Source organism: Apodemus sylvaticus, chromosome 8 (genome assembly GCF_947179515.1).
Source record: "Apodemus sylvaticus chromosome 8, mApoSyl1.1, whole genome shotgun sequence".
Classification (NCBI taxonomy): domain Eukaryota; kingdom Metazoa; phylum Chordata; class Mammalia; order Rodentia; family Muridae; genus Apodemus; species Apodemus sylvaticus.
The window spans coordinates 96,488,604-96,549,551 of NC_067479.1; the positions used below are offsets into that span (position 1 = coordinate 96,488,604).

A 60,948-nucleotide genomic window follows, 5' to 3' on the forward strand; every position below is an offset into this window, starting at 1 on the left:
AACTTAGAAATCCACCTGCCTCTGCCTCCCAAGGGCTGGGATTAAAGGCGTGTGCCACCACCGCCCAGTATCGAATAACTTCTTAATCAAAGCCAGACTTATGTCAAACTTTTCAAGATGAAGTGGGTGCTGAGTTACTCTGAGCCAATGATCATGGGCCCGGGCCGGTCAGGAAAGAGCAACCTGTGAAGGGGCTTGAGCATCTCCGCAGCAGGCAGTTCTTGTTCACCTCCCGTCTCCTCTCTCAACCTCCCTCCAGTTCTGAGTCCGCCAGTCCCTATGCTAACGACCCCTCCCCGCCCCCAAACATACATAGTTCAGTGAATCAAAGAAGTGTTTCTGGGCTCTGCAGTGTCTAGTTCACTTACATCTGTGTTTCATGAAAAAGAGATCCTCTTCTGGACTTTTCAGTTTGTTTCCCAACACCGTTTTCTGTCACGGCTGCATGCCATGCCACGCCATGCTTCCGTGGCTAGGTCTTTGTCAGTCTTTGGAGATGAGGTCTTCATTTCCTTACAAGTCACTTTGTCAGTACCCTTTCCCAAAGCTCTGCATGCCCAGGCAAGAGTCCTTTGAACTACATCCCAGTGGGCGGCTGTGCCAGGGAACATACTGATATTGAGCTTTATCCAGAGAATTAGAAAATGGTTTGCAAAGGCGTGTAGCATATGGTCTTACCTGCCCACTTGACTTGAGCATTACCTAATGTTTTTTGTGGTTGGTGATCAAAGAATTTGTAAAGTAGCACCTCACTGTGCTCCTGGGTTTAGCGTCTCCAGTTCCTAACCTAGTGGGTGAGAGTTTGGCTTCACTGACACTCAATGGATTGCACAGTCAGAATCTTTATAATTTTTCTGAAGTCTCCCTCCTTCTGATGGGGACATGCTCTTTATTTTGTTAGGTCTTCCTCAGTGCTGCACACTAAAATTTTCTTGAATCTAGGATAACCATTGTTGGATTGCAATACACATATAGACTATCTCATAAATCTATTCTCTCTCTGTATATGTGTGTGTATGTGTGTATGCATATATATATATATATATATTTGTTGGTGATGATATCATTTTTAGGTTTTTATTTAATTGAAAAAATACATATATTTATCAGGCACTGCGTGGTATTTTGATATACATATACATTGTGTAATATATTGTGGTTTTATGCTTTGAAATTTAAAAAGTATACATTCTCTTTACTGGTGAATAGGAATTCAGATAGGCTTTCCAATACTGACCTTGTGCTTAGCCAAATTATTATTTTTAATATGTGTTAATTGTTCTTTTTAACAAGCAATGTCAAATGAAAATTCAGCTTTTCTGTTTTCTAAAACATTATACATTTATTTTTTTCCGGTGGAAAAAAAATCTAGTAATTGGGATGCCAAGCTTTGGTGGGCAGAAATAATGGCATCGGCCATTTCAGTGAAACGACACTGTGTGGCTCACTGTGGACAAATGATCTTGTCCTTCTCTTCTGGTCCAGGGCTCATGAGGTGCTCGGCCATTTTTTCCTTTCCTACTCTTTCCTTTGTTTTTGCTGATGTTAGACTGGCCTCTTAAAATAAGTCATAGAATATCCTTTATAAAGCATTTTTTTGCTATTGTAGCTGGACTTTTGGCAACTTTGTAGGTTCTTTCTTCCACTTCTCCTCTTCTACTCCGTCAACCCCCTAACACCAGGTAGGAGAAAGACAAGGGCAGAGAGGTAAAGGGTGACTCTACTGTTGAGTGCTTCCTGCTGATTAGGGCCACCGAGTTCCTTGGGGCACGTGTAATCTTTGTCATCAGGATAACTAATTTCTTTTTTTCACCTCTTCATGCACACAACTATGTGACAAACCAACAGCGTCCAACTGGCTGATCAGCCAGCAACTCTTCAGCTTTCAGGGCCCTAGAATTATATACCCTCTGAAAAGTCCCCAGAATTCCAAACATTACACAATTGCAGAAACTATCGGTGGCTGGCAAAATCATGCCCCTCCTAGAGCACAAGGCAAATCGCGGTCAGCTGCTGTGGACAATCGGAAGCAGCCCCATATCACAGACCTGGGATTAAAACATAAGCATATTCTTAAAATATTTCTCTGTTTTTAAAGAAACCAAATTCTTATGACATGCTATTTTGTTACCTGGGGAGTTTTCTACTCCTAAGAATTCTTAAACTTTTCTTAAAACTCTCTAGAGTCGCCAGCTTCCCCCCTCCACATAATAAAGGGGCTTTTAGCTACTTGGTTCCATATGTTGGAAGGTGTTAGGCTCTGCCTGCTTTCTCTTTCTCTGTGTGCTTCAGGAAATTATCATTTTCCATTTTCAGGAAGTTATATGTATTCACTTACCCCAAGCTTTTGCATCTATTTGTCTAAAATCATTAATGCTGCTGTTATGGCGTGATTAGCTTGTTCTGTATTCATATTCTCAGTTACTCTTGATATTTTATGCTTTTAAAATCTATTGTCTCTTTTAATGCATTCTTTCAGAAGTTCATAGTATTATTAGTTTTATTAGAAGAGACTTTGGGGCTTTGTCCTTCCTGCTGAGTTGTTCATCTCTAGCCCATTATTTATGCTTTCATATTTTTATTTATTCTTCCTTGTTTTGAGGAGGTGATGGGGAAAGAGTATTTTGTTGGTTTTTATTACCTTGTAACACTGGCTACCAGCTTTCTCTTTTCTCTGTCTCTCTCTGCCCCTTTCTGTCTCTTTGTCTCTCTGTCTCTATGTCTGTTTCTCTGTCTCTCTGTCTCTGTCTCTCTCTCTTCTGAGATAGTATCCTGCTGCATAGCCCTGGTCACTTTGATACTTGTGACCCTCCTGTCCCTCTTCTAAATGCTGGAATCACAGGTATGTGCTACCATGCAATCTCTTACCTTTCTTTTTAGCATTTGCATCTATATGTTTCCTTCTATCTGCTACCTCTGACATTCTATAAAATCTGCTATGTAACATTTTCATTACCATTTGACTCCAGGTGCTTTTAATTCTTACTGTGATTTCATCTTTGACCTTTGTGTCACATAAAAATGTTTTAAAATTCCCAACTCTGCTGAACTTTAGCTGCCTATTTCTGTCCCCATCACTACTAAGTTGTACTGTGCTAAGAAAAATGACCTGTATGCTATACATTCTTTGACATCTTAAGATCACCATTTGGGGCAGTTAGAGGTGAATGTGACTTGGATGCTTTTAATAGCTTTGTGTCCTATTTTAATATAATAGTCCACCCGTGTGTCAAATCTTCCCGATTTTTACTTTTTGCAAATATCCCACAATGCTGGCAGCTGGACCTTTCTTCCCATTTTATACTGAAGGCATATGGGGTAGGGCTGGAGGAACATGAGGAGGACTGGAGACTCCATAGAATGATGGAGTTGGAGATGAAGCAGTTGGAGGGCAGACCATCATTGTTGCTGAAGCAGGACCCTCACTGTTGACTGGATACAAGGTGACCTCTCTAGCATCAGGTATGTTCTATTCCATTTCTATCTGTTGGACCAGACACTGTACTAGGATCTGATTCCTCCATTAAGTAGTCCTGATGCTGAGCTCAAGCTGTGTAGGGCACCAGGTAAAGTTGTGACTGGGGCCTTCACACTCTCTGGCTAGTGCAGTGGGAGCCATCATGATACCTGTGACAGCCACAGCCACAGGTTATTCATGACAGGGCCCTAGGGTAGGACACCTGCTCATGCTGGGGCAGTATGCCGCCCGCACCAGAAAGGTCTCTGCAAGTGTCAGGACCTTGGCAGCCTCTAGCCTAGCAGAGATCTTTGGGCTTTGGCTCAGCTTTATTCTCCAGTCTAGCAGTCAGAAGGTTCCCATTTGCCAACTCAGGAAGTGATAGCAGGTCAAAAGCAGAAGTTTTCAAAGCTTCTTGCCTTCCTGGGGAGCAGAGACAGGTCATGCTTTGGGGTGAGGTCTTAAGAAGCGATAGAGCAGGCAGCACGTTGATGACTGTGCTGACGTGCTATGTGGGAACACTTGAAAATTTGTTGCCAGCATCAGAAAATGAGTATTTACATCAACATAGAACCACTTAATCCATCTGGGTGCCAGGTCGCCTGGAACTGGGGTAACAGGTGGCTATAAGCTATTGTGTGGGTGCTGGGAATTGAACTTGGGTTGTCTGCATGGGAAACGAGTACTCTTAATCACCAAGTGTCCCTCAAACTCCTACAGTTCCTTATTGCACTCTCAGAGCAGGTGAAGAATTACCCCACACATCATTAATAAGAAGGATTAATTTAAGATTAATATGAGTTAAGAGAAACATGTGTGAGTATTTTAATTGTTGAGGGGCTAGGATCTAACCTAGGGCCTTGGGTACATCAGACAAATGCTCTACCACTGCGTTTCATGCTCAGCTCTGTGTGTGTGTGTGTGTGTGTGTGTGTGTGTGTGTGTGTGTGCATGCTTGTTTTGAGGTAGAGTCTCATCACAGAGCCCACAATAGCCTGAAATTTTCTAACTGCCATGTAGCACCACATTGAAATATGTATTAAGACTATAACATAAATGTTTTAGTATGTGTCAGGTAGAAGGATAGAACATTTTTAAATCTTTAAAATGCTATAAATTGCATCGCTCATAATGCACGAGCTCCTTGCTTTTCGTGCCCAGAAGCAGCAGAGGTAACCGTGAGAAAGGGTCTAGTGAACATCTGCCCACCACAGTAATCTGACCACCTCTGTTTAGATGGGTGGGTCTCTGATGGTTGTCAAAGGTTGACAGGAGGATGGCATATGCTGCTAGCTGAGTGGTCCAAGCCCAGCCCTCGTACCCACCTCTGTGTAGCCTGTGGTTTGGTTTCTTCCTCTGTCAGAGTCTAGTCAGTATTAATAGTCAAGACAGGAAGCTGGGAGGGTCAAGTAAGTATCGTGTCCTCAGAGAGCACCAGGGACAAGAGGAAGGGCTGCCGTAGTTGGCCGCCACTTAGAGGTTTGACACGAGCCCAGTGGGTGTCTCACACTCTGCCAGCTCAGTTAGAGGCTGTAGACTTGTCATTATGTGGATCAAGCATTCAAAAAGTAACACTGCTCATCTACTGTTCTTGGGGCCTCAAGTCAGCTCTCTGAGCCAGGAGAGGCAGCCCGACTTGAGTTCCGGGAACTTGAGTAGAAAAAAATTACACCTTCGTTCATTCTCTGACCTTGAAGGGAAGCCTAGCACTCCCTCCCACCGGTGCACAAGTGAGCAGCACATAAGCCGCAGAGATGTTATCACGTGGGGGACTGCTATGAGCAGGGGTCATGTACAAGGAGTTATGAATTCTTCCTTTCCTGTATAAAACACACATGATCCAGGCATTTTATCTGCAAGCTGCCAGCCTAGATTGGGCAGGTGTTGGAGCCATTTAACACACATCCCAGCCATAATATGTCCATTGTTACTTGCTGTTTCTACTGGCCACGTGCTCATGGTCCGTCTCTTCTCGTGGCTGTTTCCACCTCTTTCCGTGTCCCTTCTTCTTCTGTCTTTACCTGCAACTCCCAGCAAGGTGACTGAAAACCCACCTACCTCTATCTACTGCCCAGTCACAGGCTTTAGCCTTTTAATGACCAATTAACTTGGGTGGGGTCAAGGATACATAGAATTATTTGGTGTATGTGAGGATTTCCATGTTGGGCAGCAACCATACGTTGGGGGCCAGTATTTAGTATTTGAATACATAGCAGCACGAGACCAACCCCCTAGAGGCCCAGGGATTTCCCTTCATCTTCCCGCCCTTGTGGACAGCTGAATACCCTTTGAAAGTGTGGAGGTGGTGCCTGCCATTTAATCTGTGAACAGATCTTGTTGTTTACTTGTGGTAAGAAGCACACATATTTCTTTAGAATAGGTTCCTTTTAAGAACCATTTTGATATGCATCCATGTTTCAATGCTTCTGACTTATTTTATAACCCTCGTCCACTTGAGTGTGGGCGTCTGACACAGCTGGGCCTGCTGCACACATCTGCAGTCACTGCGTGGAAAAGACCGCAGCAGGAAATCAAGAATTTAAGTCCAGCCTGGGCTACACAATACGCTATCTCTGGGGGGGAAGAAAAAAGGCAGGCGTCAAGGATGCAGCCCAGAGATGCAGCCTTTGTCTCACATGCCTTAGGGACTGGGTTTGATACTAGGAGCATAAGAAAGATGTAATCAAGCCTGTTGTTCTGAGAAGAGAGTATCAGGCCTCCCCAGATTCAGAAGAACCAACAATGTATCAGAGAGTTGTGTTCAAGGGGAGGATGTGGTGCCAGCCCCAGGCCTGAGAGGCTACTCTAAAATCTGGCTTTCTGGACATATCAACTCAGGCAGTTTCTCCTTTAAGACCTACCAGCAGGGGTCTTTGGGCAAGAACTTGTAACCTTTAGCATCCAGTGGTAGACCCTCCTGGGCACACACTAACTCTCTCCTCCTCTGGTCACCAGACAGAGACCAAATAACAGGGACTTTCCTCACCCCTGCCTGCAAAGAAGAACCCACAGTCTTTGGCTGTGGCTGTAGCTTCCTTCCTTGTCAGTCACGTGGGGGCTTAGCTCTCATCCCTGGAGTCTGGGGACAGACAGCTCACTTGCTTCATGTCAAGGAGCCAGGACACAACAGCACTATGGGCTCTGGGGTCCCATTACTGAGAGCCCTCCTCGTCCTCTTAGGTAAGTGAAGGCAGGCAGAGGAAATGGGGTGGTGTTACTCTTCGCCAGCCTGGGAGCCCAGGGAGCTTAAACTGTAGATGGGACACCCACGGGCTTCCTTCTCAACTGTGACACATCCCTCGGGATAGATGGCCTTGCTGACTTGGGTGGGATTGTGAGCAGTATCCCTGTTTCAGTTCAGATGCTGCTTACAAACACGTGCAGGGCGGAGGGAGGAGAGGGCTGACGGTGTGTGTGTGTGTGTGTGTGTGTGTGTGTGTGTGTGCAGAGGACGAGCTTCAGGCTTGGCTATAGAACAGTCTGCTTCAACCCTGGCTTCATTCCTCACAAACTGGGACATGCTCCTGACACCCCGAGTTTCAGTTTCTGACCCAACAAAGTGGAAGACAGTGTTCACTTCATGGGCTTGTGAGAGAATTGAGTTAAACTTGATCCATCCGAGTGAGGATAATGGTCTAGAAGAGACAGGCTGGAGGTGCTGCCCCATTCCTGGTGATGACCATGTGCGGAGTGGAGTGGGCAGAGGAATGGCAGCAGAGTAGACCCAGAAGCATCTTTGTTTTTTTAAAATCACTTGTTTTTGACCAAGCACTTTGTTTGGGGCGTCAACTGTGGTTTCTTTGGAAGACAACAGCCATATACTTTAAGGTGCCTTTCCCAGGAAACTGAATAGAATCAAAAGGTGAGCAACCTGCCTCCTGATGGTTTCTTGTGTCTGGAGGTGTGGCCCGAATCCTGTACATAGACAAGATTTCTGCAGCAGGTCTCCATGAGCGCCTTCACCACGCAGGGGCAGCACAGACCTGGGTCTTTGGTATTGGCATGTCAAGACAGATGCCTCTCATTCACACGTGGGTGTTGCTCCCTGAGATCAACAAGGGACCAGCAAGCACTGATTAGAGGTGCTGGGGACAGCTAAACTCACTGTTGTTGACAAGCAAACGACCAGAAGCCATCAGAGTCTCTAACCTCACTTTCTGCTTGGGGCTGACCGAAATGCAGACCACCCCGCCCTGGGGAATCTGGGGGAGGGGTCAAATTTTAAAAAAAGAAGAAGAAAGTAAAATGATATAAATTAGCAATTCGTTGAAAAATTGCAGACAGTAAGCCTTAAGATGCCCATTCTGACAAACCCAAAGAGAAGTAATAGCACGTGGCGTGTTTTGGTGCTTCTGAGGTGCAAAGCACTGGCTAAAGTTTATCTTGGCTCACCACAGTTTCATGGAAAGACATCGTGGTGCTGTGCTCTCTGGGTGCCCTTTTAAGCTCTGGGGCCCAGGCATTCTGCTCTTAAATGCTTCCACATAAAGGTAGAGCGTAGGGAGGACCGTGGGACTAGTTCTAGACTCCCAGCATGCTACTCTTTGCTCTGCTTTTTTTCCCGAGTACAGAGAAATAAAGCAGTTACCTTCTCTTGCCAGTTTTCTCGTCTGTCAGTTGAGGCTAATGGTCTTACCTACTTCCTTCCCTTGGTGGTGGAGAGAATTAAACCTGCTAGGAACCGCGTTCTGACTCGTGGTGTACACTCAGGAACAGGCATCAGGGACACTTACTGATTCTACTTCACAGAGGCTACTGGGAGGGGAGAGGAAGCTGTTCACAACTTTTGACCCAGAAGTTCCATGTCAAAGAACTTACTCTAAAGAAATAATGGGGGGTAAAAGCTTCCCAAAGCGTTTCACAGGATGTTACTCAGCACAGGAGGAATTTCAATTAAGGGATAGTTCAGATCAGATGGGCCAGTGGCCATGTCTGTGGGGAATTGTCTTGGTTGTGGATTGATGTTGGGGGGCGGGGCTCAGCTAACTGTGGGTGGTGGGACCCTCGAGCAGGTGGTTGGGGTGTGACAGAAAGCTGACCCAGCACGAGGTAGAAGCTGACCAATAAGCTATTTGACAAAAAGTTGTTTTGGGCCCCGTTGTTCATCCCAGTAACAAAAAAGTAAACAAGAACATTGTCTAAGAAACATTTTGAAACTCACCTTTAAATGGATCGTGTCAATCAAAAGTAGAATGCATCTGTGCGCACATCTTAATGAAAGGGTCTAGTTTTACTTTTCTGTTTGTAATATAAACACTGCTATTGTTAGCTTTAGTCTTTCATTTCATACCCTTTGGCAGTGCTGCTTCCGTTCAGGCCCCATTTAGCAGACCTAAGAGCCGCCTGTTCTGGGCCACGTCTCTGGATCTGACTGTATTTGCTTATTATCATGCTGATTTGATACAATAGCTTGAGGATCATTGTCACTTCTCAGGACGTTGCTGTTAGGATCTTCCTGACTCTGAGTATCCCTTCCTCTCTTGCTGAAGCTTTTCCTCAAGAGCGTGGTGAAGCCCACTTCCTGAGCGCTAACACCTCAGAACCACCTCATGGGCCGCATTCACCTCTCAAACTCATGCCCATTTGGACAGGTGAGGAGAGGGAGGCATGCAACACGGAAAGGGTTTCTTGGAGGCCAGAGGTCAGGTAAGCAGCAGTGCCCAGATTGGAAATGGGGCATTTCCAGGCTTTAAAGCTGTGCGTTTAAGGCTGACAGCAAGAAGCCTCTCAGCTGAGAATGGAAAAGGTGTCACCATGAAAACACTCTCAGTGGTTTTCGGACTACTTGGTTCAAATTTCCATTTCAAACTTATAGAAAAGAGGAAAAAGTAAGGAGGATGTATATACTCACGAGGGCTGATTTTGTGAACAGTTCACCCCTTTTCTTTCTCTGTATTTCTTTCTGTGTGTCTTAATGCATAAGCAATTTGTGGCCAGATTGTATAACATCACGGGTCCTCTAGCCACTAAATACATCAGAGTGTATTTCCCAAGACAGGCTCAGCAGTGTGGACGGATCAGGAGGGACGTCACACGACATGAAAACTGCTGGGCACAGAGACCTGATCCTACATGAGATCACACCTGAAAGGCTCTGGAAGAGCCTTCGGAAAGAGCAGGGCAGTGGGCAGTGGGGTTAGGGAGGAGCTGAAGGCTCGACTCTGCGCATGTCTATGGGAGGAAGCGTTGGTGATACAACGGGGTGCCTGCACTCTGCAGGAATGTGTGGAGTATCTTAGAACAGCTGGGAGAGTGCTGAGTTCCCAGTACAGGAACATGAGAAGTGTTTGTGGGACTGAAACCACCAGTCTTTCCTGTTGACCATTGGTCGTTGTACGTGTCTGGTGAATCATTATATTGTACACGCACGCATAATGGGTCAATCGAAATGAAGAAAAAATACACTCTCTTCTGTGACTACAGTACAGTCACCAGCCTTCTGAATAATAACATTAATAAAATTCTTTCCTATCATCTGTGAATCACATTCCTATATTTCCCACAGTGGTTGTTAGTACCTTGATGTAGGGGCAGGTGCTGCCTGAGGTAATCATCTTGTTTTAGCCTTCTGTAGCCTGAGACATGCATGGTCTAGGTTACTCAGCCCAGAGACGTTTTTAAAGTACATAGCTTCCTGGCCAGCCCCACTGTGTCACAACCATCCCCATTTTGGGGTTGCCTGATACTCCCTAGCAATTATACTCAAGCCAATTTTCTACCCTAAGTATTATGGCTGACGCTGTCATCTTCGGCTTCACGGATAGAGCCACAGAGTGTGTGGGTAAGGCTGAAACACTGCTGACGTTATAATAAAACTCAAACCTAGGTCCAGACTATGGTCATCGAAACCTCTGCATACAGACCAGATGAACAATAATTTTAAGTTGTATTACAATATTGATCTAAGAATAAACTTTGGTCATATAATTCCTCAGCATTTTATCAGCAGTCCATCTCTTCTGAAAGTTCTGCTTAAGAAACATTCCCAAGGACTAGAATTCCAGCAGACATGTCAGCAATCCCTTTGTTTTAACGGCATTGGAAAGCATCTGCTGAATTCTATGTATTATTACAATCATGAGAATAAAAGGAATACAATATCACTTTAATTACGTTCCGGGGCCTAAAGCATCCTTCACTGAAGGAGCCAGAGTTATTGAAAGAGAGGCTTTTTTTTTTCCTGCCTTAATTTATAATGAAAAGATGGCAGAGGCCGAGGTAAAGAGAATTAAATTCGTTTTTATCTTCCGAAGTCAAAGTCATCACTTTCTTCCTTGGCTCTTAGTCCCTGAGATCTTTGTACGAATCTTTCCTGACAGCTTTTCCCCTGCTCCAGTTTCTTGCCAAGATAATGCTTTAGATTATGCGGTGAGGAGATGTGTGTGAGAAACAATCGGTGTGTTCATTCTCTTTTGCAGCAGATCGTCAGGAGACGCAAAGACACTATCCACCCACCATCCGCTGGGGCCTCTCAGCCAGTGGGCAGGTGGGAGGAGCCAGCTTCTCATGGAGAAGGACAGTAGGACTAGCTTCAGGGTCACTCCCTGGCTTTGTTTTTTTTTTTTTTTTGCTTTGTGATTGGTTGCTGGGTTCTACTGGAGTCATTCAGGAGTTCTTTGTATCATCCAAAAATATGAGTGCTGACTGCCGGATCTGTGGTTGAGCAATGTTTTTATTTTTTATTTTTAATAAAATATATGTTATTAAAATATTTTAATATTTTAAAGTTATTTTTAGTTTTAAATTAAATTAAATTAAAACTTTGAGACAAGGCTAGGGAGCCTGGAACTCACTACATAGACTAGGATAGCCTCAAGTTCACACAGAGATGCACTTGCCTCTGCCTTCCTAACACCGTGATCAAAAGCAGCACCATATCAGGCTTTAGTTTTTTATTGTTCATATATATATATATATACATATGAACTGCAATTTTGTTACTGTTATGAATCATAATTCATACTGTTATGAATCATAATGTTAGTATCTGATATGCGGGATATCTGGTATATGACCCCAAAGGGCTTGTTACCCACAGGTTGAGAACAACTGATTAAGAGTACTGTCAGATGAAAGTAAGTTTGCAGACAGTCTCTGTGACAGCAAAGAAGTTTCCCTCCATCTCTGGTTTTAAGAGAGGTTTTGTCATGGATGAGTATAGTATCATAGAATGTGGTCAGATGTGTTCATTGTATTGCATACATGGTTATGTGAAACATTTCTGTAGCCTGTTTGCATAGCAGATGGCACTGGCTGCCTCTGTCCTGGAAAACTCCACTTATCTGTGGTGTTTAATTTGTACATGTCACTGAATCCTTGATAATTGGCAGGGATTTTGATAGCCATACTCACGAGTTTTCGTGTGGTGGTATGCTGACTTTGTCTAGATTTAATATTTGGGTGATGTTGACTTCAAGACATGGATGGAAGTATTCCTGTCTCATTTTGGGGGAAAATGAGATAGAATTGTTGGTAATCCTTTAAATGTTTGCTCAATTTATCCTATTTTATTTTAGTATGGAGTTACGTGTTCCTCTAGGGAGGTTTACCAAATAACTTCAATCTCCTTAATTAATCTTAAAGTTATTTAGAATGCATAGTTCACGGTGAGTGAATTTGGGTGCTTTGTGAATTTTGAGTAATTGATTGGTTCTTCTAAAGTGGCAAATTTTTATATGTAGAGCATTTCATAACATTTTCTTCTTTTGTTATTATTAATTATTGTTTTTGCCAATTATGGCCCCCAACATCATCTATGGTGCCTCAGGCACAGGAGTGACAGTTATGATTTATCCCTCATGTTGGTAACTGCTAATTTTAAGTTTTCTTTGTCAATCTTGTCAGGAGTTTTCAATTGGAATGAATTTGCAAGAAACAATTCCTCCTTTCATTGATTTTCAATGTTGTTTTCTGTTTACAATTCAATTGGTTTCTGATCATAGCCCTATTACCTCATTTCTTCTGCTTGCTTTAAGAATATTTAGCTATTATCTTTAAGTTTCTTGACACGGGATCTTAGATTATGGATTAAACCTTTTATTTTCCATGAATTTAGTGATGTGATTGTTTCTCTCAGGGCAGTGTTAGCTGTTGGCCACATAATTTGGTGTGGGCTATTTTCATTCAATTAATAAATTTCTTATTTCTTTGAGAATTCCTTTCTATCCATATTTTATTAGCCTTTTCATTGGCAAATGTCCTATTGTCCTTCTTTCTTAGTTCCTACCCAATTGTCTCTATCCATCCATACATCTTCCTTCCTTCCTTCCTTCCTTCCTTCCTTCCTTCCTTCCTTCCTTCCTTCCTTTCTTCCTTCTTTCCTTCCTTCCATACAGTGTCTTAGTATGTAGCTCAGGTTGTCCTCAAACTTATGATACAAGTTGGCCTTAATCTTGAAGTCCTCCCATTTTAGCCTGAAAGCTAGAATTATAGGAATTTGCCGCCATGCCTGGCTGAGAACTGGCTTTTCTTGTGACTTCTATGCTGTGCTTCTTGGTATTCCTGGACCACCATGTGCATTTTCACTTTTCTTCATACTGTGACCTAATGCTTACACAAAGCAATTTATGAGAGAAAGGACTTATTTTGGCTTGTGATTTGCTAAGATAGTGTCTGGCATGGAAAGTAAGACATGGCAGAGTTCATGGTGGTAGGACCAGGCTGACCAAGCAGCTGATATACATACATACATACATACATACATACATACATACATACATACATACGTGCATGCATTCATGCATACATACATACACACATACATACATACATACATGCATGCATACATACATACATACATATCCCCTCCCATATGGCATGACCCATTCTTCTCCTCCTCCTGCTCCTCCTCCTTCTCCTATCTGGGCTCCCAATCCACAGAAGTGCCTCCTACTTCAGGGTGGATCTTACATCTTCTTTTAGCTTCCTCTGAAATTCACTTTCTAGTTATTACCAGCATCTTAGAGTCCCTGGGCAACCTACCTTCTCTCTACCTTTCAGGTCCTACTAACATTGGTTTTAAAATATGGTATATAGAGATTTTATATATTTTTAGTGCAAGGACCAGGAAGCATGTTCCATTTCCCCGGCTTCAGAAGAGTGTCCTTGGAAGTGGTTGATCTGGGGTAATGCTTTCCTGTAGAGGTTGATGCTACCAAATATCTGTTAGATAGCTTCCCCCAATCTCAGAGGATCCTGGAGGGGAAGAAATGCCCCCACAGGCTGAGAAGTGGCTGAGTGGCATACGCAAGCTGAACAGATCAATCAGCTTTCTCACAAGCTCTCAAACCAAACTATCTGTGCTTCTTCTAATCTCGCATCCAGACCCTCATTTATCTGTCAGAACAACTTCAACTGATCATTTTATTTTAAATTTGATTCCATTAAGTACTGGCCAGTGGTTCTCAGCAAGGAAAAATGGGTTTGCTCATGCCTATGAGTCTGCCTAGAGTCCAGCTGTGCTTATCCCAAGACTGGGTAGAACTGGGCAGAGCCAGTAGGGCCAGGGATGGCCTCTGAAGGTCCAACTGAACTCCTCATTTATGCTTTCCCATGGGAAGCAGTGTGTGGGCCAAGGGTGAGTGTGTGACTGAGCAGTAACTTCTGTGGTAGCTGAAGATCAGTCTAGTTCTAGCCCCATTGGAGCTATAATGTTGAGCAGTACGGGCACAGTGTCGCATGGCAGCAGCCAGGGACAGCTAAACAGACCTAGGAAGGGCTCTGGAGAGACTCAGGGAAGAGTTTTGAGCTGCCCTGGGGCATAGGACAACAAGGATTGCTGCCACACTGACAAGCCCTGACCACTAAGCCATGACCCCTGAGGACAAGTCAACTCTTAGTGATGATCTACTCCCCATGCTGGTGTGAGACAGTCACAGAGACATGCTGACCCATGTTCAAAGATCACACAGATGCAGGCATGTGAGCATGAACAGTTTGTGTCACTTCTTGGGATTATAGTCACCCAGGAAGGGCTCTGTTCCATGCTGCCAACTCCTGTGGACAAACATACATATGTGCACTCACATGTATACATACACAAACACACACACACACACACACACACACACACACACACACACTGCAAAGATTTTTTTCTCCTCTTGATCTTGCCAGGTGTCATAGTCAGGGTTTCTATTCCTGGACAAAACATCATGACCCAGAAGCAAGTTGGGGAGGAAAGGATTTATTCAGCTTACACTTCCACACTGCTGTTCATCACCAAAGGAGGTCAGGACTGGAACTCCATCAGGTGAGGATTCAGGAACTGATGCAGAGGCCATGGAGGGATATTACTTATTGGCTTGCTTCCCCTGGCTTACTCAGCTTGCTTTCTTATAGAACCCAAGACTACCAGCCCAGGGATGGCACCACCCACAAGGGACCCTCCCCCTTGATCACCAAACAGAGAAAAATGCCCCACAGCTAGATCTCATGGAGGCACTTCCCCAACTGAAGTCCTTTCTCTGTGATAACTCCAGCCTATGTCAAGTTGACATAAAACCAGCCAGTACACCAGGACAGTTCAATAATTAGGTGAGCACTCGGTTGTAGGGAAGGGCATGTGTGAGCTTGGGGGGCCCAGATGAAAGCAAAGGCCTGTGTTAAGACAGCATCCCTCAGTCTAGTGGCTACCCTGGAGAGAGGGAGAGAAAGAAGAATGAGGGAGAGATTGCTTTAATTTTCAGGTACCAAAAAACCAGATATCCAGAGGAGAGGCCCCTTCTCTCCAAATTATGGGGATGGAATATGATTTGGCACCAGCCAGAAGTCTAGGGGAAAGACAAGGCTTGGGTAAGAGACTGTGAGAGATTTGCCGGCAGTGAGCCCCATCTCCAGTCTTGAGAGTCTGGGGGCTTCAAGTGACTAGGACCAAGCCTGGCTTCTTCCTTCTCTGGCCATGATGGAAGTATTTATCAGGGCAAATCCTCTCATTTCAGAATGGGACAGTGGACTTCTGAGTCAAGGGGTAGGGTGAGGCAGGCACAGTGTGACTTACAGCTTAAATATTTAAATATGTGACACACCCTGGGCTCTGCAAACATCAGGAGCTGCCTATTAAAAGACAGCCAGAGGAAGATGCCTAGTGCATAGAAGGGCTTCCTCCACAGCCTCTTTTGGTAAACAGAGGCAGGTGGCTAGCTGGAGCCCTCGCCCTGCTTGCTGCTGCTGCTTCCTCTGCAATGTCATGGCCCCCTCGCGTGGGCCAGGCCAGCTGTCATCCCACAGCTCTGTTGTCTGGGCATGTGCTTCCCTCAGCAGGTCCCTCAGGACGCTAAGCGAAGCTTCCCAAGGCTGAAGAGCAGGGTATGAATATTGCATGAATAATAATAACCCCACCACTTAGCGGTTATACAGCGCTTCCCTCTTTCCTGATACTTTACCATCATTAATTAGTTATTCTGCACTGAGCCTGCCTCCCTGCTCACTTCCAAGACAACCCCACACAGGCAGCCCTGGGCTGAGCTTCACTCTAGACAGCAAGCCCGATCTGAGCTGAAGCTCCTAGACAGGGCTTACAGACATTTCTCCTTTTAGAGGCTGACTGGTCACCTTTGCCCTTGCTGGGAAGTCTGCTCTTCCTGGTCTGAGCACTCCCTGGAGAACCCTCACTTCTCTCACCAGGAAAGCAGATGTTTACTGAGTGCAAAGACAGCTGTTGCCACCTCTCACCTAGGCACACACATCCAGGGGATGCACACAGCCACATCTGGACACTGAGCGTGGCATACCAACAGACTCAGCTCAAAATCACCGATAAAGTGGGTGTGTGTGTGTGTGACAGAATGGGAAGTCCTGGTTCACAGTGCCCCCCATGTGCCTTTCTATTCCTGTGGCTTACTCTCTACTTCTCGGTCACCAGAATGCTTTCAGGCACTTACTACTGGACTTGGATAGGTAACAAACTTTTTCTAGTGAGAGTGGGCCTGGTCTGGTGGGGGCCAGAATTTCTTGAAGGGCATCGCTGCCTTGCTAGCATCCACTAGGCATCCACAGCCTTCATTATCTGTCTCCCCTCGGCTCGCAGTCACTTCCTTGTCAGATGCAGCTTGATACTTGTCTTTACTTCCTGGTAAGAAGGAACCCAGATCCCCAGCCAGAACTACCCATTTTCATGCTTGGGGCTCCCCTTCAGACACGAGGCAGCTCCCACCTCCAGCCCCTCCATTAGGCTGAGAAAGTATCGATTGCTTTGGCTTCTGGAAGCTGAGTGTTTGGATCCCAGTGTGTGAATCTTTAAGAATTAATTAGCAAAGATTGCTCAGGAAAACAACATGAGTTTGGATGCCGTCGGGTCACCCACTCTCATCCTTCCCTCTTAATTAAGGTGCTATTTCTGGAAAGCGGAGGCACTTGCTCATGGCCCATGGCCTCCCTGGCCTCTTCATGGGTCTGATGGTCTTCTATGACTTCCTGTTTCTCACTCCTGTCCAGGGCAGCTGTGTCCTAACTGGATGAAACGTGGATAAGACCATGCCCTCCAGCCCCAAGGACTACTTTGGGCATATTGACAATAAGGACCATCAAGGTGACCTATGTGACTGTCCCCATACTTGTTTGAGGACACTCAAGACACCCTCTGTCAATGCTACCCTGTTGAGCTACCTCTTTAGTTCTTGTACTCACAGCCCCTTCTCGGTCCCTCCTGGACCTTGTACCTGCCTCCTGCTCTGTCCCCCTCACCCCTCCCATTCCTCCCTACACTGCCTCTCATTAGTCAACCTGTCTCTAAGCAAGTTGTAAACTTGTAGAAGTTTCCCAACACCCCAGGCAGAGTTGAGTATCCCCTTGGTCATCTTTACTGGCCAATCACTGTAAACTGAATGTATGGACAGGAAGTTCCAGGATATGGCAATACCCACTCAGTGCCCATCTCCCTGGGTGTCAAGTCCAAGGGCTTGGCTAGGTGTATGAATTAAAAGAGGCTATGTGTCCTTAAGGATTCCATGGGTAATGCTCCCTGAGCAGTGGTAGGCAGCCATTGTGCCCTTGCTGTCTGGAGTCCATTTGCCCTTTCTCTTCTTGGCTGTGGTTTCTTCTTGTTCTGACCTCTTCAGCTCTATCTCCATCTAAGTTCTCTCAGAGAAAGCCTGGGGCATGAAGAGCCATGAGAGGATGTAGGGATATCCTGTTTACTGAAAACTTGACTGCTAAGGTCAGGCTGTGATGAGAGAGAAAGAGGGCAACCTAGGAAAAGCTGTTTCTGGTGGTTTGGGGGCTTATGGTAGGGCACCTGAGGTTTCTGCAAGTCACAGAAGGTTCTAGACCTCAGTGGAAGCCACCCAGACAGCGGGAGTAAAAAGACCACAAAACCAAGGCCAGATAGTCTGTCCTCAGTGTTCTACTGGTACAAAGGCTGAGGCATACCACATAACGGTAGATGTGTGTCATTATTGGGGTCAGTTCAAACAGCCCCACGTCGGGGTGGGGGGAGCTAAAAGACAGGGTTGCTGTCCCTGGTTTTCTTAGATGCCCACCTACTCATGAACATCCAAGAAGGGAAGGGGCTGCCACACCCATACCACCCAAACATGCAGATCTTAAAAACAGAGCAGCCTTGACTTCAAGGTCAATGAGAGAGGAAGCTGTGCCTCTGGTGAGTGCTTCTTACATACCAGAGTCTTATGTCCCCCGTTTTCCCAGGAAAAGTGCTGGACTTAGGATCAAACAAGGGTGTGAAGCCCGGTTGCACTGTCCCTTTGATTTTGCATGTTCAGGGTCCTTTTTGTGACTCTTTCAACTGCTGCATTGTTCTAACTGTGTACTAGCACAGGCGCCTGAGGACCCACAGTCCACTGCAGAAGACTGGGGTGTTCTCAGTAACCTTTCCAGGGCTCAGAATCACATGTGCGATGCTATCACTCATTTGTTTCTGTGGTTGAACCCTACTTGGCCTTTTACACACTTGATTTTATCGCTTCAAGGCTTTGAGCTACTTCTAAGTTCACACTGAGTAGCTTTGGACTGATTGCTCAGTCATCTCAAGCCTCTGCCTTCTACTGTGGCTCTCCATTTACAGGATAGGAATCCAAGTGGCAAGGGCTCTCGGGTATCATCCTGACCCTGGGGGAAAGAGCTCTCCTCCTATTATTTGTACCTCTGTGCCATAGACCAAGACACAAGGGGAGGGGGCACTCTGGGGAGGCTTCAGAAGTGATCCTGGACCAACAGAGACAATAGGAATCTTCCAGGAGTCTGGAGGTGGCTTTTACACTAATTCTTAGAGGTATGATCCCATCCATTGGGGTGGGATATCATGGATTTCTGTTTACACACTCTCACTAGGGTTCTCTGCAGCTATCCTAAATAGTTTCTCATTCCATCCTGTGTTCTCCATTCCCACCTCACTCCACTACCTGATATTCTATGATGCTGTGTCGGGACTATGCCCTAAGTCAGTCATCAGTATGGCTCTCAAGGCTATCCTGGAGCCAGCACTCCCCAACAAGAACCACCCGAAGTGGTTCCCCAGAGGAACATCAAGATGGACCAAGTGGCAAACGTTTACTCCAGTCCCCTTGGTCACTCTTCAGCAGTTCATGATCTCCTCTGGGTACTTCGAGGTACCCTGCATCAGGTCCTTTGTTGGTGTGTGCACTCTTTAACAACAGAATGGATGCTGCTCCTGACATTTGAAGCCTGTTTCCTTTAGCTGGGAATGTCGGAATTCACGAGATCTAAAGTTAGGACCTACCACCCACCTCCCAATGTTTAAGCACCAAGATGAATGTGGGCAAGCATCGGTTGACAAACACTTAGGGCGGCCACCCTTATTTTTAGTTCAGATACTTATAGAATGACACATGCCGGCTAGCCTACAACTGGGAATCACACACCCTGATTCTGACCAAATAAGGTGGCAGGGAATGTTAGCCCCCAGTGAGAGTGGACCCAACAGGTGGACGGCACAAAGAGGCCTGGATGCCAGGGATGGGCTTTTAGCGGGTCAGATTCCAACAGAGATGGGCAAGTCCAAACTGTGTCTGGGGCTCCCTCTTCTTGGCTCTCCCGAGGCAGCCCTGCCCTCTTCTGCTGGAGGGGAGGCTGAGCGGCCTGATAGACCCTTACTCTTATCTCCTCCCCCTTTTCAATTGTCTCCTCCCCCTTTTCAGTTGTCTCCTCCCCCTTTTCAGTTCTGGAGAACTTGGGTCTTCATGCATGCTAAGAAAATACTCTACCTCTAGTTACCCACACTTCTAGGTCAAGAGCCACCAACTCTTACAGGATTGGAAGCCACCGGCAGAGCAGGCCACAGGCTGGAGAGGCACAGAGAGAGGCTGTCGTGTTTATGCCCTCAACAAATTTATCTGAAGATGCTTTATAAAGGTCAAAGCATCAGGCCCAAATGGAGAGTGGAGAGACGGCTGAGTGCCTTGATATAAGTTCTGAAAGAGAGATCCTGTGTGCAGGATGCTACCTACCTATTCACGCTTGAAGGCTATGTGGGCCCTTCTCCGGGAAAGGGTCAATGTCTCAGCAAGTTTGTCTAGAAGGCAGCAGGTGAGGTTACGCTCTACCTCTGTCCCCAGCTCCTCAGGGATAGTGATGAGGCACAATACACGTCTGTATGCAGGCATGCGCGCGTGTGTGTGTGTGTGTGTGTGTGTGTGTGTGTGCGTGTGCGCGTGCGCGCGCATGCCTGCATGCTTGCAGTTAGCCAGGATCATGGGGTTAGAGGTAGCAGGTCACATTTGCCTCAAGGACAGCAACCATATCCATCCAGGTCCAGACTGTATGGGGGTCTTAAGAGCCTGTGTTCCAGTACTTTGCCCTGCCCCAGCATTGCAAGAACTCTTGCAAAGCATGTGGTCAGAAGCTCCTGCTGGGTTTAGTCACACTTCCTCCTGGGGTCTCACACATCCCAATGCAGAGCAAGGCATCCTGCAGTTCCCTTGCCAGACAAGCCCTGTTAGGACATCCATGCTCTAGCTACTTTGCAGAGTTGGGGCATTTGCTGAGGCTCTACAGCCCAAGAGGGACTCCCTCAGCTTGTGACCCTAGCAGGAGGCAGGTCGCCTGCTGGATGGATCCTTACCCAGGGGCTCATTAGAGGCAGAGTTAGACCTCCCAGGGAGATAGTGAGAGCAGAGGAGCCAGGGCAGATAGGGAGGATTTTTCTCCCTGAGGAGGGGAAAGGCTGCCGCCGAGTGGCCAGAGGGCTGGCTAGCAGGAATTATTGCTACAGTGCACAGCTCCATCCACTGACTTGGTTTGTCTCCCTATGATAATTCCCTCAGTGGGAAGGGAGGAAATCCCCTAAACTGGAAAATTCAGAGATTAGGGGAATGCCTCAAGGCTTAGAAGGGATCTGAGCACAGTACAGAGAGGGTGGTATCTAAGGGACCTGCAAAGGGCTGAGCTGACCACAGGCAGAGATCCCAGCCTTGGGACCCAGCAGAAGGATCCCAGTGTTCAGGAAAACATGAACCTGGGTAGTGTTCTTGACTAGGATGGGGTCAGGGAGGCCTGGGCAGCTCTCGGGGCTCTGATGTTAAAGCTTCCTTCCATCCTCTCTTCCCCCTCCCCAGTGGTCAGAAGCAGTGCACATTCCAAAGCCTGCATTTGCTTGGGCTTGCCCAGTTCTTAGAAAGAGATTCAGGCCTAGTCTCCTGAACTACCAATCTGAAACCTGTCATGGAGTCAGCCTGTCTCAGGCCTTTGTGTAGCACTAGCTGAACACAGTGTACGGAGTGTCTCTGAGGGTGGTCAGTGGGCACAGGTAAGTGGAAAAGCTCTTTGCTGGTTGGGCAGGCAGAGCCTCTGTCCCTTTCACCCCTAGGAGCTCAGGGCTTAGAAGGCAGCCTCCTGGGAGCTCAAGGGAAGGCCCAGGCACCTGATCTCTCCCATGAGAGACTCATTGAGGTGAATGAGAGGAGGCTGAGATCCAGTTGATCATTGGCCTGAGTGGTGTGGATTTATGTCCCACTGTTGCTATTTTAATTCTCTGGAGCTTCAACTAACTGCAGTCTATCATGATCTGAAAAGCTTACTAGGGAAGTTCCTGAAGTATACACTTCATACATTCTAAATAACCTTATATAGTATATCGTCATAATATTTCTACTTTATTATTGTCTATTGTTGCTAATATTTGTGTGTGTGCTAGGTGCATACATGTAAGAGAGAAGGTGTATATAGGGTTTGGAACTTTGTGGTTTCCGGTGTTTGTGGGGAGTCTTGGGCCGCACTTCCCACGGGTATGGTACATGGCTTCTGGGTTCCCAGCCCTGGCACCTTCTACTTGGCTCAATCTTTAGACACATTATTAAGCTCTCAGTATCTCTCTTTTCTCATTCATCAAATGGTGATGATCACAGGGCCCATGTTGCACAGTGAATGTTAGATTAAATATATGACCATCTGGACTGTACACAGCATCTGTTTCAGAATAAGTGACTAAGGGTTGCCAACATTCTCCAAGGTCCACAGTCTATGTAGCCTATCTGTGGAACCACCAGTGTACTAGTTAGTGGGGTCTCTGTCTCCAAGTTTGAAGGCCTGGCCTGAGTCATGATACATCCCTGCATGGTGGCCTTGCTTTAGAGCCTCCATCATCCATCCATGCATCCATCCATGCATCCATGCATCCATCCATGCATCCATCCATCCATCCATCCATGCATCTATGCATCCATCCATCTGTCCTTTCATCTGACATGTTCAGACTTTCTGCTTGTCAGGTACTGTGTCAAATGCTCGACACTCCTGTGCAGTCATTGGAGAGATCACCAAGACACACTCAGTGGCTGATAGCTAGCTGAGAAGCTACTAGCATGGCAACTGATATCCAGCAGCAATACGTAAATGTTGAGTTAATATTGACCTGGCCGGTTAAGTTGGAGAACTACAGGGCTGTTGAAGTTCCAGAAAGGGCAGCTCACCTATGTGTGGAGAGCCAGGGAAGAAATGACATAGAGCCAAGAGCAGATAAAGGCAGAGAGGAGAGTAGAAGGGGCTAGACCAAGGCAGTAGCCCAATGGCGGATGTCTGCATAAACTACATAGAGTCATAAGAGTGAACTGGATGCAAGCTGGAACCAGCACAGGGTCTCAGAAACTGGTCAGGAATAAGGTGCTGAGCCCAACAGGATCTTGTACCTCAGCTGGGCTTTGAGGAAAGATTTAGCACCTTAGCAAGGCCCTGAGACCCTGTGATGTCAGAAACTCATTGAGTTTTGAGGATAGTGGTCAAGGGGAAGAAGGTTTGGTCAACAATGTCCCAGCTGGAGCTCAGACTCCTGTTCTAACAAATGTTGAACTTCTTTTAGTTATTTTTAGTGTGTATGGTGTATATATGAGTCAATCTCTTTCTCTGTGTGTATGTGTGTGTGTGCATTTGTGTGTGTCCACCCATGCATGTGCCTGTGCATATTTATGTGAACACCAGAGGAGAGCATTGAGTGTACTGTTCTCACTCTGCCTCCTTCCATGAGACAGGGTTTCTCATTGAACCTGGAGTTGTACTGGTGCCCAGTAAATCCTGCCAGGTAGCCATCCTGCCTCTGTCTCTGTCCTGCTACAGCCCTGAGGTGACAGGCATGTGTGACCACACCTCTCTCCCCTCTTTTAAAATGCAGGTGCTGGGGACTGCCCTTGGGCTCTTATCTTGTGCAGCAAGTTCTCTCACCAGTGAGAAGCCCTGGCTGTGGTTTCTAACAAGGCTTGGGATTCTTTCTTCACAGGCCTTGGAGGAGCTCAAGTACTGGCGACGGGCAAGCCTGCTGGGACTGAGATTGGTAGGTGGCCTCCTCGCTTGTTCTGTGTACAGATTTGGAGTGAAACCAGCAAAGATTCCCCGGTACATGCTGGTGTGTGCTCTTGCTCGCCAGCACACGGCTTGCTTACAGGCACACTGAATAGTCAAGATAGCTTTATTCTGGGGACATAAGCCACCAAGGCCACCTCTGTGTGCTGTCTGTCTCTGAGCAGCAGCTCTAGCTCCCCCAGTGCCTTAGAGACAGCGATGTGTGGATTATTCCTTGCTGGTAAAGCAAGCCTCGATATGGGTAGGAGCAGGCACTATGGGGAGGGGGCAGCAAGTTCTTTGATAGTAAATTCTGTCATTCTCCCTGGTCCTCATCTATGGGGCAGGAGACCATGCCACAGACAGAAGAACTGGTAAGGTCATTCAGATCCCCAATACATTCTTATAATTGAGAATGACAGGATTTCGAGCTATCTCTCAACCAGATTCAGATTCTGGATATGTAAGCATGACAACCAACTAAGAGGACCATAGCAACCCATCACATAGCATAGAGCCTGGAGTTCTCCATGCTAATGAAATATCTAGGGTCCTTGAGTGTCTAGCCACAGGCATCCCTTCCTGCAAAAGGTAATCTCTGGTCTACCCTGAGTGGCGTGCATTCTGGTCTGCCACGAATAAAGCAGTTTGAACAAGTGAAGATTGTCTCCTTCATCAAGGACTGCCACACACGGACAGCCTTCATCCTACAGAGCCAGGCCTAAGTCTTCTGCAGAAGGCCCCTCTGAACTCCTGGCACTCACTCTGAGCTAAGCCGAACTCTCCTCACCCCCAGCCCTGGGCTCATCACTGGCCTGAGGGTCTGTTCTCAACTTTTCTTGATTTCCCAGCAGCATCTGGGTATCCAGGAGTTTGAGAATCACAGCCTCTGTCCCATCTCCACCGTTTCTCACCCGGAGAAACACAAGTGCTGGGACCCCATTTTAGGCTATATTTCCCCTCCCCCCAGTGGCATGTTGGCATTCCATGAGCCCAGCATCCCAGCAGCAAGGAAGAAATGCAGACTAGCATCCCTGCATTTTGCCTCCCTGCGACAGGTCAGCAGTGTTCCCACACCCCAGCGGAGGCTAACCGCAGGCCCACACATCTATATTCATCTGCCCCCTCCCCATAGTGCCTGCTCCTCCCCACAGCGAGGCTTGCTTTACTAGCAAGGAGTAACCCACACACACCTCCTTTATGGAAGCCCTGGACTCCAGGACTCCTACGCCAGTCCAGACCACTTGTCATGTGACATTACCGTGAACTCTTCACCTGCCTTTCTCAGCACACTCAAAGCTTCTTGAAGATTGGACAGGCCCCTCCCCCATTAACTTTTAGATTCACCACATAGCAAAAACTTTCAAATCCTTGATAGATGAACTTACTGGATAATCAAGGCAGGAGGGCAGGAAGTCAGAGGAACAGGCTCCCCTACCACCAGCACTTGGGTAGTCAGTCCTGAGGAACTTGAATGTTCCCCCATTCTGACAGCCGGAGAGATCAGGGAGGGGTTCTGGGGTTAGGAGAGGGGCTGGGAGTAGAGCTTTGAAAATAAGGCTAACACAGCAGGTTGTCATGCACGCCGGATGTTCCAGTCCAGGAACATGGCCCCGAACTTCATCTAGAACTCTGGAAGTTCCCTGGAGGCTGACAGCTGAATCCTGAGTTTGATTCTTCCCTGTGCTTCAGATTTCAAATATGCCATCATTGGCCTGGCACTGGGAGCGGCCATATCTGCAGGTTTCCTTGCCCTGAAGATCTGCATGATCCGGAGACACTTGTCTGATAATGACTCTGCAGACCTGAAGAACACACCCCAGGGTAAGGGAACCATGACAAACAGCCTGCACTGCTTTGCAGAAGACAGGGTTGTCTCTGTCTGTTGACCCTTTGTGTTCCTGGGACAAAATACTGAAGTCAATTAACTCAAAGAGAGGAAAGGGATTGGGCTCACGGTGTTGACATTTTTGTCCATGCTCTATTGGTTGTCTTGGTTTGGGGTTGATAGAATAAGACATGGGTGTGGAGGAGGAATCTGTTTCCTCTCAGAGAGAAGAAACCGGAGCCCTACAATCCTCACAAGGACATACCCCTAAGGCCTAAGATCTCCCATAGGTCCCGAGCATGATCGGCTGTAGGGTAAGCCTTTGGAGAACATTCTAGATCTGAGCTATAACAAATGGTACTCTGTGAGTCCACCTAATGGAGATATTGAGGACACTGTGGCAAAGGACAGAGAAAACCCACAGGCCAGGAACTTCCACAGAGAACCAATGGGGTGCCTGCAGCTATCTCTCCCCCCAACCCCACCCCGTGTCTCCCTGCCTATCTCTCTGTCACTGCACTTCTGTATTTAGTCACTTTTGGTATTCCTGAGAATTAAGCTCTCTGGGGAAAGATGGGAAGATCCAAAGTCCGTTTCAAAATGAGACCTCTGTTCTCTTGTCTCGCGGATATGATCAGATAGCATCGATCCCAGGGGGCCCTCAGGCCCTGAGATCAGCTGGTTGCTAGCTCGTACCCAGAGCAGGGCAGAGTGGTTGCATGCGGTCCAGATGTGGCTCAGCTCCTGTGCCTCAGAGAACAGCAGCATGACAGCATTCACAGCATTGTTTCGGGGAGGGCCTCCTGTAGGACCTGAGGAGTTTCTCCATGAGTCATGTCGCAAACCATGATGTGGACTTGCACCCCTCTCTCTCTGGAAGACACCTCAGCCTCAGAGATAATGAAGATGATGGTGAAATTTTCTGTGGGGGAGTTCTGAGGACAAGGAGGAAGGAACCTCTTTCTTAGAAAACATGACCATGACCCATAAAAATACATGGGGAAGGATAACATGGGCCATGAGAGAGCTTCTGGAAATGAACATCACTAGTCAGAAGCACCCGTCTGTCTTTGATTTGGTTTTCCTATGAGTCAGAGTGGAAGACGATATCTTCCTATTCCCAGTCCTCAGCCTCCATTCACCTAAGGACTTCAGCCCCTTTGGGAGACTCAGTTGTAAGCAGAGGAGTTATGGGTCATGGGTGGTATGGGGAACGCCCAGTCAGACCCGTGTGCCAGCCAAGGGGCTCAGCACTGTTCTTAGAGTGGTTCCAACAGCACTAAGGTGCACCTTGAACCACTTCCCAATGGGTGCCACACCATAGAGCTCCTCCACCCTGCTGGCTTTGAACCTTCACATGCGCTAGCTGGGCAAAGGATTAATGAACCTTCCCTGCTAATGCTCTGCTTTCTCTCTTTAGACACCATCTTGCTGAAGAAGAAAAGCCCAAGGTAAGGTTGTTGCAGATCCGTCAGTGGGATATCACACCCTATCCTACTCACCACTCCCACATCAGCTATTAGGTCACTGGCTCACTCCCTAGAGGTCTGAAATGCACCCCACAGGTCCTGCCTGCTACTCTTTCTTTCTTTGGACCAGTGGTGGTGGGGTCATGAGAGCAGTGGCCACAGACAGGGTACAGTAGTCAAAAGTCTCAGACTTGTCTTTGCACACCTAGGGTTACACTCCTTCCCAACACCCTGCTCAGAACATGCATATTTTGCACTTAGAATAAAGTCTGCACCTCCTCCGTGACCAGGGATTGTTTCAGATTAAGTTCTCCTGCTAGCATCTGGCAGCTTTGCCTTCCTGCACAGAGACCAAGCCCTTGGCCAGCCTGCCCCAGGCCCTTTGCATGCACCATTTTCTAACACAGCTCAGATGGCTGCAAGCCTTGCACCTCATTTCCTTTACAGCCCTACCTCAGCACTACCATTTGATTTTAGACAGACTGCTTTATTTAAATAGAAGCAACCTACCCTGCCCTTCTTTTTCCTTCCCGTGTGCGCACACGAATGTGTTTTGTGTCCCAGTCTTGTACCCACGCATGTACACATATGTGGATGTCTGAAGCTTATGTTGAGTGTCTTCCTTAATCATTCTCCACCTTATTTTTTGAGGAGAGGTCTCTTACTGAACCCAGAGCTTGCTGGTTTGGTTAGGCTGGCTAGCAGCAAGGTGCAGGCGTTCCCATGTTGGTTCCTTCCCAGGGCTGGGTGACAGGCACGTGCCTGGCTTTTCATGGGTGCTGGGGATCAAGCCCAGCTCTTCATACTTGCTGTAAGAACTTTTTCTGACCGAGCCATTCCCCAAAGCCCTGGCTTTATTTTTCTCTATAGCTCTTTTCTGCAGTTGCATCACACGCCATTAGATTCTGTGGATTTTTGTTGTTGTTGTTCATTTCCTGCCTTAAAATGCAACCTCCTTGAAAGCAAGTTTTTCTTTTCATCTCTGTGGTCCTAGCAGGTAGCCCAGGGCATGGAATAGAGTGTGAGCTTTTGTAGTGAATCAATTAATCAATTAATGAAACAAATGGACATGAGGCCAGGAGACAGGGACTGGGTGGCAAGAGAGGAAGGACAAGCTCCCTCCAACTACAGGGGTCACAGGTGACAGTCATCTGAGAGCAGTGAGGCAGGAAGGGCCTGTGTGAGCCTGTGCACCGTCGAGGCTCTAAGAGCTGCACACTCAGGGGGAAGTAGATTGTGTCAGGGCACAGGTAGAAACCAAAAAGGAACCCTTTGCACACAAGCACAGTAGCCCTGGGAAGGGAGGACTCCTGTGGACATTTGGCCACTGTGGGAGCCGCATGAGAGCAGATGTTTCTTCCTATGGCTTGGGGAGGAAAGTTGTTGAAGAGAGGAGGGGATTCAGCTGCCTGGGGCTCGAGGAACTCTGAATAAGTGAATGAGTCTGAACCATGTTCTGAAACTTCCTGTACAGCACCAAGGAAACGGGAGGGGTGGGACAGTGGGTTGGTCACAGTCATCCTCAGGGGGCTAGGAGATGGGCCTGTGCAGACGGGATCCCTCTGGATGCTCCTTCAGTGCTCAGACTCTCCTGGAACAACCTCTGAATCACAGCCAGGAGGCTGCAGAAAGAACACACAAGTGGCACGCGGGTCTGGATTCTTCGAGGCATGGGAGCTAGAGGAGGCGAGAGAGCTGTTCAACAATGAACCCTCAAAAGCAACAGCCAAGGGCAGTGGAGGAAGGGGAGGAGCTACTGCAGCAGAGGGAGGTGCTTAGGTTTCCCAGAATAACACTGCGTGAAGTTGGGGAACTCAGGCAACTTGAGGTCCCGGGAAGCTGCTGGCCACAGGAGCCAGGGCTCCACGCAGCCCAGCCGCATCTTCTGGTATGCACTAGGCTTTATTACCAGCCTCCCCCTCTGTTCCCAGGCGTGTCCTCAGCATCCTCCCTAACAGGAAGGAAAGCTGGCACTGCCCTGGTGGCAGCTGTGGCTCTTCTCCTTGCCTTGATAGGAATGCTGGCACTAGCTAGCGAGCTCACTTGGACGGCATTCCTTTAAGACTATGGGAAGTTCTCCAGCGATGATCCTTTGGCCACACTAAAAGCAAAACTGTTGTGTTTTGCGCAATTAGAGTTTAGAAGACTAGGCTTTAAGAGAGGGAGAGTCCAGTTCTTTCATAGCCTTCCTTTTGACCATGGCCAATCAGTTAGTCGATGCAGTCCATTTAATAAAAGCAAAATCCCAATCGCCACTCTGTCAGCAGACTTCAGTGTGGTCAGTTGTCTTGTTCTCATTCTGCTTTGTCGGAGTCTGAGAGTGGGAAAGTCAACATCTTGGGAGCAGACACCAAGGGGCAGAATCTCGAGGTCCTGGTTGAGCTTGCCCTTCCCTGGTTTACTGACGTGCTATAGTTAAGATCCAACTGACTGGGGTGGTCACTTTAGGTCTGGATTCATGTCTCTTCTGCTCTCTTGTCCTCTTTCTGTTTGAGAAACAAAAATCTTGAAATCTATAGAAAAATTGAAAAGTGGTAATCAAAATATGTATGCTCCCTGTACTTCTTTTATTTCCCTTTACTCCTCAGAATTGTTCATTTTAAACTACCTGTGGTGGTTTGAATATGCTTGGCCCAGGGAGTGGCACTATTAGGTGTGGCCTTGTTAGAGTAGGTGTGGCCTTGTTGAAGGAAGTGTGTCACTGTGGGGGTGGGCAATGAGACCTTCCTTCTAACCACATGGGAGCCAGTCTTCTCCTAGCAGCCTTCAGAACAAGAGGTAGAACTCTCAGCTCTTCCAGCGCCATGTTTGCCTGGATGATGCCATGCTTCCCGCCATGATGATAATGGACTGAATCTCAGAACCTGTAAGCCAGCCCCAACTAAATGTATCTTTTATAAGAGTTGCCTTGGTCATGGTATCTCTTCACAGCAGTGAAAGCCCTAACTAAGATACTACCCAAGCTGCTAATTGAACAATGTCATCTTTTCTTTTCTCTTCTCTTCTCTTCTCTTCTCTTCTCTTCTCTTCTCTTCTCTTCTCTTCTCTTCTCTTTTTCTTTCCTCTTTTCTCTTCTTTTCTCTTCTCATCTCTTCCTCTCTCTCTCTCTCTCTCTCTCTCTCTCTCTCTCTCTCTCTCTCTCTCTCTCATTTGGAGGGTGCCAAGAATACCAAGGAGAGAGGCAGCTCTGGCACCATCCTGCATCAGGAGGTGCATTCCTGACTCCCACCAGTCTTTCTGTTGGTGATCCCTCTTAACCATAGCTAGTTGGGGAAGCCAGCGCTTACTCCCTGCACAGTAGAGAGCCTGATGTTCTTTGTCAAAAGCAAATACTCTGAAGATCAACGCTTTGTGAGTCTAGCTTGATCCTCAACAATTCCTCACCCATTGATTTCACATCCATTTCTAATCCATCTCTGGGTCAGCTGTTGCCATTGGTGGTTACAAAAATATTGTGCGTCCAATCCTGATACCTCTTCTGCATCTAACAGCAGTCATTCTTTCCTTTTATCAGGGGTGAGGGTTGCTTCTCTATTTTCTCCTTTTTAGTTTTTGATTGATTATTGTTATCTAGACTTCAATGCCTTTTAATCTATTGCTCTCAAAATTCTTTGTTGCTCGAAGTATCTTAAGTTGAATCAATGTAAGGTGGGCCAATGATGACAAGTGGGCCCTGTGACAACACCCTGCTGTCCTGGAGTACCTCTCAAACTAAACACATATACACACTTACAAACAAACAGACATGTGCACATGCACATATGCACACACATGAATATATATATATATACACACACATGCAAGCATACAGACATACAGACACACATAAACAAGCAAAAAGCACACACATGCATAAATACCCAGAGAATGCACAGACATATACACATTGACACAGACATATACATAGACACATACACACATGTATGCATGCATGCACATAGGCACACATATAGACAGTCATATATAGATACAGACACACATATACACACAGACATAGGCACACACAGACACAGACACATAGACACACAGACATAGACAAACACACACACACACACACACACACACACACACACACAGAGTATTTTAGGTTCCTTTTGTGCTGCTCTCATCCAGAGTCACCCCTCGCCCCTTTTCTCAGATTTCCTTCTGCTTTTATGGGGATGGCTTTTAGAAATCCACATTTGCACAGAGTGTGCCACACTCAGGGCCACCAGCAGGTTGTTTTTCCTAATTTCTTTCAGTGTAAGACTGTAAAGAGCAAAGGCAATCTTTAAGGTCCCCAAAGCCTCCCCATCTGTTTCTTGCTGACCCCCTCTGAAGTGGAGACCCTGGTTCTCCCTAGTGTCAGTAGTTCCCCTTTTGCTTGATCCCGGTCACTGCACATGATGAGAACCACAGCAGCAGTGTTCTGACAGCCCGCCCAGCAAGCGGGACGGCAGCTCTGCAGCACCTCTTACCTGCAGAGTGCTTTTCATGCATATGCAGCCAGAGTGATGTGCTCAACTTAAATAATAATTTTCTCTGTGTGGTTAATGCTTCTGACTTGATAATAATTCTTAAATCCCAGGGACCAGGTTAGTTTAATGTTTTATTTAAAACACTTAATTTTATTTTTGAACATGTGAAATGGGAATTAGGGCCAAGGACTACTTAAACATAAATGCAGAGATTTTTGCTCTCCATACTGTTGAGTTGGTTCTACCCTTACGTCACCATCTCAGTTGGTCCTGAGTGAACCCCTTCCCTTGACCCTTTTACATATTGAATTTTAAATATTTATATATAACCAGTTTTAATTTGCTGTATATCCATACTTTAGCAGATATATTTTTTGGTGATATTTTAAGGTCTTTTTTTAAAATTCTGACCTGATTCACTGGCATTCATTCTGATGTGGGGTATGAACTATAGATACGATGTGGTCTGTTACACAAATGGCATCTTCATTAAAAAAAAAACAACATCAGTTAAGTATAGTAGTTAATTCCAGGCTGGCAGGATTGCCACTTTAGAGACCAGCATGAACTAGGCAGTGAGTCCTTGGCTCAGAAACAACTGAATGGTGCTGGAGCGCTGGTCCAGCACTTGAGGGCTTGCTGCCCTTCCGGAGGACCTGGGTTCAGTTCTCAGTGCCCATGTCCAGTGGTTCATAACTACTTGTAACTTGAGCTCCAAGGTGATCTGATACTCTTTTCTGACTTCCAAAGGCACACATGCGTACGTACACCTGTGTGCATACACATATGTACACCCTCTCAACATAAATACATCTTGATGCAAACCAGAGGACAAAGGGCAGTATTAGCCTCACCCTCTTTTCCAGCCCGATTTGCTCTCCGTTCCCACACTTGCTGGGGTGTTAGCCACTGGCGGTCAGCAATGGGCAGATGCCACACTGTGACTGGTGATGGTAGGGTTCTAGGTATGCTTTGTCTTCTGGCTGGCTGGCTCCTCCCACCTCCAGCTCACCCACACTGTGCTTCCTCCTCAGGGAAACGCTTGCTAGTTTAGTTCTGCAGCCGCAGGCTAGACTTTCCAGTCAACTTCAGAAGTTTGCCATAAAAATAAATATCTTGGTATTTCATTGGGAGATATATTATCTTTATACATCAGATTGAAGTTGATTAACTTCATTGTGACATTAGTCAGAAATCCATGGGGGGGAAATCTATCTTATTTTTGATTAATGAATGCATTAATCACACATAGAGCAGGTTTGCTGCCACTGTTCATGCATCCAGCAGATACAGTACGAAGGTTGCATGGCTGTATCCCCCTCTCCTAATCAGAAATCCATGATTGGATTAACTTTTTTTCTTAACATCTACCTGTGTTGTGTCTAGCTCACTTCACCTAACATGATGCCCTCTGGCTCTACCCGTGTTCCACACAACATCGGCTTTCTTTGTCCTTGATGGCTGGATTCCCTGTGAATATATACCATGGTTTTATTATAAAGATACTCAACATGTCTGTTCACATGTGTTTCATGAAAGTGCTTGGGTTTTAGTGCCAAGGCACTCACCTTTTTTGGTAAGTTCAATCTTAAGTGTTTTGAGCATCTTGCATGTTTAAGGTCTTTCCCGCTTATTTCTCTGACCTGGCCTTTGAGTATGTATTACTCCGGCGGCTGCCCGCATCATTTGGCTCCGTTTCTCCTTGGTCTCTTTGGATTTTCATAACACCCTCTCGTCTGGCAAAACTCAGACCTTCTTTCCCAGCTCTTAGGGCACTGCTCGCTCCCTCTTCTCTGACACATCTTAAACTGCTAGTGTTAACTGACTCGTGACACAGAGCACTACATGCCTCGTGCCTGACCTTGATGGGAAATGCATTCGGCATCCACTGTACAAGAAGCTGGGTTTAGAGTAGGCTGTCAGAAAAGGACCTTACCCAACATGTTTAGTGGGCCACTTTCTCATCAGTGAGACATTTCTGACAAAATCCAAGACCCATTCCTATTTTCAAAATGTGCTGAGGCTTTTTATTTTTTATTTTTTGACTCACCAGGTGCAGAAGCCCATATTGACTTTATCTATTTGTTTATCCTTCTCCTTTTGGCCTTCATGTGATTTCTGGGGACTATGGTAGAGCATTTTGGTTTAACAGTCACTCGAATGGTCTGGTGTCCAAAATTTCTTGTTCTCCCTCTTCCTGCCCACGGCTGGGCACTCGAATTCCAATATTCAACTGGACAGCTTATGTTGTCCGCACTTAGGTTGTCTTCCCATCTTGCCTTTCACTGCAGGCTGTGTCTGGCTCCCAGCAGGCTGTTGGCATCCACACTCACATAGTTCTGACTCCTGTGAGAGGGTGACTTTGTCCAGGAGGCTCCTCCATAGCTCAGGGCGGCCACAGCAAGGAGGCTGTCTTGCTTGAGTCGTCCGTCTCTTTGGTGCATGCCCAGGCACCAAAATGCCTTGCCGCAATCCTGAATGGGCTTTTAAATCTGGGGCTGGTTAAACTCAACAGATGTAGTCAACTGTGCTCAGCCTATGGCTGTCTCGACCAGCCCCCACAAACTCCATATTCTTTTGGACCATTTTTCTTTTGAGAGAGACACTCTAGCCTTTGACAACGTTGGAAGCCTTCTCTTAAATTTTCTTCTTCACCTGACTCCACCTCTTTCACCAGATCTTTTTTGATGTTTCTACTAGTGCATATTAGTTTTAGAAATGATGGGTTTCTTCCTGACATTTTCCGGGGTGCTTATAGTGTACTTTGATCAGCTCACCCCCCTCCTAGTTTCCTTTCTATTGCTGTAATGACCATCATGACCCAAAGTAGCTTAGGGAGCAAAGGGTTTGTTTCATCTTACAACTTCCAGTCCTTCCATGGAGGGAAGTTGAGGCAGTAACTTGAAGTGGGAGCCTGGAGGTGGGGCCTGAAGCCGAGGCCACAGAGGTTTGACAACTTCATTTTTTCTTGTTTTACTCTTTTTTTTTTTTAAATCATGGTTAGAGCCATCCTTCCTGTCTGAGCTGGTACAGAAGCTAACAACATGTGGTTTACAGCTGAAGGCATCATTTCCATTATATTCCCTTAAGCCTCCTTACCTTCTTCCTCTCAGCATCTGCCCAGATCTGGACCTGTTCTTCATTTATCATAGACAGTGATACTTTCCCCAAATATTCTGGTTAACCTTGAAGAATGCGTCCCCGACACTACTGTATTGGAATGGGTGAAGTCTTGGGTTTGGCAAGTAGAAAAAACAGCCTGGTGGCTGGTATCTAGCTTCGGCACTGGCTGCAGGCATCGCTCTGTGTCAGCCCAGGAGATGCCCTCTGCTGCTGGCATCTGCTGGTGAGCTCCTCTCAAGTGCTTACTGTGCTGCCAACACAGAGCAGACAGTAAGAACACAATCGCTCTAACTGAGTCTTGCACATCTCTGTCCCTTTCCAGAGATGCCCAGGTGATTGAGCTGTGAGCTGCTTGCTATATCAGAAGAAGCTTTAGGCACTTCAAGACTGAACATGCAAGGCCAATGATGGATCATTACCTGAACTCAGTATAGGAACAGGTACTAAATGGACTGCAATCGGCAGCACCTGTGTCCTGAAGCAAGCTGTCTCTCCTGTTCTGCAAGAGTGTCTGCAAGGGGAAGTACCTGCATGAACAGCACGGAAAAAGGAAACCCCAAATCTGTATTTCTCAACCTAGGTGCCCATGTAGGAGCTGTGTGAGCTCCTACAACAACATTGTATCCACGTCAATAAAGCCTCACCCCAACATGGCGCATGGACCAAGCCAAGCCAGCTTCCTCCGCACTGTGGGGCTGTAAGCATTCAGGCTTAGTTTTGTACAATGCGTGGCCTTGTGGTCTGAGCTGCTAGAAGATTGGACTTTAAAGACCAATCGTGTGAGCATCCAGGGGAGCCTCGAGCTGATGAGTCGGAGGGCAACCTAAGGGTGACCTTCTAAGGGAACAGAGGACAGACTAGGGCAAAGTGAGGGGAAGGATCCTGGCAGCCCTGGGAAGGAGGAGAACCAGAGCAAGCTGGCATGGCGCCTCACAGAGAATGACAGGAATGCAGACTCACAGTGTTTCCCACACACAATGACTTTGTGCTGATTGTTGTAGTGTGCATCGTGTCTTCCTGAAAGGTCCAGGAAACCTATACCCTGCTGCTCTTGCTATCAGAATGGAATTCAGAGCGCAGGCTCTGGGAGCATTCCCTCACAATTGGATCATCCCTGCCTGGGAAGACTGTGCTTTTCCAGTCTGCATGAAGGCAGGTGGCTGTGTGGTCTGGGTCTCCTCACATGGGTTACCTTTATCATGCTGTGATGAAAGAGGAATTATTTTTTCAAAACAAAGTGCTGCTTTAAAATAGCGTCTGGAGTCCCAGGGTGTCTTGTCTGCCTTGATAATGGTGCTACTCATTAGCAGCTTCTGTTAGCTGATCACCTGAAGCAGTTACGTGGTACTCATAAGCAATCTTCCGTGTGTGAGATAGAATAAATCATCGTGCACTGGAGCTGGTAATTGATTTGTTTCTTTTAGCGGCGTTTTAATTAAAACATCTGGTTTGTGAACAGCAGGATCACTGTGAGCGAAGGTGGATGACTTTTGAGTTCTCCGTTCTTGTTTTACATTTTCTACACACAGTGCATGCAAGGTCTTCCCTACCACTGCACCTCAGGACGTTATTTCCCAGACATGAGTTTGGTTTTCCTCCTTGTCCCCGCATAAGCAGAGAGAAGCACAGTCATGTGATACTTAATGAAGAGGAAACTGAGAAAGGCATCACCCCCATGCTTGCAACCTTGGGCGAGCACTGTGCAGCAGGCTTTACTTAAGGCAAATTAAGATAGCTATGTGGTCACTAGGTGCTGTAGTCTTTGGGATACTGTCATAATGCTGTCTGCTCTTGGCTGAAATGCCCTTGCCCTGTTCTTGGTTGAGCAGCATCTTCTCCCCAGGTGGCTGGGGTGAGGGCTGATGTCATGGATGGGGAATCATTGGCAATTCGACCTCCGTGGCTCACTCCCCAAACCCAAGTTCAAGGGAAGTTCTTCTAGCTTTAATGGGAAAACTCCCAGTCCCTCCCAGAGATGGGGTTCTAGAGGACTCCCCGTCTTCAGAAGCAACTTCCAGGGAGGGAACACGGGAGGACAGTAGCTCTTGGAGATGCTCCGGACAACCTCAGTGAACAGTGACAGTGTTGGGGGTCATGTCTTGGGGGGTGGGGCTATTCAGACCTGATTGTCTCACCCTCTCATTTGAGAACATTGTAGCGAAGACCAGGCATGAAATAAACTGCACATTCCTGACCTACGAGACCATGGAATCCCCAAACACATATGCCCCCCCCAATTGCTCCCCATGATAGAGAACACCCGTAAAGGGCAGCGACAAGTGACTCAGTCTAGCTGTGGTGTGGGACCTGTAGGCCTCAGTACCTGAAGGAAGAGGAAGGAGAGAGGATTTTCTGATAAAGTCAGTGAATTAAAAATTTTCCAAGAATGCATCTATTTTAGAAGTCAATACTATTGTCATTTAATTTCTAAGTGAACTCAAAACATACATACACACACACACACACACACACACACACATTTTCTACCATGTATTAAAAGTACACACAGGTAATTCTAGGAAATGTGGTCAGGTTTGTAGGTGATGCTGTAGCTTCCCTTTGCGTCATCAAAGGCTAAAACCAGACACATGTAGACAAATTAGACAGGTGGAGGTGGCAAGGTTAGCCTGCTTTCTAGATGAGCTAGTATCCCGCTATATCCTTGCCCTAGTTCAAGCAAAAGGGGAGTGTAGTTGTGTCTGAGCTAAGGCAGCAATGATGTGAGGGAGGATAGATTGGGGTGCAATGGAAAAGAGGGAGACTTAGTCCACTCCCAAGGTCAGCCAAGCCCACTGGCTTAGGCTAGGCCCATCTAGGTAGGCAGGGCTACAGCTGAGTCCTCAGTTTTGATGCTTGGGAGCCAGGCCAGGCTGGCTACCTTTAGACAAAGTGAACCTTAAATTCCCCACAGGGGTGGCAGGAGTTGCTGTGGAGGTTGTGCCTGAGAATTAGGGTTACATGGTGAATGTGTGGATGTTTACTCATGTTTAGAGTTCCCTGAGAGATGTGATGAGACAGGGGGAGGGAGAAGCAGAGTGGAGGAGATGAAAGAGACAGGAGGGCAGCAGAGACAGAGGATGCTGAGCCCAGCAGAGCCAGGACATGAACACAGAGAAGTGGCCAGTGACGGCAAGCCTGAGTGGGGGTGGGGTATGGGGAGGGGGCGTTGGGCTGCTCAGCACATCCTGAGAACTGATTCTTTTCCTCCTGGGTCATTTGTCACAACTCACACTTGTCATACTAATTAATCAACTTTCAAAAGTAGGCCTTTGCACAAGCATATTGCTCTCAGATGACATCTAAGTGGCACATCTCCAGGCCATGAAAGCAGACAACAGGATTATCCCTGAGTCCATACAAGCCCAGCCTTGCTGGTCAGTGTGTCTTAAGTCCAAGTGCTCATGGTCCTGAGTTTCAGCCAACACAGAGTATGTGTGCGTGCATGCATGCATGTGTGCTGTGTGTGTGTGTGTGTGTGTGAGTGTAAGTGTTGTGTGAGAGAGAAAGTGGTATGTGAGTATTTGTGTGAGTGTGTGGATAAGTGTGGGTGAGTCAGATGTGTGTGTGTGTGTTTTCTATTTGTGGTCCCTTGCCTGTGGAGTACAGGATAGTGTTGTATGTGGGCTCTGTCATCAAATGCTTCTTTGCAAGACAAATTAATGGGCTTCCCTTACTTTCTTTGTCTGTACAATGGGCTAATAGTTATGCTCTTCTGTAGTATCTTTGAGTTAATCAAATAAAATTGTGTATCTAATTCTTTTAACCTACTGGAACCCAGGTGGCTCTCAGTGAAAATGAACTATTCCTTACTACTGATTTTGGTCAGCTTCTACAAACATCCAACATTCAAAGAAAGTGAGATGAAGGAAATTTTCATTGATATGAGTGCTAGTCTTTCGAAGGCTTTAGATTTGCCCATAGGTTGGGATGGCTATTAGCATCCCCACAGGATGTGTCCTCCCATATTGATTATATCCTACATTGGTGTGGTGCACACGCCACAAGGAATGAACTGATTATATACGTCATTACAAACTGAAGTCCACACAGTGCATTTTCTTGGCGGACCCAGGGCTCCACCCAGCATCCCATATGACATTTAGTTTTTGTGTCTCTTCAGGCTCCCCTCCCCACGGCTGCAGATGAGTCTCAGAACTTGTTTGTTGATCTGGACAGTTTTGAGGATAGAAAAGAATTTTGTAGACTATTCCTCAACTGGAATTTATCTGATATTCTCCCATAAGGTTACATTTTCAGAAATTGCATTACATTCTTATTCATTCCTTTTGTGTGAGCCCCCTCCTCTCTCTCTCTCTCTCTCTCTCTCTCTCTCTCTCTCTCTCTCTCTCTCTCTCTCTCTCTCGTGTGTGTGTGTGTGTGTGTGTGTTTGCACAGACATACCACAGTGCATCTGTGGAGATTAAAGGGCAATTTCCACTCACTGTGTGGGTGAGTTCTGGGGACTGAGATTCAGGCTATCCAGCTTGGCAGTAAACAGCTTTACCTGCTAAGACAATTTATCCTTCCCAGGGCCCTGATGTAAATGTAAACTTCTTTAAAGTTAAGTTGAAAGCAAAATTGAGTGCAATTATGCAAAAACTGACTGTTCATTGATCTTTATTATTTCTGAAATATATAAAATTTCCCAGAAAGTTTACAACTCCCACTTGTATTTGAACTGGATAGGTTCAACAAAACTGAAAGTTTTTATTGCTTAAATAAAGCAAACTGAGCTGGCAGGAGAGCTCAATGCTGAAGAACCGGTGTAGCAAGCATGAAGTCTTAGGTTAAATTCCCAGCACCCCACATAATATGCACACAAAATAAAGTAAGACATGATGAGCACGGTGTGGGGGAGGGGTTGCTCTCCTTCGCAGCCAAGGTCAATGCGGATTTTAGGGAACAGCAGAGATCAGGGGAGCTCAGAGCCTCAGCCAAATAAGGGGATGTTGTCCTCTCACCAAGGAAGACCAGCTTTGTCTCTCTGTCTGTGGGTAGTGGAGGCTCTAAAGCCATCTGGGAAGGTGGACCGGACTCTTTTCACCATAAAAAGAGTCTCACTGGGGAGCATCTCCAGTGCAATTTTTTGCACGTGGCTTCTATTTTTCCTGTATTGTGTTTACATCAAGAGGTGGCAGCAAGCTGCGAGTCTATCATGGAGACCTAACAACAGGAAAAGAATGAAACCAGAGCTGAGAGCCACCCCAGTGCTTCCTGATGGGCGTTCACAGCCACCTGCGGCCAGCAAGCTCTGGCCAAGGGGGGTTGTTCTATGTACTCCCCCAGGATGCCCTCCTCTGCATGGAACATGCTTCTCTTCCCCCATCACACTCTGGAAGACAGGGCCAGTCTCCGGCCCCTGTGCCTCCTGTCAGGTTCACCGGAGTCTACACTATGTGTGCACTTGGGGAACTCTCACACAGTCCTCTCACAAATTACCAGGAATTATTATACTGAATTAAATGTGGGCTCACTAGTCTGATGAGATCTTTAAGAGCTGGGCCCTAGCAAGCTGTCCTTGCATCAACGAGACTGCAAACAGCTTCTCAGAAGAAACTGGTCTTAGAAAAAAAAAAACAAACTAAAGAGAACAGTCAGAGAGTGATGGCCTTACCTGCTGCCTTCATATTATGCAGTGGCCACTTCACTCACTCTATCTGTGTCTCCAACAGTATCTTTTCTAGGTGTGACACTGGTTTTCCATAATTACAGGTTTATGGATTCAAATAGTTACTGTTCAGACATTTTCAGAAAAATTGTATTGCTTTTCACACACAAAAATACACAAAAACAAAGTGTGTTGCTCATATAAAGACTTCTTTCTTTAAGTTATTCCCTAAATAACAAGGTCCTGTTATTTTGGGCCACTTGGCTTTCTCTCTTCTACGAAACAAGTTTTATTGTTCAGAAAGATATGAAGTGACTAGTGAAATGGAAGTTCAGAGAAGTGGAGGAATGATCCAGAAGTTCTAACACATGTTTAGGAAATACACTAGAAGGAGAGACAGATAGAACAGGAAGCTGGTAAAAACACTCTGGAAATCAATTTGGCAGTTCCTCAGAAAATTAGACATAGTATACTATCTGAGGACCCAGCTATACCACTCCTGGGCATCTACCCAGAAGATGCTACAATATGTAATGAGGACACATGCTCTACTATGTTCATAGCAGCCTTATTTATAATAGCCAGAAGCTGGAAAGAACTCAGATGTCCTTCAACAGAGGAATGGATACAGAAATTGTGGTATATACACACAATGAAGTACTATTCAGCTATTAAAAACAATGAATTCATGAACTTCCTAGGTAAATGGATGGAACTAGCAAGTGTCATCCTGAGTGAGGTAACCCAATTACAAAAGAACTCACATGGTATGTACTCACTGATAAGTGGATGTTAGCCCAAAAGCTCAAAATAAACAAGTTACAATTCACAGACCACAGGAAGCTCAAGAAGAAGGAGGACTGAAGTGTGTATGCTTTGATTCCTCTGAGAAAGGGATCAAATACTCACAGGAGCAATAATGGAGACGAAGTGTGGAGCAGAGACTGAAGGAAAGGCCACACAGAGACTGCCCTACCTGGGGATTCATCTGATAGGCAGTCACCAAACCCCGATACTATTATAGAGGACAAGAAGTGCATATTGAAAGGAGCCTGTTATGGTTGTCTCTGGAGGTCCCTGACAGAGCCTTACACATACAGAGGCAGATGCTAGCAGCCAACCATTGGACTGGGTGTGGGGTCCCCAATGGAGGAGTTGGAGGGCAGACTGGAGGAGCTGAAGGGGTTTACAGCCCCATGGGAAGAACAATGATGTTGGCCACCAAGACACCACAGGACTCCCAGGGACTAAACCATCAACCAAGGGGTACACATGGTTCCAGCCAAAAATGTGGCAGTGGAATGCCTTGCTGGCCCTCAGTGGGAGAAGAGGTCCTTGGTCCTGTGAAGGCTCAATAGATGCCCTAACAAAGGGAAATCTGGGTAGGGGGCATATATTTGGAGGCAGGTGGTGGGAGGAGAGGTTGAGGATTTTCAGGGAGGGGGGAACCAAAAATTTTAGTATTTGAAATGTAAATGAAGATTATATTCAATTTAAAAAAAAGAAAGAAAGAATCAGGGCTCAGAGGATAGAAAGCATGCTGGGAAATCCTGAGAACCAGAGTTCATATCATACCCCAGAATGCACATAAAAAGCCAGTCTTGGTTGTGCAGTTTGGTGCTATACAGCCCTGCCATTCCTGTGCTGTGGGGGTGGGGACAGCAGGGTGGCTGGAGTTTGCTGGCTGCCAGCCTATCATCAGGTTTAGTGAAAACCCTGTCTCAGGGAGGAAGGACATAGTGTGTCCTCTTGTAGCCTATGAGAGATGTACATGTCATCACATGTACACATGTGTACATGTGTATCACAAGTACAAAAATAAGAGCACACACTCACATGCACACGTTTGTGCACACACATGCTCACACACAGGCATAAATATACAAGAACCAACCTTAGCAGAACTAGAGAGAACAAGAGGTTGTAACAACATCCTACATCTCTCACTGGCCAAAGCCAATGAAGACAGAAATTTTCAAGCCCCAGAGTATTCCACATCCAAAGAGCAAACTATTGCTAAAGTGAGAAGGCAGAATCAGAAGAGCAACAAACACTTTACAACATGAGTGTGCTGGTTTGAATATGCTTAGCCATGGGAAGTGGCACTATTAGGAGGTGTGGCCTCATTGGAGTAGGTGTGGCCTTGTTGGAGGAAGTGTTTCATTATGTAGGTGAGCCTTGAGGGCTCCTAGTGTTCAAACTCTGCCCAGTGCAAAAAAAAAAAAAAAAAAAAAAAAAAAAAAAGACCCCACTCCTGGCACCAATTTCTGTCTTAGTTAGGGTTTTATTATTGTAAAGAGATACCATGACCAAGGCAACTCTTATAAAAGTTAAGAATGGTTTCAGAGATTGAGTCCATTATCAGCATGGCAGGAAGCTTGGCAGCCTGCAGGCAGAAATGGTGCTGGAGAAGGAGCTGAGAGTTCTACATCTTAAGCTGAATGCAGTCAGGAACAGATTATCTTCTGCACTCAGGAGACTACTGTCCACAGGCATCTGAGAGGAGGCTTGCTTCCACAATGGGCAATAACACACTTCCTCCAACAAGGCCACACCTCCTATTAGTGCCACTTCCCATGGGCCAAGCATAATCATACCAGTACACTCATGTTGTAAAGTCTTTGCTGCTCATCTGATTCTGCCTTCTCACTTTAGTGGTAGCTTGCTCTTTGGATGTGGGATTAGTCAGGGTTCTCTAGAGTCACAGAACTTATGGAATAAATATATTCCATATATAATAACATATATAACAGAGAGAGAGAGAGAGAGAGAGAGAGAGAGAGAGAGAGAGAGAGAGAGAGAGAATGACTTATAGGCTACAGTCCAACTAACCCAACAATGGCCAGTTGTGAATGGGAAGTCCAAGCGTCTAGCTGTTGCTCAGTTCCATGAGGCTGAGTGTTTCAACTGGTTTTCTTCTGTATAATCTGGAATCCTGAAGAAGTAGGTTCCAACAGATGTGCTGGCAAGTAAGTGCAAAAAGGCAAAGAAAAGTGAATCCTCCTTCTTCCATTGTCCTTATGTAGGCCTCCAGCAGATGATATGGCCCAGATTAAAGGAGTGTACTACCATTCCTGGCCCTAAGCTTTTCTTTATTTGTAACTTTCAAGGTCCTAGGCTGGCCTTGAACTTAGAGATCTGCTTGCTTCTCTCTCCTAGGATTAAAGGTATGTATCATCTTGCCTGGGTCTAAACTTTTCATGGTCACTTTGCCTCAAGATCAAAAGTACATGTCACCCCATGTCACGATCCAGATCAAAAGCCCATGTTTTTCAGCTTCAAAATCTGGATCACAGATGTGCCCACCATTTCTGGATTGTACTGGGTTGTAGTTCATTCCAGATATAGTCAAGTTGATAACAGAAATAGCCATCACAATGATCAACCAATGGTTTACAACATGAAGAAACTCAGTGCATACTGATCAAATCACTTGCTGTGAAGGTAGAAGACATACTTCAGCACAATGGAAACTCCTTCCTTCTTCCTTTCTTTCTTTCATCCTTCCTTCCTGGACACCATCTCCTCTGTAGCCCAGGCTGGTCAGGAACTCATTCTATAACCCAGGCTAGCACTGAAGTTGTGGTGATCTTCCTGCCTTGGTCTCTGGAGTTTTGTGATTATAGATATAACATACACAACTGAAAATTTCAGACGTGTGTAAGCAGGGAAGTGATGGTGACTGGTATTCAGAGTCAGTGTAAGCAACTGGAAAACTGCAACACCAAACCATTCATTAAATTCCTGTGACCTCAGCCTGGGATCTGGGACCAGGAAAACAGAGAGAAGGGAAAAGCTGTAATCAGGAAGAAAATGCAGGTGGTTGTGGGATGCACTATGGAGGACTGATTCATGCTTACCTGACTAATGGTGGTTGATGAAGATGCTAAGAACAAAAAGAGAGTGTGGGATACTTACAGAGAACTACAGTCCAGAAGAGGTGGGAGAGAGGAGGGAGGGGAGGGGCAAATGACAAATTTTGTCTTTAAGAGGAAGTGGAAGTGGCTAAAGTGGTGCCTGCCTGCAATCCCAGAATTGAGGAGGAAGAGGCAGGAGGAGATCAGGAACATCCTCAGCTACATGGTGAGTTGAAAACTATCTTGGGCTATGGAAGATCTTGTCTCATAAATTAAAATGAACCAAGAAAAGTATAAAAATAGAAAATTAGATGTAAATTGGCTAAATTTATGACATTTACCTACAAAACCATGTATTTTGAATTTGAAACATGTTATTTTCTAGGACCACAACTAAAATTAAAATTATATAAAAATTATAGTGCAATTATGATCAAGAAAGTGTGGCTTAGTACACATTAGATCTGGGATGGGTCTGTTATACAATGCATACAGACACACAGACACAGAGACACCCACTCAGACACAACATACACAGAGATACATATACACAGACATACAACACACAGAGACACATAAAAGGTACAGCTACACAACACATAACAACATACAACATCACAGCACACAGAAACATAGACACACATACAGATACAAAACATAAACTTATACTAATACACACAGATACATAATACACACAGACACACAACAGAAACACAGAATTACATATAGACACATATGAAAAACATGCATATGCAACAGATGCATACATATATGAAGCACATATATACACACAATACAACACACACAAAACTTATAGCACCCACATAGACATATACAGACACACACAGACATATACACACAATACACAGAAACACATACACACAACACAGAAAGACACACAGACACACACAATACACATGGACATACAAACAGACATACTACAGACACACAAGACACAAATACACAAAACATTCACAGACATATACAGAGGTGCACAATACAATAGATACATACAACATAAGCTACACATAACACATATAAACATATACATAATGCACACATAGACTCATAATACACATAGAGACACTCACAACACACAGCTATACAACACATAGACACCCAGACATATCAATATACACAAATATGTACACATACAGACACACAGAGACACATAAAACACACAAATACATATGCAGATACAAGTACACACATATATACAACACATACATACATATAACAAATAAACACATACCTGCACATCCACTTATACATGACACACAGATACATACACAATACACACATAGGCATATACACACATGAAGAAAACCCTGAAGCCCACAGCCACAGACATATATACATGTACACAACACACACATATACACACAGCACAGAATATACACAATATAGACACAAAGCACAGTCACAATGCAATGTACACATACATACACACAATACATACACAGAATGACAGGCATACACAAGTTTTAATTGCTGGAACAAAAATATTTACTTACTTGTAAGTCAGGGGACACTAAAGAGTAATGCAGGATTCTAACCCTGGGGATGACTGGGATGACCAAGTTATCCATCTTTATCTACCTCCTGGCTGGTGCTCACACTATGCTCTGTACAAAGAGCAGTAAAACGACCTTTAAAAGGCACCAAAGGGCCATTCAGTACCTAGTGTTTTGCCAAGGATGCACTCCAACTTACACTGCACACAGGGTTGGCTCTTGATGCCACAGCTCTTAGAATTTGGGGAACAAACCCAGAAAGGAAGCACACTTAAGGATGGAATGAGTCCGTTTTAAAATTCCCCTTCTGTCCTTGGCTGATTCACAGCCTCAGCGCAGGTGTGAAAGACCCAGGACTCAGAGCAGAGAGCTCAGAGACTGCCCTACAGCTGAGAGGAGAGCATGAATTCAAGTCCTGCCGAGTTAGAGTGATTTAGTGTTAGAGCTAACTTCATGTGTAAATCAAAGTACCTAGATACACAGCTTAGTTATTTTGGATGATCCAATGGATTTGTTAGTAAGTATGTTTTCCTTTTAAGTTGTTGTCTTTGAGTAAAGAAGACTCCCTCCACAGTGTGTGTGGCTTCATCTAGTAAGCCGAAGGCTGCTTGCAGCAAGAGAATGACCTGCCTTGAGCAAGAAGAAACTCCAGAGTAGACGGCCTCGGCCACGAAGTTCCCGTTAGCTCCTCTGGTCTTCTGTGGTCCAGCCCACCCTGTGGATTTAGTACTTGCTTAACCCTACATTTTGTTCAAGCTAACCTCTCTTTCTAGGCGCCCACTCTGGTGTTTCTGTTCCTTTGAGTCCTGACACATTTTACAAGTGCAGGTGGCTTCCTTTTCAAAACAGGAACTGCCTGGAAACCAAACGGAAACGGAGCAGCAAGCCACTGACAAGAATCATGGCAGTTTCCCGGTGATTTATTATCTTGCCTGTGCCAAGGTATTAACTTGCAAGGATGACTCTATAGTTTGGTGTCATTGAAGAACTGTTGCCTACAACACACACACACACACACACACACACACACACACACACACATTGTGCCGTACACAGAATACCGGTGAGAGGGCGCAGGAAAGAAGTTGCAAACAGTCCAATTCCTACGGGGGAATGGAAGGTAAAAATGAAATAGCTGCTGCTTTCGTCTCCGTGGCTGATCCTGAGCCCTCCGTCCTCTCTTTCCAGAACACTGTGTCTATGGTACCTTTCCACACGGGGTCAGGTGCTTTCTGGCTTCCAGCCACCTGCCATCTTTGATTGATTTACCAGTGCCTCTTCTTGGTGATGGGGAGCTTTGGATCCATGGCAACCATCATGAACACAGAGGGAGCCTCCTCTCTGGCCTCTGACGTCAGAGCTCAGGTTTGACTCCAAGGACAGCAGAAATTCATCCTCTGCTCTCTTTCCTTGAGAGCAGCTAACTTGGTGATGACTTTTTCCCCATTGGTGAGATCAGCAGGCATAAGGATGGCTGATATCCACCCAGGAATCTCTGGGCTCAGTGTCTGGGCCCTGAGTAGGGGAAGGCTCTGATCTTCCTGGTGGACATAGATCTGCACCAGCCCAACCCTCAAAGTATCCAAGTTAGGGAGAGCTCTATCACCGCTTCATGCTCCTGGGTAGTGGGGGATACAGTAGTGAGTTTGTGAAATGGAAAGTAATAAAGTCCTAGTTGTGGTGCTAACCACTTCCCCAGACGGGGGCAGGTATGAGCACCTATCCCTCTAAGACTTCTTACAAATCCCATAGGAAGAGCACATTTTAGAGAGGAAATAATGTGTACAGAGGACCTATGAGAGGCTTCCCAATGTTAAATTCTTAGTGTCTCTTCCACAAACAAATGGATGCCAGGCAGAGAAAGCACCATGCAGCCTCGGGCATCCCATTCGGTGCCTTTGTAATGAATGCGTGTTAATAACCGAAAGCAGGAAAGAGAGGTGTGTGTGTGTGTGTGGGGGGGGGGGCGTGTAAGGGAAAGAAAGCCAGAACAACCTGAGGCTGACACAGGAGATAGCTGACTTCTGGCATCTACAGAGAGCTGCCACATCTTCAGAAGGCCTCTGGAGCTAAAGGGAACTCCCTCCGTCCTCTCAGTTGGTGTGAGGACCTGTGTCTGAATTGCCACTGACAGCAGAGAGTGGGGCGGTGGAGGAGCGAATGGGGTCGGCAGCTGGGAAAACAGGCTAGCACTTCAGACTCTGAGTTATTCATCTTCTAGGGGGAAACTTCTCAGTGAAGAATAATTTACCACACTGTCTAGCACAGTTTAAAAGAAAAAAACCACCATGACATGGCTCTAGCTTTTAGGATGGAAACAGATTTCCCCACTTATGTGAGGCTGTGAGCCAATAAGACACAGTGAAATGGAAATGCCGTGAAGTCGCAGGTGTGTTTAGCGCACCTCACACGACACATACCAGCTTTGTAATCCATGGAGATTCAGAGGATCGTGCACCCCTTGACTGATCAGCTTCAGAGGAGGCCCAGGCTAGGGGTCGCTTTTCAGCATTGTAAAGTCACAAAAGTGTAAATCAAATCATCTAGGCTGGGCTGCCGGCAGTGCCCAGCCCTTCTGGAGACTCCATTGGTCAGTGGCGGGTGTGAGAGGGAGCTTGGGGGCAGGTGTCTGGAGGAGGAAAGGCAGGTGCTGGAAAGCCCCTGGCAGCAAGATGGCTTGCTGTGGTGCTCACAGGGACCTGAGTGATGATGTCGGTTCCATGACTTAGCAGCTACAGGATCTGGGGGTCAGGGGGTGAGCATGCAAGTGCGTGTCCTCGGGGACTTACATACGTGTACAAGGCCACTTGCTCTGTTTTCCTTTCTGTTGCTATGATAAATCACTTCTACAAAAGGCAACTTAGGGAAGAAAAGGTTTCTTTGAGCTCACACTCCCAGGTTGTAATCCATCACTGCAGGAAGTCAAGGCGGGATCTCAGTCAGAGGAAAGAGAATCGAATGTCGTGCTACTTAGTCCACCTTCTCCCCTCTCACAGTCCAGGACCCAAACTCAGGGAGCAGTGCTACCCATGCCCCATTAAGCCAGGGCCCACTGGGCTGTAGACGTGTGCTGCACCTTTGCTGCCTTGTTGGGGTGAGGCTGAGGAGACATCTAGATGAGTCATCTCCCAGAAGCCAGCACAATCAACCCCCAAGTGTCTGTGCCCATCACACCAACCTCCCAGGCAGTGTTGAGTTTGAGGCCTGAGCTCTGCTGTCTACACTGCTGGAAAGGATGCTCAGACCTCCGGAGCCTGCTTGACCACGCCCACTCTGGGCGTGGCTCTTCCTGCAGCCCATCTGGCTTCCATCAGGCTTCTCCCCAGCTGCATGTACTGTCTTCATTTGTTCTTGTTTATGTTTTCTGGTAAGCGCAGGTCATCGCTTTCCCATAGGGCCCTATACTTTGCCTGTTCGGTTTTAACCCTTTGTCGCTGGGGCAGGTCTCCTTAGCCCAGTTCCATGAGCTGAGCTTGTGAGTGGGCAGATGTTCTTGAGACCAACCGGTTGGTGCTGATGAGGCGCCTGTGGGAGGGGCTGGCGCCTGTGGGAGGGGCTGGCGCCTGTGGGAGGGGCTGGCGCCTGTGGGAGGGGCTGGCGCCTGAGGGAGGGGCTGGCGCCTGTGGGAGGGACTGACGCCTGTAGGAGGGGCTGGCGCAGAGCCTCAGGTAGACCAGGATCTCGAAAGAAGCTTTGTACATCTTACTTATGAGCCTTACTTACTGGTGAGTAATGTGTATCTCATTAGCATTTAAATAAGGCAGAAGTAACTTATTGTTTATTTTCTTATGTAAACAAACATGCATGGTTTAGGCTGAGGCATCTACACCAGGCAGAAAACAGGAACAACCAAAAGGAAATGTATCCATTGATGAGTTCCAGCCCCCATCAGGGTCCGCATAGTTGTTCCCTGACCTTCCAAGACCAAGCCAGTCAAACTCCCAGCATGGATGAGGTGGGGGATGCTCATGGGCTCCTGTCCCCAGTGGAGGGACTAGCAGCGATCCAAGCTTGCTGGAAGAGGGAGAGTTGGTTTCGTTCAGGGACACCGCCCCAGAGAGACCCCCCCCCCCCATGCTCCAGTAGGTGGTCCCACATCCACGCACACACGGGCAGTATTAAGTGGAAAGCCAGCCAGCCAGCCAGCAAGCACATGAAAGTGTGTGTGTGTAGGGGGCAGATATTGGTGGGAGGCATAGTAGGAGAATCACAGTGGAAGAAATGAGCTTGGCTTTCACCAAAACACACCATATCAAAATACCATATGCATGTATGGAACGTTCAAACAATAACAAAAAAAAAGAGTGAGTTCTTAAAAAGTGAGGCTGCTAGCTCATGGGCAGCTGTTTCTCCTCCTACCTTTTTACCATGTTAAGATGCACATATAACATCCTTACCAAATGGTAGCACTGTGAGGCTCAGATTCCAGCTATCAGACTCATGAAATAAATCAGCTTCTTTTGCTTATAAAACGTCCAGCTTCAGGCATTGTGTTGTGGCAGCAACACAATGGACTGAGAGCTGTCTTTTCCCATGTGAACTAAGCTGAATGTCCACAACCTTAGCAAGGGTTTAATGGTGCTGGTTGGTGCGGGAGACACAGGTAGGTTGGTGGGAGGCGCTGATCTGGTCTCTGCTGCCCAACCCTGTTGCTGTTAAGTGAGAGCTCAGTTCTGCCCATTTCCCTGATTGTACTGTTGCCCTACGAATATGCTGAGCATCTGTAACTAATAATAGCTCTTAGAACTAAACCCCCCAAGGAACAGAATTTCCAGGTCTCTGGGCCAGTGTGCTGTGACAGTGACTATGTCCCATGTCCAGCCAATCCCATCACACTTCAGGGTGTGGGCAAGCCAGAAAGCCCTGCTTCACGCTCTACTCTAAGCCATGGCCCTGGCTCCCTTTCTTGGGAACTTTCTGGTGGACATTTCACATGACCCTATCCAGCCTTCCCAGAAGTCACTGTGAGACTGGGACCCATGCTCCCACTTGCTAAAGCCCTGCCTGCATTGTAAAGCCTCCTTACCTAGATGGTGTAAAAAAACCAAGTTCCAGGTAGCACTAACCCACCTCCTGAATAACCACCAGGCACTCAAACCAAGACTTTAAAAGGAAAAAAGCCAGCTCTTGCCCGACGCATCATCCCCTTGTTCCAGACGATAAGTACCGTCCATCTTGTGTCCTGTGGGCGACTACTCTGGCCTCGTGCCCTGGGATCAGTGAACCTCACTAGAGGGCTGCATCATTAAACCTGTTTGCTGCTAATTTGGTCTGATCTGGTCCCTTCATGTGGCCTTTCAGCCCCTACTGCACCCTGCTTCATTTCTGGGGCTTGGGGTTTTATGCTGGAGATGGAATAAAGTTGTGGGACCCTTCTCTCATCCATGAAACACCTGCATCATCTCTCTGAAGAATGGTGTGAGAATAGACTGGTCTCAACACAGGTCTTTGAAAAGCACTATTCAAGCCGGGGATTTGGCTCATGATTCTGGTGGCTGCAAGTGCTGGGGCAATCATAACTTCAGGTCATTTTCCTGCAAAGCCACCCATATGTGGTGGGTGTGAGCAGAGGGAGCCGTGCCGTGCACTCGAGGACGTGGAAATGGAAATGGATGTGAACCAAGCCAGCCTGCGGGGCTGTCAAGTCCAAGTCCGAGATCATTCCAGTTAATTTAGCAATTTCAGCCTGGGAGTTGGGAGCCTGGCTGAGAGGGAAGATACAGTTCCATCCTAGAGCTTCCGGTGTGACTCTCTAAGAACACACGGAGGGTGTGGTCAGCCTCTGGGTGCCAGCTTCTGGAGTCCAGCTGTTAGAGGGAGACGTTTCTGCACATAGCAGCCTCCTTAAATGACCAGTGGGGGGAGGCAGGCTTTTGGCTGGACTTCTTGTGCCTGAGGGCTCTTCCCTTCTTCTAGACACAGAAAGCCGAGGCTGTTCAGGGTCCCAAAGTCAAAAGCTGAAGAGAAACTGTATTCAAAGAGCGGCCTGTTACAAAACCTAATAGACGACTAACCTCTGGACCTTCTGCTCTTGCTTTGCTGAGGCTGGGCTCCTGCTGCTGCTTTGCTGAGTCTTTCCATGTGGGTCTACTAACTCATTGATTGTAAAACAAAATGACAAGAAGCAATACATAACAGCTCCAAGAGCAATATTTTCTGCTGGACCCTCGACTTGTCTGATTGCCCTGACACGTTCTTTGTCCACGTAACACAAGGATGTGGCTATCTTTAATCCCTTCACTGTAAGATGCTTCTCCTCCAGCTTTGCCTCTGTCCATACCTGGCCCATCTATGGGGGCTGCTGCAGTGTTCCCTCCCACCATTAGGTGTTAACTCTGCTTGATTTGAGGAGGGGACCCAGGCATTGTCACCGTTGGGGAGATGTTTTTCCTTCCAGTGGGAAGAAAGGGCCCTTTATCACTGAAACACCTTTACACTGTGGTTTGGCCACAGAAGTCCCCCAAACACAGCCTGAGCACAGGCTGGCCATGCCAGGCTAGGGCAGGCTATTTCTAGCTCTGGTTGTGTGGGTTGGACGATCAGACGCCCCCGTAGCCTATTTCACAGCCTCACTGGAATTAGAAGCCAAGACAAGGCAAGTGTGGCTTCTCTGCTTCCTGCATGGCTGTGGCTGCTTTGTTTCCTGTTTCCTTCTCTGAGGAAAAGAATGGAGGCAGGGAGGAGCAAGGTTGGGAAGAAAGGAGGCTTGGAAAGTGCTGCAGGCTTTCTGGACAAGGCTTATGGTTCATATGTGATGTGTGCAGAGCGTTGGCCAAGAGTTGGCCAGAGCTCCTAGAAAATGCTGTGCTGGGCCTTTGGGGTTTTGCACACCACCCCTGCTTGCTGCCTCAGAGAAGCCAGGAGGTTCCTGGCAAGACCAAAGGACCAGCTGGGAAACTGTGGAGCTGAGGTGGGGGTAGGGATGGGGTTGGAGAGGGCTGAGCGAAGCCCTTTTGGGTGTTCTCTGCTTAGTGTCTGTGTGGAGTAAGTGTTTCTGACCTTTCCCAAGGACAGAAACAGTCCAGAGGCCCTGTGAGGGTGAAGGACAATCACATGCTAGTTGTAGGGTTTAAACAACACAGGAAATAACCTCCTGCACCACATTATGACAACCTATTAGAGTAGTCGTGCCTTAAATATGAGGGGGGATAGAAACCCTTCTGTAACCCTTCCCATTGTGCCTCAACCTTCCTGTGAAAAAGGGGAGTGAACAGTGCCTACTTGTGGTACCAGGCAGAAGATCTTAAAGGTTAAAGGTCAGGTGGAGATTCTGGGAGGAGAGAGGATCTGACGGAGAAGTCTGGAAACCATTCTTTTGACTAGAAATTAGGCAGCTGAAAGCAAAACCAGATATCTACAATCATGTCATCCAGTTGGTAGTTTGCTATCTGATGTTAATGGTGCTGATGTTGCTGACAGGACACTGGATCTGAACAAAAGGTCAGATAGCTGGGGTGGCAGAAGTGTCCTCTCAGTCTGTCCTGGAAAACCATGTGATCATTTGATTCTGAAATTGCCTAATAGGACTAGGGATGCCCACCGTGAACTGTCTCATTCAGACATAATCAAACACTGCAGGGAAAGATAAATGCCCACTGACTCTTTGTAGCTGGGTAACATTGTCCTCTAACATAAGACACAACAAACATGCCCTGTTTCTGGGGGTGGAGAATTCAGACAGGGCACTACCTGGGCACCACTCCACAGCTGGGAACCAAGGTCATCTGAAGACGCTCTGACTCTTGAAGTTAGTGGTTGACAGAGACCCACAGAGGCTGGTGCCTGGGGTCCGTCTGGCCTTTCCATGTGGTCTGAGCGCTCTCCAATCATCGCGAATGACTGGAAAGAAGACTGATGAGGATGGGGAGAATCTAGCCACCTTCACTAGCCGAGCACTGGCAGTTGGGAAGCACCTGTCCTCCACACTGGACTGTCTGAGACAATTACAGGATTTGCCCTAGCCCAGGATTCAGGACCCTGTCACACTATGCAAGAAGAGAATGGGGGTGGGGAAGGGGGTCATGAAACTGATGTGACGTCGGTGGTGCTTGCAATGCAAACGTTTCCTGTGGTCTCATGTGCTCCAATACTTGGCCCCAGTTTGTGGGGCTCTTCTGGGGGGAGACGATGGGACCTTTGGAGGTTGTTTTAGGGTTTCTTTTGTTCTGCTAAACACCATGGCCATAAGTAGCTTCAGTAGGAAAGTTCATTTTGCTTACACTTTCACATCACAGTCCATCATAAAAGCACATTAGGGCAGGAACTCAAGACCTGGACCTAGAGGTAGGAATTGAAGAAGGGACCATGGAGAAAGACTGCCTATTGGCTTGCTCTTTGTCCAAGTTTAAATATTCTTGGCCCAGGGAGTGGCACTATTTGGAGGTGTGGCCTTGTTGGAGTGGGTGTGTCACTGCGGACATGGGCTTAAGGCCCTCACCCTAGCTTCCTAGAAGTCAGTCTTTCACCAGCAGCCTTCAGATGAAGATGTAGGACTCTCAGCTCTGCCTGCACCATGCCTACCTAGATGTTGCCACACTTCTGCCTTGATGATGATGGGCTGAACCTCTGAAATTGTAAGCCAGCCCCAATTCAATGTTGTCCTTTATAAGACTTGTATTGGTCATGGTGTCTGTTCACAGCAGTAAAACCCTCAGACACTCCTCATGGCTTGATCATCCTGCTTTGTTATACAACTCAGAACCCTGTCCAGGGATAACACTGCCCTCTGTGGAATGGTCCCTACCACATCTGTCACCAATCAAGACAACACTCCACAGACTTGCCTATAGGCCAGTCTTATGGAAGAATTTTCTCACTTGCATTTTTTTTCTCACCGAGTTGATAGAAAACTAGCCAACAAAGAGGTGGAGCCTTGCTGGAGGAAGAGAGTGAGCCTGAAACACTCACAGCATTGGTCTATTTCTTATTCTTTTTCTTCATTTTCCCGCTGTGTATGAAAATGTGATCAGCCAGCTGTACCTTGTATCCCATATCCAACTGCCATGGACTCTGACCCTCTTGGACTGGATACCAGGACAAATCTTTTCTTCCCGTGCTTTTAGTTATGGTATTTTATCATAGCAACAGAAAGCCAACTAGTGCACCGTCTGAGGGAAAGTCAGTCTCTCACGATCCAACTTGTTATTTGTTTCTGAGGAGGACTGCTCAGGCTATGCTGTTTCCAAATTCTTTTTGAGCCTTTATATGTTAGATACAGGACCTACTAGGGACTTTTATGGAGAAGGGCTCACATATAGTTTCTATACTGGTGAGATTGTCACTGTTAGTACATACACCTCTCATCGTGGAATGGTGTTACATAGTTTGGTTGTATTGCGTTTTCTTTGACCATTCCTTTCTTTTGGTGGCTATCTGAATGTTTCCTGTTTTTTCTATCAGTAGCCACAGATGGAATCAGTGTTTCTCCATGTGCTGTTTACATAATGCAGATGTGGTTTCTTCCCAGGATAGAGATGATGGTGTGCAGTATAGAGCATGCCCAGTGACACCCACTGAGTGCTGGGTGGGTACATACGTTTCTCTGTTAAGAGGGCTGAGGGGAAGTTGCTCACTAGTCTTTACCAGCACTTTCTGTTGTTAGTCTTTTGCCTTGTGTATAAGTGGAGACTGTGATGCAGTAGACAAGTGAGCTTTTAAGGTGCAGTTCCCTTATGATGGCTATAAAGAATGGCTTCTCAGACATCTCGTAGCTATCTAGTTCTGGGGGGAAATGCCTATTAATTTACTTCTTTGCTTCATTTCACTAAGACAGAGAAACGCAAGTAGAAATTGAAACTTTGGTTTTGTTGTTTTCATGTTTTATTGTTTTTTTTTTTTTAAACTAGATCTCATACTGTATGCCAGGATAGTTTTCAACTCAAGATTTGACCAACCTATCTCCAGGATGGGGACTCTAGGTAGCACTACTTAGTACTGTGAATGGTAAGTGAGATTTGATAGCACACTGACACAACAAACACCGGGAAAGGGTCCATCCGGATGGCTCGGTGGAAAAGGCAACTGCTACCAAGCCTGACAACCTGGGTCTAATCCCCAGGACCCACTAGGTAGGACAGAACTGATTTCTCTAAGTTATCCTCTGACTTACACACACACACACACACACACACACACACACAAACACATCATGGCAGATGTGTACTCCTTTCCATGTTCCCCCTTACAATAAACAGACAAAATATAATAAAATTTTAAAGTGAAAAGACCCCTAGTGCTTGCATGGAAGGATACCCCTTAGTAAAGCCACCCTAAAATTGCATAGAAGTTACTTTTACTCTCTACACATTTATTGTTAAATGTAACCTTGAGCTACATGAAAATATCCCAGTTGTCTCACGTGAGGTGAGATCAGAGTTCATTTTTTTATAGTGTTGAATATAAATGTTCAGGGTCATTTACTGGCTGAGTATTCTTTTCCCCAAGATGGTTGCTATTTACATATTCCCTTAAAAGGTCTAACCTTCCTCCAACATTGATCCAAATTTTGCACTGGTACCCTTGGTTTTTGTTTCTATTTTATTTTATTTTTTTTAGGAGGTGTGCCTTTGTGTTTATCTGGAAAGAAAGGGCACAGTTTCCACTTCCAACTGTGAACGATGGTTCTATGTTGCTCCTGCTATGACTTCCCAAGGCTCAGTAGTATAGCTCCTGGTATAGTAGTATAGCTCCCTGGTATAGGTCTTAGTGTAGTGGCTTTCCTTCTGGGGGGAGTATTGCCAGATAGATATTTGCTTGGATGGGGTTAGGGTTATTTTGGGAACACTGGGGTTCTCGTAAATTCATCACTTTTTAGAACTGTTGAGAATGTAGAATTCAAGGGACTAAAGCTGATGAGACAGCTCAACGGTCAGCTTGATGCAGGAGTGTATGAAAAACTGTGAAACTGTATGCAAATGATAGGAAGTACTGCAGGAGAGAGAGGTGGCTCGCTGGACTTGTGCTAGGCAGTTGGTATAAGCCAAGGAGAAGGTGGTCCTCAAAAGTCCTCACGTGAGAGGATCAAGCAATGTCTGGGAGCTTCAGGACTTTGGGGTATAGAGAACAGGTAGCCACAGGAGGTAGGTTATGGCCTTGTCAGCCAAATGTAATCACTGTTTATTTACTGATTTGGCAAGCACTTCTATAGCATTTTTTAACATGTTGGATATTGCTTAAGTATGAACCATATACTGAGAAAGATGAAGGACAACTCTGTTCTTTTAGAGATTGCATTTGAAGAAAGACTAGATCTATCTGGTGTGGTCTCCATCCTGGACATGAAGTTGGGATGAAGGGTACTTTGAGACCAGCGTGGGCTGGTGCAAGGTTGACCTCAGCTACATGAGGAGATACTGTCTCCAAAAATAAACAGGGATGATAGTTGTGTGCGTATATGTATGGCTGACGTCGTTAAAGAAAAGCGAAGAACCTAGAGCAAACAGGAAGAACAAGGTCAAGACCCCTGAGCCAGGAGAGGAGACTTCCACTGTGTGGACAGCCAAGAGGAGATGATACTGCAGAAACGGGGCAAAGCATGCAGAAAGGGACAGAATTCCCTTTCTATGCAGAATGTCACAGAGTTCTGGGGAGCCCAAGCCCACAGATGGACACCTCAGAGGCAAGCATTCTGACAAATTCTTTCCATGGTGTGAAGCTAGGCTATGTTGATGTTCAATGCTGGCTGTCCATTTGTGAGCCTATCTGTGGTTCTGTTCATATGATACGAGATCATGTGTATGTGTGTGTGTGTGTGTGTGTGTGTGTGTGTGTGTCTGAGTGGTATGTACTTCATATACTTATTTGTGTGTCAATCAGTGTGAATGCTGTAAACTTATTCTAATGTACTATGTCTATGAGTTTATGTCTATTTTAACATGTATCTAAGTGATTGTGTATGTGAATATTCACATTTATGTCTTTAAGTGCCTATGTGTTTGCCTGAAACTTTTTCATTTTATGTTTGTAGCTGTTTTGCCTGCATTTATCTCTGCTTTTTATGAGGACAGTACCTGTAGAGGCCAGAAGAAGGCATCAGATTCCCTGGAACTGGAATTACAGGTGGTGTCATATGGGTGTTAGGTATGAAAACTGTGAACTCTGGGAGAATTGTCAGGGCTATTACCCACTGAGCCATCTCTCCAATCCCTGCATTTAAATCTTTATGTTTGTACACATACTTGAGAGCATACGCCTGGGTTTTGTGTTTATGTTCCTGAGAAGAAACTGGGGAGGAAGGGTCACAGAAGGAAATAAACTCACACCGGGACCCTTTTCTGGCAACCTGGCAGGGACTTTTAGCCTTGCCAAGGGTCACAGAACAGACCCGTGTCACTGATGACATCACAGAATAAAGCCAGGATCCTGGTGACCATGTGGCCACTCAGGTTGGGGCTGGCTGGAGGGCTTCAGCACAGCCCACACCAGCTCTCACCGAGATTCTGGGTGCTGGTTTGAAGTCATGAAACACCATCTCACGGAGCACAGGGGAGAACAGACACCAATCAATGGGACCGCCGTGGGCGTGGCCAGCCCAGATGCCGCAGAGGAGAGCACAGGAGTGTGCTGGCCAGGTGGTCAATAGATGGGGAAGGGGATGTTATTATCAAAGGGGTGTGTTGGTCACACAAAGCAGATGAGAAAAGTGGTTTAGGGGAAGCTGGAACTTCTTATGCTGTTGTGCATCTATGGGGCTATTTCAGGAGATGCGTATACAAGAATGAAACCTTTATATATTTATTTTGATGTGTGTTTGAAGAAAAAAATAATGTTAGTCCTGTAAGACCTATAGCAACATAAACATTCCTTTATAGTTCATGGATACACGCTAAGCTAGAATGCCAACCATTGGATACCAAGGTGTATCTGCAGGCGGCACTAGGCTTTTGGAGCCAAGTGGCTCTGTCTGGTATGCAGATCCTCTGCCTCAGTTTCCTTGGTGGGATGAAAATTACGAGAGTGAAATTTCTTAGGCTTGTTGTGAATCTTAAAGGAATGAAGGCATTAGTACACTCTTACATGGTGACGGAGACACGGTGTGTTTCCAAAGGGTGGATGAGAGGCCACCCAAGATAGAAATGAGTCACAGAGGCAGAGAAGCTGGGGCTTCGCCACCCCAGAGTCCATTTCCATTCTTGGTTTTCAAGTGGGTTTTATTGAACTGATGTCTGCACAGTGCACCATGTGTGTAGCGGAAGGAATTGTGACACTGTTCGTGTAAGCGACAGCCACAGCCAAAACACAGACTATTATCACAATCCTCAAGAGTTCCCTAACACTCCTTTATGTCCAGCTCTTGGTAACTATTCTGCCCCTACAGGTTTGTTCTTTCTAGAATGTCTTTTAAGTGAGGTCATGTGATGGCGTCTTGCATTTAGCATGTGCATTACTTTTTGTGTCTGTTCTGCACACATTCCTGGCTCCTTTACTTTAATCCATGAATACAATTGCATTCTACTGTCGTACCACAATTTACTTTTCAGTTTACCAGGTGCTGGCTCTCCACACCTCATTTGATAACATTTACACATTCTTTTATCTTTGTCTCCCTGGGAAGTGGTTTTATGGTCATCTCTGGTGAGTAACAAGCACCTTCCCAAAGCCTCCAGAGCCTGTATGATTTTGTTTGTGGTTTCTTAGGAAAGTTACGCATGGAGCCTTTTTGAGCACACTGATGAAACTGTCCTTCCACTTCTCAGGGACCATGAGGAGGAATGAGTCATCTCCGCGGCCAGGGCCTGCCTTTCTCCCGGAGGACGACATCTACTTGGCAGCCCGGAAACAGGGGGTTCTGGGTTGGAGCAGCTCTCCGTCATCCCAGTCGTCTTCCGAGTATCAGTCTTATTCTCCATACCAGTCCTGGAACTCCAGCAAGTCTGAGGAGCAACAGGAGACCCCACCTGAGAGCATGTGCGCCCTGTATACCCACGTACAGACCGTGCGCGGGGTAGCAGTGGCTTGGGAGACTGATGATGGCTTCGAGCCAGTCACCAGGAAACCCCTTATCCGGGAGGCCGAGTTCATTAAGCGTCAGCGGCGGAAAGGCTCCTCCTTTGAGATGGCCTCCAACACAGACCTGCGCTGGGAGCTGGAAGCATGCAAGCACTACTGCCCACAGACTGAGGACCCTGTGGACTGCTGCATGCAGGAGCTACGAGCACCACCAGACTGGTTGGTCACCACCAATCATGGCTTGCGCTGTGTGGCTTGCTGCAGAGTCTTCCCTACGTTGGAGGCGCTACTGGACCATGCCCAGCATGGCATCCAAGATGGCTTCAGCTGTCAAATATTCTTCGAGGAGATGCTGGAAAGGAGGCGTGCCCGGGATCAGAGACAGGACCAGCAGCTTGCAGAGGAGGAGCAGAGCCCTTCGGACAGTAGTGAATGTACCAGACTCCTAAACAAGGTGCTTCCCCAGCAGCAGCAGGAGCAGGAGCAGCAGCAGCAGCAGGAGCAGCAGCAACAACAGCAGCAGCAGCAACAACAGCAGCAGCAGCAGCAGCAGCAGCAACAGCAGCAACAGCAGCAGCAGCAGCAACAGCAGCAGCAGCAACAACAGCAGAAACAGCAGCAGCCGCCACAGCCACAGCCACAGCTACAACCACAGAAGCAGCAGCAGAGGCAGCAGCAGAGGCAGCAGCAGCAGCTGCCGCGACAGCAGCAGAAACAACAGCCACTGCAGCAACAGGGAAAGTAGAGATCGGAAGTGAGCTGCCCACCCTCCCTCCAGCATTTTGGGTTGCTGCTCCTTTTCCAGCCAGCCGGACCAGAGCCACCAGAAGAGGGGGAGAGGACCAGGGTGGTGGGGGGAAGAGCCGTTCATGTGGCATGTGGAGCAGCAAAGGTGGGAAGAGTGGGAGCCTTTCCCCAAGGCGGAGCATTTCCACTAGAGTCCATTTCAAAACCGGAATCCAAAGAAGAGGGCTTCAAGAGTTCCTGATGGTGGATGCAAGATGGGAAACAGGCAAGTGTGTGGCCACAGGGATTTCTATTTTTGCTGAAGGATCAGCAGCAGTCCACACTTGCTGTTCAAGTACAAGTGACTCACAGGGGAGCCAACTGCAAATGAAGCTTCGGCCCTATTTTTTTCATTGTTAGGAATCTGTCATATGCCCTAATTCTATGTCTTATGTTGTTGGGATTAAACTTGAATAAGACAAAGTGGTACCCAGTGTCTTGAGTGAGCCATGCTGCCAGGTCAGGCGTGTAAGTGGGTGGCTGTGTAGGTGACTAACCAACAGATGTGGAGAGCCACGCTGCTTTACAGAAGATGGTGCTTGGGAAGTCCTTTTTACCTGTCAGTTCAAACACATTTCAAATGTTATCATCCATCTGTTCTACACCTTCTTCCTAACCAGTAGAGGGGACCAAGGGGAGCAAACAGAAACCAGCCAGGGCCAGTGGGTTAGGATTGCGGCTGATGGAGTCCATGTAAGCTGAGTAACCTTTATTGGAAACACCTTGAGTCCAGTCATTTCACACTCTTTCAGAAGCTGGACTACTTGTGTATGCACAATGAGACATTTTGGGAATAGGATCTAAATGTAAACAAAATCCACTGGTGTCACACACACCCTATATCAGAAGGGCTTCTACTTAGCACACCTGTTTTTCACTATGCTCAATTGTGTGGGGTCGTGTGTGAAAGCTTCCACTTGTGACATCTTGTCTGTGCTCAAAAAGCTTCAGACTGGGGAGCTGGTCACAGCTCGCATTTGTGTTCCTGGGATTGGGGCTACTCAACCTGTATACAATTCCCTGGTGCACATGACAAAGTCAGTTGTAAAGCGAAGTGTTACTCTCATTCAGAAGAGGGCCCTAAGACAAGCCATTTGATCAGAAGTTGACCATACACCGAATATGTCAGACAGAATACTATGAGGGCTTTGCAAAGACA

The 60,948-nt window shown here is 46.6% G+C and overlaps 2 protein-coding genes across 3 annotated transcripts; both read left to right on the forward strand.

The window, feature by feature from the left end:
* Positions 1–6,511: 6,511 nt before the first annotated feature.
* Positions 6,512–35,541, forward strand: Tmem273 (transmembrane protein 273). 2 transcript variants are annotated; one of them, XM_052190147.1, is made up of 6 exons: positions 6,512–6,637; positions 8,947–9,048; positions 23,139–23,192; positions 24,893–25,024; positions 26,449–26,479; positions 34,400–35,541. In XM_052190147.1, exons 1-6 carry the CDS (start codon positions 6,592–6,594, stop codon positions 34,422–34,424), a joined length of 390 nt encoding a protein of 129 aa, XP_052046107.1. In that variant the 5' UTR covers positions 6,512–6,591; the 3' UTR covers positions 34,425–35,541. The 2 variants fall into 2 exon arrangements, with proteins under 2 accessions (XP_052046107.1, XP_052046108.1); XM_052190148.1 differs by lacking the exon at positions 8,947–9,048.
* A 23,214-nt stretch (positions 35,542–58,755) lies between these two features.
* Positions 58,756–60,101, forward strand: Fam170b (family with sequence similarity 170 member B). Its single transcript, XM_052190143.1, has one exon. The coding sequence runs from the start codon at positions 58,756–58,758 to the stop codon at positions 59,746–59,748; it is 993 nt and encodes a 330-aa protein (XP_052046103.1). The 3' UTR covers positions 59,749–60,101.
* Positions 60,102–60,948: the final 847 nt, after the last annotated feature.

What these genes read in the sequence shown, in the direction of transcription:
- Tmem273 (XM_052190147.1), top strand. Translation starts at nt 6,592, where the DNA reads ATGGGCTCTGGGGTCCCATTACTGAGAGCCCTCCTCGTCCTCTTAG. An exon ending in GCCTGCTGGGACTGAGATTG is followed by an intron (nt 23,193 to 24,892) that starts GTAGGTGGCCTC and finishes CCTGTGCTTCAG; the next exon opens with ATTTCAAATATGCCATCATT. An exon ending in CTGAAGAAGAAAAGCCCAAG is followed by an intron (nt 26,480 to 34,399) that starts GTAAGGTTGTTG and finishes GTCCCTTTCCAG; the next exon opens with AGATGCCCAGGTGATTGAGC.
- Fam170b (XM_052190143.1), top strand. Translation starts at nt 58,756, where the DNA reads ATGAGGAGGAATGAGTCATCTCCGCGGCCAGGGCCTGCCTTTCTCCCG.